Raw genomic sequence first — 72,089 nt, forward strand, 5'->3', positions numbered from 1 at the left:
ATACAAGTCATTTTAAATTTTATTTTTAGAGATTTAATAATAATATTTTATTATATGATTATTTTTAAATTTAAGAAAACCAAATATCACATACATTAGCAAAATAAGTTATTCTTTAACGATACTCTCCATGTTAACTGTATTTCTCTATTTTTTTCAACCTTTACGTTTGCAAAGAAATAATTTTTTAAGATACACAATATTTTTTATTATGTTTTTATAACTTTTTTTATATATGAGATATACACTTTTTTATTATATTTTTTATCATTTGTGTATCCACATGTTAAAAAGTTAAAATCAATGTTTTTTTTTTTAATTTTTATTAAAGCTTTGAATATTTTGTTTGTTTCAAAGTATATGTATGGATCTTATAAAAATTTTTTTGACAATTCATGGATGGTGGAGTAAAGGAAAAAGATCAGTCTAGCACAATAATGACTCTTTTGAAATTTTTTGCTAATTAAAGGTAAAAAGTATTGATTTAATTATTTAGGCATTATTTGTTGGTGTTAGCTTAAGTGTAGATAACAATCCAAGAGGGAAAGAATTGGATTGTCTCTAAATTCTTTCCCAAAAATAAATTTTCAAATAAATGTAGATGAAAAATTAAAAATTAAAAATATAAGAAAATTATCAAATCAAAGTACAAATAACAACAATGAATATAAAAAGAGTAGGGATAAAGAAATTAAACTCAAAGATTTATAGAGATTAAGTCATTATCCAAAAGCACCTACATCCTCTCCCTTATCCTTACTTACTAAGGAGTTTAATTCACTAATTGAAAAATCTTTTAGAAGATACAATCCCTATCTTTTTAATGCTAAAATAGTAACTTCTCCCTTTTTGTAGGATTTATTCAATCCTTCACAAAACTCTTAAGAGGATATCATACCTATTGCTTTTTAATCCTAAAAGGATACTACACATCTTGCTCTCTAATCCCTCTTTGAGTACAAAGGCTTTGGCAAACTATGAAATACTTCTCAAAGCTTGAGTGTTTGCCTAAACGAAAAATAAGCATGATAATTAAAGAACAAATATAATTTATATACAAGAATAGGAAGAATAAAGCTTTAATCTTTAAAATATTCTTGAATCCTTGAAAGAAAGAATGTAAGGTTTATTGGTGCTTGCTTTCTTACTTCACAAGTATGTTAGAAAATTTACAGAAGAAATGAGTTTGTAGCTGTTAGAAAAGATTGGGAAATGAAAAACCATGTTTTTTTTCCTTTTAAAGTAGTCATTTAAAGTTGTTTTAGGTGAGGGGGATCAATTTGTTTTGATAGGGGATCGATTAGTTCTTAAATTTCACTCAAATTTTGGCAGTTATAGCATAATGGATTGATCTTTTTTTATACCTAATTGATTGGTTTTTGTTGATTTTGTATACAGGGTGATTCTACATGAATAGTGCCATTGGTTGTTTCCTATTTTGCATTCAACTCAATATTTTGATCATATCTTTCGTTATACAACTCTAAATTAAGATCTGTTTAAAGATTTAAAAACTAAACTTAAGGGGCTTTCTATCCATATAAAATTTATCATCTAATTCAAAGTATAAAAATTGTAATGAATTTTCAAATCTACCCTTTGTTCAGTTGTTAGACAATGACAGTCTCCAGTAAAAATTCAAAATCTTTTCTTAAAAAATTTAGATTTTGATTTTGTTTGATCCATTAGAAAGTAAACTCAAAGAGCTTTACATCTATATAAAATAAAAATACTAAAACTTTGTAAATTAATATAGAAAAATAAAACAAATTTAATGTTGGAAAACTTTGATCTCACAAGACATCTTTTTCTTAGTAAATCGATTTCTTAAAAGCAATATTATTAAAATTATATTGAATCCAAGATGAATGAGTTCACTTTAAAATAATAATGGGACTTTCATTTAAGCTCAAATAAATAACATTTAAAGATAATTTTTGTTTGAGAAATACAAAAACATTTGTTTTAAACTTTGAAAAAAAATTTACAAATTAAGAATTGTTAATCTTGGAAATTTGTATATTAACATTAAGACTAATATTTTAAAACAATTTCCAAGATATTTTTCAAATCAAATATCACTTTTAAAAATATATTATTTATTTAGTATAAAAATAATAAAAATTAAGAAAATGTACTAAATAAATATTTTTTAAAATCTTAATCAAGCTTATTTAGCTTAATGTTTTATCATTTCAAAATAATGATCAATTCAAGACTAGCAATTAGTTTTATTTTTTATTTAGAAAAAATTATATAGGCTTACTTTTAATTGTTGATTTTATTATGCTTTTCTTTCTTTTTTAATTTATAAATAAAAGCAAATAACTAAAATATGGTACTAATTCTAACATAATCATTTTATATAAAAGTAAAATTGTGTTTATTTATTTGAAATTAAGTTTTTATAATTTAATTCTTTTATAATATTGTTAGGTATTTTTTTTTGACGCAAAACGTAAGTAGCAAAAGTAAAAAATAAATTTTTTTACCTTTGAAATTGATTATAAAATCTTGTGATGAGATTGATACTTTATCGCTGAAACCTTTTTACAATAAATTTTTAAAATAATTGTTTAAAATTTAATACTATTACTTAAAATTCAAAACTATTTCATTTTAGTTTTTACGGTACATAATTTTACATCATATGTAAAACTTAAAATAAGTATAAAAATTAATTTGGTAAATCTTATAGATGTTGAAAATCAAGATATTACTAAAACTCATGAAAAAAATGTACATACGAGTAAACTGTTGCGTATATTATTTAAACATTTAAAATTATTTTTTTTTCTAAAGAAATAAAACTTATCTTAAAATTATATAAATTTGTAAATGTATAAAAGTGATTGCACATGATAGAAATTGCAAAATTTGAGGAAAGTTTATTTGAACTGGTAAAAGTTTTAGTTTTTAATTTAATATTTTGTTGGTGTACTCAATAATACTATTTACATATAAATCTTTTGGATATTTTATTTTTCTTCAAATATTATTATATATTTTGAATTTTTTAATTAAAAATTTAATTTTATTATGTTTTGATATCTTAGTTATATTATTTGTAGTTTTTATATATATTGAATATTTAATTGATTAAATAATATTAATTTATATATCTAAAAATATTTAAATAAATAAACATAATTTATGTATTACACGAGTAACAAGTTGATTTATTTATATATTAATAAAAAGTTTAATCTCATTTATTGATTTATACTGAAAAGATACGTAAGTTTTAGTAATAAATGACATTTTCATTAGATTTATTACTGATGATAGCAATGCTATTATACTTAATAATTCTCGTTGATTTCTTGTGTAGCTTAGAGTTAGATTTGATATCTTAGAATCAACATATTTGGTCATGTTTGGTATAAAAGATTATGATAGGATAAGATAAGATAATATTATAAATAGGATTAAATTAAATAATGTCATCTTATTTTATATTTAATGTATGCAAGGATTATGATAGATTAATTTATTTATTTATCAAAATTATCCTTCCTCAAAGTTTATATAATTTAAATTATTGATGTAATTTTTAAATGTATAATTGGATATGTAAATTTTATTTCATGGATTAAAAATGATCATCTCCACTTAGGGATGATTGAATAATCCTATACCAAGAGGATATTAATCATCTTTGCAATCCCTATCCCTTTTTTTTAAATACAAATCAAACATGATATAGGATGATTATCATCCTATCATATCCATAATCCTATGTATCAAACATGACCTTCATGTACTATATTAATTGAGAAAAATAAAATATATATTTTGGTACATGAAATATTAAAGTAACTACAAAATAAATTTTTACTAATCTCATAAATGATAAATCTCACACAACAAATCTCAAAAAAATAAAAATTCAGATATTGATTAAAGCTCTTTAAATCATTGAGATATGACACCTTTAGGATAAGAATACTTTCCACTTATTGATAGTGGTGAATTTACATTTCTTTTAGGTTGTCCAAAATTTATTCAAGAATTATCAATAGATTTATTAATTTTATCAATAAAAAATATTTTTAAAAAATTACGAGTATTTAAAAAAATTTTAAATTTTTTTCTATAATTTAATCTTTAAAGATATCTATAAAGACTCAACTATTTGGCAATACCTATTGATAACTTTTTGTCCCCTCATTTGATATGTAGGAAATAAGAAAATGTGGGCAAGGGGAAATGATTTTGAAATTATGGTCCATGCCCTAATTTTGCCAACGCCCTACGGGCCCGTCATCAATAAACATAAGCATACTACTCAAAACAGTACGACTCATACAGTTATCAAGGTATAAAGTTGGCATTCCATAGTCTCTTACTTTTAGTATGTACATGTTTTTCTTTTGGCATGCATGAAGGAATCTACGGAGGGAAGAATTGAAACCTTTAGTTGGAGTTTGATATGGGAAAAGTAAGTATATAATTTTTGAGATTTTTAAAAAAATTTTAATAGTGTAAAAAAATAAAAATAGGGCAATAAAAAATTATCTTTTCTCTAACTTTTTTTATATTTTGGAGAAAAAGTGAAACTTTTGACTCATTTACCCTCACTTAATTAGAGTTTCATATTATATTATCTTTTTAAGTCTTTTAAAATTACAAAACAAATGTGATTTTTGTTATTTATAATTTTAACAACTATTACATTTTTAAGATAAAGAAACATAGTGGTTGTTGAAATCATATTTTTGGAATTCTAAAATTTTAACAAAAATCAAAATTTTAAAATAAAAATAATGGATGTTGAAACTTGATTTTCAAAATTTTTTAATTTTAACAAAAATCACATTTTTAAGATAAAAAAATAAAGTGGATATTGAAATTATAATTTTGAAATTCTTAAATTTTAACAAAACTATGTTTTTAAGATAAAAAATATAGTGAATGTTGAAATTATATTTTCAAAATTTTAAAATTTTAATAAAGATTGTGTTTTAAAAAAAAAAGAAATATAGTGGATGTTGAAATAAGATCTCATTTTTAAGATAAAAACATGATGGATGTTGAAACTATCACTACAACAAATCTGGTAATTTGTGATGATTTTTCTAAGTAATACATAATATTTCATCATGCATAGTATATCAAAAGTGATGAATAATATAATGAATTCGTCACACTTTTATATTATTTTAATATTTTATACAATGACGCATAAAATCGTCACATGATAATGTCATCACCAAAAGCTTGCTCTCCAAATTTTATCGCCAAATATAGATGGTGGAAAATTTTGTTATGACATTTGAGATTTTAGGTGACGTTATAATTTTATCACAGAGTTAAAAATTTATCTGTGATGTTTTTGTCTCACAAATTTTAGGTGACATTAATTTTTGTCACAACTTGAACACTTTAATTAATTATTAATGACTTCGTAATTTTGTTACATCTTATTATGGTTGTAGACACCCTATTTTGTTCAAAAAAAATTTTTAAATTCATTGGGTTTCGATTTTTTATTTTGATTGAGCAATTGAGTTTAATCAAAAAAGTGAATTTTGGACCCCAAAGATTAAGTTTTAAATTTTATTTGTATTTTAATTTTTTAGTTTAATTTTTATTTTTTTATTAAGAAGAATCAAAGTCAATTGGTAAAAAAATAAAAAAAAAGAATAAAAAAGAAAAATGTGAGATTTTGCATAGAAAATCTTCGATTCAATTCAACTCTTGGATTCTATCTCAGATTTCAACTTTAATGGTTAAATAATTTTGCAAAGACTTGGGGCACAATCCATTGAAAAAGGAAAGATTGCACAGAGAATAAAATTTAGAGAAAAATACTAGATTCGGTTGAATTAATTTCTTCTAAATCGAAAGGAATTCAATTCCAATATAAGGACCATGAATCTGTGACCAAAAGAGGGGGTCTCATAGCAATTGATTTTGAGATCAAATAGAGGTCATTGAAAAGAGAAAAAATTTGGATAGAGTTTTGAATCAACAAGGAAGAAGCAATAAAACAAAAAAATTTGCAAGAAAATCCAACTAGAGTTTTTGGAAGAAAGGTTAAGATTTATAATAGGAAACATCAGTTTTTGAAAGGTAAAAATTTAAACCCGTGATCCATTGAGATAATGTTTGCTTTCATTTTTTTTGTGATTTTTACATAACTTTTATAATATTTAATTGCTTACTTTTATTTTTATATTTATTACATGGTATTTATTTTTGCATGAATTTGCATGACTAATATTATATTTGCATGATTAACATTATTTTTCATAATAATTTATTTGCCTAATATTTTATTTACATGATTAATATATTTGTATGATTTATTAATATATTTGCATGACAATTAATATTTTGCACAATTATTAATTTATTTGCATAATTATCAATTCATTTATTTGTGTGATTGCATGATTATTATATATTTAATTGCATGTTTATTTGCATGATTTATATTATTATTTGTATTATTACATATTTAATTGCATGATAATATATTTAATTGCGTGTTTTATATTATTAATTGCTTGATAATATATTTTATTGCATTTGTTTGGTTAATTACATTATTATATATTTAATTGCATGTTTTATATTATTAATTGCATGATAGTATATTTAATTGCATGTTTTATATTGTTAATTGCATGATAATATATTTAATTGCATTTTTTGGTTAATTGCATGATTATATATTTAATTGCATGTTTTATATTGTTAATTGCATGATAATATATTTAATTACATGTTTTATATTGTTAATTGCATGATAATATATTTAATTACATGTTTTATATTGTTAATTGCATGATAATATATCTAATTGCATTTTTTTGTTAATTACATAACTATATATTTAATTGCATGTTTTATATTGTTAATTACATGATTATATATATATATTGGCATATTTTATATTTTTAATTGCATGATAATATATTTAGCATGTTTTATATTGTTAATTGCATTATTATATATTTATTTGCTTGATTTATATTGTTAATTTTGTGATTATATATTAAATTGCATGATTTATATTGTTAATTGCATGATTATATATTTAATTGCATGTTTTACATTGTTAATTGCATGATTAGATATTTAATGCCATGTTTTAACTTGGTAATTGCATGATTATATATTTAATTGCATATCTATTTGCATGATTATTAATTTATTATTTATTTGTGTGATTATAAGATTATTAATATATTTATTTGCATGATTATTACTATTGTTATTGCATGATTTTATATTTATTGCATGATATGATATTATATTAATTTTGAATGATATCTAATTGCATATTTTTATATTTATTGTGTGCATAATTGCATTATTATATTACTAACATATTTGTGTGATTATATTTGATTTGCATATTTACATGATTGTTATTATTGCATGATAATTTATATATTTGCATGACATTTTGACATGAATATTTTAGCATGACCTAGGCATGATATTTGGCATGATTTATAATATATTTGCATGATAATTTTTGCATGGTATGATTTAATATTTATTACATGATTGCATGATTGCTTGATATTCTTGATAGAATTTTTGTATTACCATGTGTTGTAAATCAATAAAAAGGATTGGAATTGATTTATTGGCATGATAAAACCGTCTTTGATAAGACTTAAGTAAGATAATACATAATTAATACGGTACCGATTTTGGGCATAAATGGGCACTAATACCTTCTCTACATGTAACTGACTCCCAAACCTCAGTTCTGATGATGTAGACCAGAATCTATTCTTTTTAGGGACCTTTAGTTTATACTTAAAACAACCTTAAAGATGATAGATTCACATAGGTGGCTAATTACACCTAGGTAAAAAAGATGGGTGGCGACTTCATAGTTTTTATGTCTAATGGGTAGGTTCTCCCAACCTAAACATTATGACAATTTGACGACTTTGCTGAAGATATTAAAGAGTCAAGCCAGTAGTTAGTTATATGTTATCTTAAGCCTTATTTTGATAGTTTTTATTACGTAATTATTTATGTAGACTAACCTATTTGTTTGGGATTTCTTATTTGTTTGTTTTGTAGATATTATTTTTTATTCACACCTATTTATTTGATTATTCTACATGTCCCTTTACACATACCACACTTGCATTCATGCATAAGCCCTATACCTGAGCTTTATCCTTTATTAAAGAAAGCAAGTAACTACATTCTCGTGAGATGATAACCTCCGTGTGAGCTAGCAAAAACTCTCACTCAAATTAAACCCCTTTCGTTTGAGCCTAAAATGGTAGGCGAGGATTGGGGGGTACCTTACTAGTCTACAATGGACGATGATGTAGGGAATAGTTTGGGAGCCTTTATATTATCAAGCCTTTGAACCCAGCATGTACATAAACTCTAAGGATCCAAACCTACGCTAGAGTCTTGCCTTCACTTTAATTAGAAAAAACCTAAATAGGTCACATGATGGGACAATTATTATTCCTGTAAATTTATGTTATTCCTTGTATATATTTTTGGATACTAACCTTTTATATTTTGTTATTCCTTGTATATATTATAACATTTTTTCTTTGCTTTATCATGCATGTATACATCATTAGATTTACATAAGGAGTGATTGTCACAAAACAATCTTAATAAAGAGAATCTTAATTACATCCATGAAGAGCCTATCAAAGTTCACTATGAGCCTGAGAATGAAGTTCGATGAGTCTCAACTTAAAGAAGGTGATTGTTTGCCAATCAATTATGTAACTACTCTACTTGCCAAAATCCATCTCAATCTCAAACGAAATGACTTTAACGATTTAGTTAGTATTTGGAACCAATAGAGTGTCACTGCCAAGGAGATTTTCCAGAAAAAGTTTGGAGACCCTGCGTTACTTTTTTCAATCCCTATGGATGATTAGCTTATTAAGGCCATGGTTAAATTTTGGGACCCTTCATATCATTGCTTTCTGTTCAATGTTGTTGACATGGTGCCAACTGTTGAAGAATATTCAACTTTCCTTCGCTTGGATATCCCTAACCCTGACGAGGTATGTTGGAAGAATAAAAAGATTGGTTACCACCCAAATTTTGCTCAAATGATGGTTGTAGATGTCCAAACTATTGATAATTGGGTAAAAGGAAAAAGTGACAGTGTTGGTAATCCTTGGTCTATTATTTGTAACTTTAAATATAAATATTTTGGCACTGAAAGAGGAATGGATTTGATGGCATTGGCTTTATATGGAATGATGGTATTTCCAAAAGTAATGGTTTATATTAATGTGCAGTGGTGAATTTTTTTGATCAACTTGGTTACCAAATCAACCATATTCCTATAATTTTAGCTAAGACCATTAGATCTTTAAATCATTATCGTCAAAATGGAGAGGGTTGTTTTACTGGATGTGCTCAATTGTTAACATTTGGATGAAAAGTCATATAAAAAATAATGGTGGTAAATTTCGCAAGCCCTATTTCACTACAAGCACTCCCATTAAGGAATTCTGTGATAATGAATAGCCCACACAAAAATCCAAGGAAACATGGATCTTATTTTTGTGCAAGCTCACTAGCTAAAATGTAATATGGAAGGCTCTTTGGATGCCTTATAGACCAGTATTATATGGTTGTGAAGTTAAGCTTTGGGTTCCTTTTTTAGGCCTTTAGGGTGCAATAAGTTATTCTTCCATCATGGTGCAAAGATAATATGGCTATGAACAATTATCTTAACCACTTTCAGACTTAGTAAAATGGAGTTCTTATATGTTGAAATTGATGACACTCAAATGAGTTTATTATCGAGTACTTTGTATGGCACATTAGGTGAGGTAAGGACATTAAAATCCCTGAAGAAATAACTCTAAATGGCTCAATGAAATCATCACCTCTTGATCCCCTATTGGTAGTGGAAATAGCTAAAAGAAAGCTCCAAGGTGAAAAAGATGAATTGAAGCTTAAAAACAAAAGGCTAAAAAGAAAGTTAAAGGAAAAAATGGACCAAAGGATTCAAACACTTAGACAAGCAAGGGATGAATGGAAGAATCTTTTTTCTGATCTTAACATTACACAGTCATCCACCAATCGTGAGTTAGCTTGACTTTTGAAAGAAAATGGACAATTACAAGCAAAGATGCAAGAAAAAGACGAAGCACTTATTGAAACACAAAAGCACATCCAAATGCTCAATGGGGTAGTGGTCGAAATTGGAACACAAATTTGTGTTATGAATGAAGAATATGAATAAGCTAAGGAAGCATATGTGAAAAAACATAACCAATTTAAGTGCTTGCTTGAACAAATTACCATGGCTACTTACAAAGCTAAAGACATGCTAAAAAAAGTTAAAGAATAGAAAACAAAGGTGCCGCTAGTAAGAGTACATAACCAAGAGCTACTACCTTCCCTTAATGAAGTGCAAGGCCAATATCAACAAATTAGGGATTTCTTTCCACAATAAACTTTAGACTTTTCATGGATGTAATATTGGATTTGGTTAGAAATAACTTTCAATTCAATAAAGATTTTCTTTGTTAGCAATTGTTATATGGTAAATCTTCCTTATTGCATTCATGTATTCATACATTCATACATAAACATCTCTCCAAAATGCATGATAATAAGTCATCATAATTCTTAAAAGTTATGAAAATGAAGATTCAAGGATAGTTCAACCGTCAAACAATCTGAGGCATTACAATACTAGATATCAGGCAAGGATCATGGAAGAAGAAAATACTATTCACCTCTAGAAGCTAGAAAAGTCATAAGAAGAATTGAAAGGGCAATCGGAAACTACTACTGAATTATTGAAAAATATGAGTAAGGGAAAAAAAGTGGTGGAAGAGGTGGTGATAAAAAATGAGACTGATCCATTATATCTCTTGGTTTTGGCTCATATTCATCAAATGCATCTTATGGGGCCTAGCACAAAATGCTATTCACTATAAGTTATCCCTATATATAGATTGACATGCTAACAATTATTGCTCTTACTTCTCTTATCCTTGTTCTTAACATCAAGATACCTGATCCTATACAAGTTCCAAATCTTGATGATCCCAAAAAGCAAGAAAAACTAAAAATTAGCCCTATTGAAATTAAAGAAAACTCTAAAATGGACATTATTGAAGAAAGACTTAGAGCTATTTAGGAGGATAGATTTTTATGGGTCAATAGATGCTACTGGACTCTATTTAGTCCTTAATATGTTAATTGCTTTTAAAATTTAAAGTGCCTGAGCTCAAGAAGTATGATGGGAGCAAATGCCTTATTACACATGTTAAGATGTATTGTCATACAATGGTTGCATATACTTATAATGAAAAATTGCTCATCCATGTTTTTCAAGATAGTGTTACTGGTTCAGTAGCTAGGTGGTATATGTAACTGGATAATTCTCATGTCCGTGGATGGAGAAAACTTGCAATGACTTTCATTACACAATATAAGTATATTATAGATATGGCACCAAATTGTATGTCTCTCCAAAGCATGAAAAAAAAGAAAAGTGAGAGTTTCAAAAAATATGCTCAAAGGTAGAGGGATATGGCTACCCAAGTTCAACCCCTATTGATTGAAAAAGAAACCATGATTTTATTTGTCAATACTCTCAAGGCTTCTTACTTTGAGAGAATGATTGAAAATACCACCAAGAATTTTACTGATATAATAATCTCTAGGGAAATCATTAACAATGCTATTAAGAATGAAAAGCTAGAAAGGGATGAAACGTCTAGTGCAAAGAAATGAGTTAACCCAAAAAGAAGAAGGCTGATACTTAGGCTATATTTCGTGAAGGGCCATAATTCAAAAGGTATTTTCGATATCTTTTATACCTTACATACCAAAACCTTTACCATTCCACCCATAACATTACACCAAAAATGTTTTCTTACCACCCTGCACCACCTACTTATCAACCTCATTTCCAACCCATAACCCCTATGTATGGCCCTACCCCTTTCTCCATTGCCTAGCCAAAGACACAAGCCAATTATTCAAGGGTGCCTCAAGCTACCTAAGAAAATACCCAAATTGATCCTATCCTTATGGCATATACTAAATTATTCCCTTAGTTAGTAAAAGGTTACTTTATAGTACCTCACTATGTGGCACTATCAAAGTCCTTTACCTTCAATGGTATGATGGTATTGCCAAATGTAACTATCATCTTGGGAACAGAGGTCACTCAACTAAAAATTATCCTACTTTAAAATAGAAGGTGCAACATCTTATTGACTAGGGTGCATTAAAATTTGATACCTCTAGGGGACCAAACATCAGTGGGAATCCCCTACCAACTCATGTTAGAACCACCAATGCTATAAATGGTGGTAAAACTTACTATATTAAAAAAAGTGTCGATTATGGAAAAACTCCATTGGAATAAGTTTTTGAAGCTTTGGTTAAGGCAGACATGATTTGTTCAATATTTCTAAGTCATAAAAAATGTTGTGACGAGATCAATTTGAATAAATCTTGCAAACATCATAAAAGGGCTTTTGGGCATTATATCCAACACCGTGATGCTTTTCGTCAAAAGATATAAAAGATGATGGATGCCTTTTAAATCAAGTTTTATGAGAAAGTTAAAAAAGACATAATGAATGTAGTAGGAGGAGAAAGACCTTACAGAGCTTAGGTCAAACCTCTCAAAATCTATTACAAGCCTATTCAGAACCTATAAAGCCTTCCTACCCCAAGTGGTATGATGCTAATGCTACTTGTGACTATCATCTTGGGATTGCTGGCCATTTTATAAAAATTGCACAAAATTGAAGTATAAAATGCAAAGTTTGGTAAAAAATAGATTAGTGAATTTTGATTAAGAAGCAGGGACATGTGTCACCAAGAACCTTTTACTTAACCATACTGGGGCATAATTTTGAAGGATTTTTTTTTATAAATATCTATCACTTTAAGAACTTTAATAAAATAATGCAAGTTTGGAATATTTGAGTCTTTTATATCAATCTTTTATTTATCTTTCATCATTTTAATAAAGTGACAAATGCATTTTCATTACATTTCCTCATTTGTTTTATTACTTTTATATACATGCCTTTCATATTTCATCCACTTCAATGTTCTAATTAATGAGTGTTCAAACAATCAAGGTAATAATTCAGGATTCAATTTTGAAAGCATAATTCATATTGATGGAATTGATAAGTTGAGACTCTTAATCTATTGGGATCATTGAAGTAAAAGAAGATAGGTTTCTCAAAATGAAACTAGCATAGGATTTTGCTCATTCATATATGGAAGTGTTGTAGTATGTGATTTTTTTATGATGGTTCATTCAGAAGTTTGCTCTTAGTCAATAAATATTCTTCATTGAGAGTATTCATATTTGAAATGAGAAATGGCCATCTTTCTTCTACCCTTCATGTAATGAGTAAAATTATCCATTTGCTATCCCTTTAAGCCTATTGAATTTTCTTTGGAAGAAATCCTAATCAAAGATCATCCTCCACATTGGGGGTAAAGTTTGAAAAAGGCTTGATCACAAAGAGAAAAATAAAAAAAAAAAGAAAAATGAAGGTTCCTAATGACTTTAGGGGCAAAAAAGAAAAAAAAAAAACCTCTTTAGTTCTCATATCTTTCTTAAAAATGATGAAAAATACAAATAAAAAATATGTGAAGAAAAGAAAGAAAAAAGAACATGACAGAATTGATGAAAAATGAAAAAAAAAACCAAACTACTCTATATGATAATAAATGATATTCTATTTTATAGCCCTTTGAATTAATTTTAGGCCTAATTTATCCATTTCTTTCATAATCCATCATCCTAGCCTATGTTACGTCCCTTAAAAGTTCATTTTGATCGAATATGAATGGCCGAAGTGAAGAATCATGAATTGAACTAAGACAAACTTATAATGGAAATGTTGGAAATTTTGATCGAAATGTCGCTGATGGATTAAAAGAAAAGAAGAAATGAAAAGGAAAGGATGTGAAAGAGATGTGCAAAAAAAAGTAAAAATTAAAAAGAAAAAAAAAAGACTTAAATTGAAAACCTAAAAAGATAGTTTAAGTAACAAGAAGAAAACTTGAAAAAATAGCCTTGATGAAGATCCCCAAGAAATAGGGATAATGTTTGAATTGATGAAATATCAAGAATATCAATGAAATGAGCTTTTGAAAAAAATTTCAAAATTAATTTATCTAGAATTGTCTAAATATTCATTATTTAGGATGTTGCGTACCCTTTTCCTGCATTTATCTTAATTCATCTTAAAATGATTTCTTTGCCTATTATTCTTCACTAGACTTGTTTTTATAATGAATACCCTTTCTTTGATTTTTCTTGTTCTTCACCATTTATTTCTTCCCATTATGAATTAAAGAAATGTGATAGATTACATTTGGCATTGAATTGAAATGATGATGAATGAATAAATGATTGTTATGAAATATCTTTACATTATTTTGAAAAAGTTGGAAGTGATTTGGGCATATTGATAATGAAATGTGAAAGATGAATGAAATTTCAAATGATGTTGATCTTTATGGCTTACAAATGAAAAGAAATATTCCAAATGTTAAGATCAAATGATGAAGCTAATTAAGAAGAGTTTTGGGTCACAAATCAGTTAGTACATTTGTTGGCCAGTTTTAAAGAAGTTGAAGAAGAACATGATGAGAAATTAAATAAAAAACATGAAAAGAGTCTTGAGATCCCATTGAAAGAAGGAAACTTTGGATTTGGATGATACAATGGATGAAACTACTTGATGATGCATGATAGCTTATGTTGAAAACCACAAGTATTGATGAGTTAAAAGAAGTGAAAAGATAAATCAAGAGTTTTGATAACCATTTGATTTACCACAATTGAAAAGATAAATGAATTACAGAACAGACATTACATTCACCACATATATTACATGCTTACATCATACTAAAAATATTGCATTCATTCATGGCATTCATCATGCATATTTGAAAAAGGAAAGAAAGTTTAAATTTTGAAATTGGGTAAGAATTTTGCATTAATGCATTGTATTCACTACATTCATTGTATTTTGCATATATCATCACATTTATTGCACTCATGCACTTTATATTTGGAAAAGAAAGATCAAAGTTTAAGTTGTGAAACTGGGATGGAATTTTGAAAAATCTTTGGCTCATGCATTCATTGTATTCATACATTGTGTTCATCATATTCATCCCATACATCTTGCATGTTTGAAAGGAAGAAAAATTGAAGTTTGAATCTTGAAATTGAATTTGATAATTGTGGAGAATCTTTTCATTCATTGCATGCATTCATTGCATGCATTCATTGCATATGTTTGAAAAGTAGGAAGACAAAATTTGATAAGGAAATAATTTTCAAAATAGATATTGGAAGGCAATTAATGATGATTTAGATAAAATATAGAGACTCAATTTAAGGTAAGAGTTCTTTTAAAAAGTTTCAATGCCTTTAACAGGGAGGAGCTTTTTCGAAGGTAACAATGATCTCATTTTATTTTTCAAAAGTTTCAAAGCCTCAATTATGAGGGAGCATTTTACTTTTCCAAAGTTCCAAAGCCTTAATTGTGGGGGGGCATTTTATTTCAAAACTTTCAAAGCCTCAGTTGTGGAAGAGTATTTTATTTTTCAAAAGTTTCAAAGCCTCAGTTGTAGGGGAGCATTTAAAAAAAGAGTTTTAAACCTCTAAAGAAGAGCCTTTGAAATTTTCTTTTTTAATTTTTCTTGACCCGGACAAAATGGATGCCTTTCATCTTTGTACAATTCTTTTTTCATAGAAAATGCACAAAGAAGGACAACTGTAGACACCTTATTTTATCCGAAGATGTTTTGAAATTCATTGGGCTTTGATTTTTTTTATTGTGCAATTAGGTTTAATCAAAAAAGAGAATTTTGGACCCCAAAGATTAAGCCCTAAATTTTATTTGTATTTTAATTTTTTTTGTTTAATTTTTTTAGTCAAAAAAGTGAAAGTCAATTGATAAAAAAAAATAAAAAGGAAAAATGTGGGATTTTGCATGGAAAATCTTAGATTCAATTCAACTATTGGATTCTACTTCAGATTTTAACTTTAATGGTTGAATAATTTTGGAAATATGTGGGGTTTAATCTATTGAAAAAGGGAAGATTGCATAGAGAATAAAATATGGAGAGAAATCCTAGATTAGGTTGAATTATTTCTTTCAAATCAAAAGGAATTCAATCCATATATAAGGACCATGAATCTATGATCAAAAGCGGGGGACGATACAATAATTAATTTCGAGATCAAACAAAGGTCATTGAAAAAAGAGAAAATTTGGGTAAAGTTTTGAATCAACAAGAAAAAGCAATCAAACAAAAAATTTTGCAAGAAGATCCAGTTGGAGTTTTTGAAAGGAAAGTTAAGATTTATAGTAGGAAACATCAATTTTTGAAAGGTAAAAAAAATTGTTGGAACCCGTGATCTATTGAGGTAATATTTTCTTTCATTTTTTTGTGATTTTTGCATAACTTTTATAATATTTAATTGCTTACTTTTATTTTTGTATTTATTACATGGTATTTATTTTTGCATGAAATTGCATGACTAACATTATATTTGCATGATTAATATTATATTTGCATGATAATTTATTTGTCTAATATTTTATTTACATGATTAATATATTTGTGTGATTTATTAATATGTTTACATGATTATTAATTTATTTGCATGATTATCAATTTATTTATTTGTGCGATTGCATGATTACTATTATATATTTAATTGCAAGTTTATTTGTATGATTTATATTATTGTTTATATTATTATATATTTAATTGCATGATAATATATTTAATTGCATTTTTTTGTTAATTGCATGAGTATATATTTAATTGCATGTTTTATATTGTTAATTGCATGATAATATATTTGATTGCATGTTGTATATTGTTAATTGCATGATAATATATCTAATTGCATGTTTTTTGTTAATTGCATAATTATATATTTAATTGCATGTTTGATATTGTTAATTGCATGATTATATGTATATTGGCATGTTTTATACTGTTAATTGCATGGTAATACATTTAGCATGTTTTATATTGTTAATCGCATGATTCATATTGTTAATTGCATGATTATATATTTATTTGTGTGATTTATATTGTTAATTGCATGATTATATATTTAATTGCACGATTTATATTGTTAATTGCTTGCATAATTTATATTGTTAATTGCATGATTATATATTTAATTGCATAATTATATATTTAATTGCATGATCATATATTTTAATTGCATGATTAGATATTTAATGCCATGTTTTACATTGTTAATTGCATGATTATATATTTAATTACATATCTATTTGCATGATTATTAATTTATTTATTTGTGTGATTGTATGATTATTAATATATTTATTTGCATGATTATCATTATTGCATGATTTTATATTTATTGCATGATATGATATTATATTAATTTTAAATGATATCTAATTGCATATTTTTTATATTTATTGTGTGCATAATTGCATGATTATATTACTAACATATTTGTGTGATTATATTTGAGTTGCATATTTACATGATTGTTATTATTGCATGATAATTAATATATTTGTATAACAATCTTACATAAATATTTTAGCATGATCTAGGTATGATATTACTACATGATATTTGGTATGATTTATAATATATTTGCATGATAATTTTTGCATGGTATGATTTAATATTTATTGCATGATTGCTTGATATTCTTGATAAAATTTTTATATCACCATGTGTTGTAAATAAATAAAAAGGATTGAAATTGATTTATATGCATGATAAAACCATCTTTGATAAGACTTAAGTAAAATAACACATAATTAATGTGGTACCAATTTTGGGCATAAAAGTGTGCCAATACCTTCACTGCATGTAACAAACTCCCGAACTTTAGTTCTAATGATGTAGATCCAAATCTATTTTTTTAGGGACCTTTAGTTTATACTTAAGACGACCTTAAAGATGATAGATTCATATAGGTGGTCAATCATACCTTGGTAAAAAAGATTGATGGTGACTCTATAGTTTTTTTGTCTAATGGGTAAGTTTTTTCAACTTAAAGTTATGAAAATGGTATTATATAATGATAACATAAATGTTACAAACATTTAAATGATTTTATGACATTATTAATCAATCACTAATAAGTTCAAATTTATATATAAATTATAAGTGATGATTTGACTTAAACTATATATTCATTTAAGAATCTTAGACTACATATATATATATATAAAAGAATATAATTTTTATAATAGAAATTTTAAAATAAACATTTTGTTTAGAATTTTAAAAGGAATTTAAAAAATTTTAAAATTTTTAGTTAAAAAATTTTAAAATTTTTAGTTAAAAAATTTTGTTAAACAAAATTTTTAAAAGAAAAATTTTTAAGTAAACTAGTTTTTGGCTCTAGCTAAGCTTATGGTTATTTTTTATTTTAAAATATAAATTACATAAGTTTTTATCATAATTGATTGTCTAAATTAATTTTAATGTTTTGCCTTAAACTATACCATTTAACATGGTGGAGGATTTTTTTAGGTTTTTTTACACTCCTTCTAAAACCTATACTAACTATTTTTTGGGTTCTCCTCTCCAAAACTGTTTCATCTTCTCTAGTTCTCAATTCTTCTCTCTAATCTCTTCTTTTCTACAAATCCAATGTTAATTTTTGCATTTCGTCACTATCCAAAAGTTGTATGAAGCAGTTCAGTCGATGTTTATCGGTTAAAAGCAAGGTTTGTATTTGAAATTCACTTTTTTTATTGTTCATGTTATTTGATTGCTTAAAAATCATTTGATTGTTCATGTTAATCTTTGGTTCCCGTATTTTTTTTTAGAAATAATGAATTTGTGTATTTAGATTTTTATTTGAAATATTAAATGAGGAATAAATAGTTTCTGGCGTTACTTTGGTTTGTTCAAAATCTTAACAAGGGGTTTTAGGGTATATTTTCGTTCTTCTTTTTTTTTTTACATCAATGATCTAAATCTCCAAAAGAAATTACCTTTTTTAATTTAAAATACAAAACAAAAGAGTAGACAGATTATTATGTTATATTTCAAAGCGATGTAGATCGAAACAAAAGATATTAGAATAGTGGATAAAAATGTATTTTATTTTATTTTTTATGTTTGTAAGTGTCTATTTTGATGATTTTGGTTTATAATTAATATAACTAGTTTATCTCACTTCATCCAACTATTGGCAGATTTGGATAGTGTATACCAAGCGAGACTTTTTAAGCGGCTCAAAGGTGTCTTTGTTTCTAAAAACAGGTTGGTTCTTATAGCTCTTTACAAGTTTGAAACTCTAGTGTTTGCATTGCTTGTTTAGGATTTGTTTACCATATTAATACTTGTCAAAAAGTGAAATAGCAAATAAATTATAATAGCTACTAAATCATATTCATATTTATCTTGAATATTATAATTTTGCATGATCTTTGACATTAATTGGATATCCATTGTAATTCGTGATCATGAACCTACCTAAGGCATTTATTTTGTTTTTTTTACTATAGTTGGACCAAACCTATACCAACCATTCTTTGTCTATCACTAATTCCTTTTAAATTAGTGTCAATCAATTTTGGAAAAACGGCACATCACATCTATAACTTATTTATGAAGTTTGATGATAGTATAGATGAATAATGTGGATATTTGTAAAACATCACCTAAATTTAGATAACAATTTTGCTTTTGAACTTTGGTTTTGTAGATTTGTTGAGTAATGCAACAAAATCAAAAGAACCAACTATTATATTAGCAATTTATGTAAGAAGATTTAGTGTGTTGCAATTGATTTTGTTCCATTATTATTAGTGCGTCCAAATGATAAGTTTGTAGTATTGTAATTAGGGGTCGTTAAAAGTCTAACTTGGTTTTGCAATAAGGAAAGAGTTAATGTATCATATGATAGAGCTGGTAAGCAAATAGCTTTGGGTTTATAGCCAGTTAATGAAGAGATTAATTTCACTTAGCCTTAACCATTTTTTAATTTACCATGCACTATGATTCAGTAATTCAATCAGTTTGGGTAGGTTGTCATTAGTGAATTTTAACTTTCTACAATTGTTTTAGCCTTTGATACCCTAAATGCTTTTTTTGAAATTACCTACTATAATCATTATGTTTTAATAGGGTTTTTTTTTTTTTCTTAAAAACATTAGATTGAATTTAGTCATCGGCTATTTCTCTATATTTACGAACATATTGAATTCATGTTTTTATGCTTGAAAAATCTATGATTACTTTAAGTCCCACTTTTGCTTATACATTTATTTAAAGCATGTATCATTTTGTTGCTCCCCAGCTACCAGTAATACCATAATTTCCTAGCCCGATATTGTTGTTGGTGGTTGCACTTGCATCATTAACAAAATGCATTTTGATTAGATTTTCTCATACTTGGTTCAAATTGAATTATTATGAATGTTTCACATGCTTTGAGACTAGATTTTATGTTACCTAATTTCAAAAGGTAATTTTGCTTGGTGTTCAAATTCTTTAGGAACATACAATTAAAATGGATAAAAGTTGGATGATGGAGTCTAAGTATTCTAACAAGTATGTTTTTGGAGTTTCAACTTTCATGGAATTTGTATGTATCACTATAGGAAAACAATGTAAAGTTCGTTGTCCTTGTCAAGTTTGCTTAAATGTATTTACTAGATGTCAAGATAAGATAGAAGATCATTTACTTTTGAAAGGTATATTACAGACTATACCAAGTGGATTTATCATGGTGAACAATCTAATTTCATGATGCCAACTTTTGGGAATCAAGCTAATGGGAGTACTAGTTCCTATGAAAGAACAATAGTTAGTGATGAACCTTTAAATGATGGGCACAAAACAAGGAAAAAATTGGGAAACTAGTAGCAAATAAGCTAAAACCTGCAGAAAAACCAAAAAAAAAAAAAAAAGGAATCAAAAACCACAAGAAAAACTAAAGGGATGTGATAGAAGGAAGCCAAAAAAAAAAAGCAAGAAGAAGAAAAAACTAGGTATGTCAGTCAGATTTTTTTTTTCCTTTCCTCATTGTAACTTTTTTGTTTTTTTTTTTCTTTCTGTATGCTTACGTTTTCCTCTTCTAGTCATGATTCCTTACTTTAACATATTGCATTTTCATATATAAAAAAGGAAGGAAACCAAAAATAATTGTCACGCCAACATATTTTCTATTCGCTGTTCCCTTTTTCTGGTTCAACATGGTTTGCTTCATCGATTTTATCCATTTGTCCTTCATTCCTCTACATGAAAAATTCAAAGTTCAAAGCTTTCCTCAATTATGCTTATGATCGATTTCTACATTTTGTTGGTCCATTCATATGTTGGAACATCTCATTTATATATTTGCAGGTTTTGTTGGAAATGGAATAGTTTAATACCATTTTGTTTACATTTGTTGTTTTAGATTAGGCACATGCATCTATTAAGTTCACTTGTATTTTTTTTTGTATGTTTTCAATTTTAGGTATAATAGGAATATAATAGATATTAACAATTAAAGACTTTAGTTTAATAGGGTTGTTATAATAGATTTGATTGCTAAGCTTAAAATTTTAAAATAAATACTAATAAAAAATAAAAAATAATAATCATATATAATGAATATGTAAAAAAATAATAAAATAAAAATATAACAAAATAAAATTTTAAAAACCCTACCTAAATATTGGAGGGAATTCAAAATTGGGTTTTAAGGAAATTTAACTCTGCCTAATTATTATGGAATTAAATCTTATTAAAAAAATTTTGATTTTTTTTAAAAAAGGCTTTAGAATATTAGGATTATAAAATTAAAAATAAAGAATTAATAAATAAAAATATAGGTATAAATAAGAAGAATAAAATTGTAATAAAAATAAAATATATAAAATATAAATTTTAATTTTTTAAAAAACTTTATAAAAAATTATCTTACTCTAAAAATCTACATAGATGTTAGAGTTTTTTTTTTTTTTTATAAAAGTTCGTAAATTCTTAAAATCCTAAATTCTAAGTAAAAAAATGAAACCTAAAATGAAACTAAAGATCTTAGGTGAAACTCTAACTCGAAACCTAAAGTAATACCCTAAAATGAAACCCTAAATTAAAACCTAAAAATAAAACTCTAAACGAAACCCTAAACCCTTAGTGCAGCCCGAAATCTTGAATGAAATCCTAAACCCTAGGTAAAACCTAAAACTCTAAATGAAGTGCAAAACCTTAATCCATTCAAAATCCCAAAATCATCTCAAAATTTAAGGATTTATGCAAAAACCTTTTATGAAATAATTTGCATCCGAATGCTGCCTAAATAATGGGGTATTTAGAAAATTTTATTTCATTAAAAATTTTCATCTAATTTAATTTTTTAAATAATAAAATCAAATAAAAAATAAAAAATAGGATATCAAATGTAAAATAGTTGCCATCAAATTTTGCTTAGAGGTTAGAGAGCCCCAATGGTCTTTTTACATTTAAAAACTCAATCTTGAATTCACATATCATCATCATTTAAGACGCACATTTACATCCATATTTGCATTTATTGCTCATATATATTTATTTTAATTATTAATGTTTATGGTTAGCTATTTAACTCTTTGATTATTGTTTTAAAAATTTAATTTCAAAAATAAATAAATAAATAAATTTAAAATAATATTCTGAGAAATATAATTTTTAGTATTTTGCCTAAATGTTGAAAAGTTACTGATAATTATCATCTTCAAATAATACTATTTTTATTTTTAAGAAAATTTTATGATAAATCTTAGGCAAAAATAATTATTTTCGAATTCTATCTTTATATCAGAGAATTTTAAGGTAAATCCTTAATTTAAACATTTTCATAGCATTTCTAAATAAAGATTTTTAAATAATTTTATTTCTTATAAATGAAAGGAATTATAATTAAATTTCATATAAAAACCATTTTGTCCAAAGTTATAAATAGTGCATGATTAATTGATACTAATTTTTATGGATGCTATGAAAGTGTTAATCTTTTCCCACACATAACTGATTCTTGAACCCAATTATGTTTTTATAGACCAAAATTATCTTTTTAATAAACTTTAAACCTATTTTATTATTTTATTAAAAAGATGAATTTTGGGTGGCCAATCACACCCTAAAAAATATTTGTAGTGACTATCCATGTTTTCACGATTTTACATTTTTACATCAAGTGACCAAGTCTCTAGACAAATACGTAATGACGTTTGGCGACTCCATTGAGGACATTTTGAAAGTCAAGCCAGAAAAAACTTTAATCATGCGCTATCAACAGTTTTGGAATTAATTGATTTTAGTTGATATTTAATTTAATTCTCTTCATTTTAATTTTTCAAAAAATAATTAAATGCATGTTAGTTATTATCTTATTCTGATTTTGTTATTTGTAATTTATTTATGTTTTTTTTATTAATATATCATTTTGGACACTTTTGCACATTCACCTACATGTTTGAGTTTTAGACCCGAGCTCCATCCTTATTACGAAGAAGTGAAGTAGCTACGCTCTCATGAGGTGATAACCTCAGCATTTCACTTAAATCAAACTCTTTTCGTTTATAGCTTATAATGGGTGAGGATTGGCTTATGTTATTAGTCTATAATGGATGATGATGTAAGGTTTGATTTGAGAACCTTTAAACGACTAAATCCTAACCCAACATATAATGAGCTATAAAAAGCCTACTTAGGGTAGAGCCATGCCATCTTTTTATAAAATAATCAAAAGTTAGGATATTGTTATGTTCTATTATTTTGTTGTGTTTTATGGTTGCTACGTTGTTTCTATTATTTGGTTATTGTGAATTATTGGTTCATTTTATTTTTGTATTCTTTAATTTTGTTGCATATAGTATATAGGCATTATATTTTAAGAGGGAGTATTTGTCTTAGTTCAGTTATCAACAAACAAGCTCTCATGAAGCTATCATTAGTGTCAACCTCTTGTAGAAATCATTTAGAAATTAAAAGCTATGCCAACCTCTTTCATAGAAATTACCCCAAAAATAGGATATGCGGGCCATTTTGATGCAATTTGTATTTAAGGTAATAGTGCAAATAAAGTTAGGATAAAAAATGAGTCTAAATAAAAAAAATAGAGATAGAAAAAACAACAAAGAGATTTAGGATTGGTAAGGAGTTTGTTGTTTTTTTAGGAATTTAATCATTGCATTTTACATTCATCATTAAGGTGATTTGTATATTTTGGGCTACTCCATTTTTGCAGATATATTTGCATTATTATCATACTTAGGCATTCATATACATCTTTTGTATAGCATGCAAATTAGGAATTGTGTCATTCATTCAGCAAGAATAATAGCATAAACATTTTGGTTTAAACCTTTGAAATAAAATGTTTGTTTTAGTAGGTATAAGAAGCTGAAATATGGAAGATTAATTAGAGGCCCAAATTAGTGCTTTAGAATGCAATTGAAAGAAGTTTGGTAATGACATTCAAGAGATGACAAAATAGCTCGCTGAGTTGACAAAAATGGTTGATAGGCTTAAGAAATTTATTTTGGAGCCTTTTCAAGGGTCTTTACCAATTTTAGTTCAAGTAAGTCTTATGAACTCAAAGAGTTGCAATCAAATGATTCCAGCTTGATCCAGTACATTTCTTGAGCATGTGAAAGTATTCAATGGTTTGAGCAATAATGAAAATTTGGACAAGATCATGAAAGGGATGAGTGATCTAACCATGCAAGTTGTAAGCTCAAGAATTTGATTTTTATGACAAAGTCACTAGGTTCCATTCAACCTTCACAAATCATTTCAAACCCAAACCTACATTTAAGTCCTTTTCATGTCTATTTTTGACCTCCTTTCCAAGTATCTAGGATCAAGCTTAATAACTTCATCCAGTCTTTAAGAAGTCTACACCTCTAACCTTTCATTCCCTAATCACCTGTTTAGTCAATTTCTCAATTTTGTACCTTTGCACCATTACCAAATTTGTAGACTCTTAGTCCATCTATTGCCTAAAAATTACCCAAGAAAAAGAAATAATTAGATCATATCCCTATTTCATATGAAAAACTCTTTCCCTATCTGTTTGAGAGATACTTTGTCGCCCTTGTGCATTTAGAGCCTTTAAAGCCTCCATATCCAAAATATTTTGACCCAAATACAATATACAAATACAATGGTAAGAATATAGGGAACTCCATTGAGAATTGTAAGGGTTTCAAACACAAAGTGCAATCACTCATAGATGTGAAATGGCTTGATCCAACAACAATAGAGGTTAAAGATTTTGGAACAATGAGAAGGGGAAGGCATGGTGATGAACATGAATGAGACTTTTAATTAAAAAAGGTCTTCAAGTGATAGGTTGTTGGGAAAATAAAATGCTTTTTGAATTTTTTCTATTTGGAAAATGTTTTTTTTTATGTTAACATGATGTTTTCTTTTTTAACTTGAATATGTAAATTATGGTTTGCTTCTAATTTTTACTCCCATTCTAATTCCCACACTTTTCACCAAAAAGCTTTATCATTTGTGCATTCATTCATTCATCCACTTAATAGAATGTAATTTACAAGTATTCTAAAACAAAGAAATTTTTTCTAGAATAGTCTTTACAATTTCTTCTAAAGATTAGAAGAATATTGATTTGATAGGAGAGATTGAGAAGATTATCAAAGGACTTTTTGCTCAATGAAATGATCAACCTAGCTTGGGACCCATAAAAGAGGAATCATGGAATCTAAACGAATAAAAAAGGTATAGTCTCATGGAAGAAAAGATTCAAGCTATTGAAGGTAAGGGTAAATCTTATGGTGCAAAGTAATCATAGCTAGTTTCATATGTGGTTATCCCGCCTAAGTTAAAGGTTTTAACATTTGAGAAGTATAATGAAGCTGGATGTCCTAAGACACATTTCACTCAATACTATCACAAAATGGTTGGGTATGTCAGTAACAAAAAGTTGTTTATTCATGCTTTTCAAGATAGTTTGACTAAAGCAACAGCCAATTGGTATTATAGTTTGGAAAGCAGCTACATTCGTACTTGAAGGGATTTATTGCAAGCATTCTTAAAACAATATCAGCACATGTTAGAAATGGCTCCAAACTGATTAACTTTTTAAAACATGAGAAAGAATCCCAATGAAAGCTACAAATAATATGCTACTATATGAAAAAAGATTGGATCATAAGTCCGACCACCATTAACTAATAGGGAGTTGAATTACCTATTTATGGATACTTATCCTTCTCCTTATCATGACAAGTTGATTGGTAATATGTTTTCAGAATTTGTCGAATTACTATTTATTGTGGGCAAAATCGAAGATAGGATAAAAGTGAAAAGAATTATGGATACCAATGTGGAAATTCATAATGAAAGGTAGGAGAATATTTTCAATGAACGTGCTCAAGAGGTAATTGTTGAATAGCAAAATGAAAGAAACCTCACCATGCTACAAAATGGTTTAGTGAATGATTATTCCCATTGGCCACCATATTGTTCCCAATCAACACCTTAGGCTAATAACTTTTCTCGACTATTTCATCCATATGCTCCAATTCCTTTACCACAAATATTCACAAAACAAAGGATCAACCCAAGCCATTCACAAAGTTGTAAGAGAAAAAGAATCAAGATATATCATTCATTCCTAATGTCTTATACTGAGCTCTTCACTTGTCAAAAATCATATGATTTTCATTGTCCTTGCAAAACCTATAAAGTCTCACCCTAAGTGGTATAATCTCATTACTAAGTGTAAATTTTATGATGGAGTCGAAAAGGCACTCTATAGAAGATTGTATTGCCTTTAAAGTAACTGTTCAGGTTTTGATTGACATATATCCTGTGAAATTTAAAGAATTGGTTAATGATTTTGATGATTGATAGCGGTGGAGTCGAGAGTTAATGATGCTAAAGCTGAAAACACCTAGTAGGGAATTTTTGTTTCTTTTGTTTTGAATGTCATTACAAGAGCACTATTGAGATGTGAATTTTTTTAGGTTTGTGTCTGAGTGTTTTGAATAGATAAATGTTGTGCATCATAGTCATTTAAGGTTTTTTTTATTATTTATTTCTTCTAAGTTTTGGACTTGTAGGTTTTTTTTTAAACAAAAATAGTAGAAAGGGGAAAAATGTAAGATTTGAATAAAGTCTCACATAGTTAAGTCTTAAGGTTATAAAAAGAGAAATACCTTGACAAAAGAGAGAAAAAGAAAGAAAAAAAGAAAAAAAGTGAAAAATTAGAAAAAAAAAAGTTTTATGATGAAAGAAAAGAGTTTTAGATAAGTGGGCAATCATTATTAGGAATTTTCAAATACCTAAACACCATTTCTTAAATCATTTAGTTAATTTCATTTATTAGCCACGACCCTTCAAAAGCCATGAATTTAAATTTGTGAACCTTGCATTTGCCTAATAATGTATGATATCAAAGGATGATATTCTTTTCCAAGGCAATGAATAATGAAACAACTAATTGAAAAAGAAAAATGTGGTTCCTAGAAGATCAGACAAAAATGACTTTTTTTTAAGAATTTAAATATAGTAATTTGATGTGTCAATATTATGTTGTAACTTTAAAAATGTTCAAGATCAAAGCCAACCTAGGCTCAATAAAATAACCTCAAACTTACCAACCTTTCAAATTTTTACCTTAAAGTTGACTGGTCCTTGGAGACACATAAATTAAAAAAAAAAAACCTCATTACCCTTAAGATAATTTGAACTATGATCAACCCATTCATTCTCCTTTTGGTAAAGTGACGTAGACCATTTGATACTTAAACACGTTCATTCCATATAACCATTTTCTCGTTCATTCCACATAACCTTTTTCTTGTAATAACTTTCATTAAAATTGATTTGTTAAAATAGGGCATATTCTATGAATTGCACTACTGGCAAATTGGATTAAGGTATAACTTATGGGAGGCATTTTTAAAAAATAAAAAAAATGAAAATGAATGAAAGAAAAAATGAAAAAAAAGGAAAAAGAAAAAAATGGTTATGACATCATACACTTAAGAAATTTGAATAAATCCAAATAAAGTCCTTATACATCTAAAAGTTTTGGAGAGGAAATAAAGGAAAAAAAACAAAAGCCAAAAATGAAAAAAAAAAGTCAAGAGAGCCAAACATCAAAAAAAAAATAGGAAACTTTTTGGAACAAAAATTCTTTATTAAAATTTATTTTCCCAAAAGGAACTGTTCTTCAATTTAAGTGATCATGCTTGAAAGGACAAATGCTTGTCTTTCATTATCCTTTCACAAATGTAAAAATTTATCTCTTGCTACCCTATTGAGCTTGATAAATTTTTTTAAAAATAAATCTTAACTAAAGATCACCCTCCACATTGAAAGGCTAAAAGGGATGCATTTAGAGGTTAAGAATGGTGATGTCCAAATAGAATCATATGTGTTGGGGCAAAGGCCCAATATAAAAGTTTCCAAAAGTTTTGCATCCACTCGGTGAAAGAACGCAAAAAAAATGTGAGGAAAAAAAGAAAAAAATGAAAGAATGAAGAAAAAGAAGAAAAAAAATGAATGGGTGGAAAGCACAAGAAAATGAAAGGAAATATACCTCAGAGTGAATCCTTTAAATGAGAAAAAAGATCATTGGTTTTAATTATCCTTAAATACTTGTTTTGGGCCTGTTTATCATTTTCTTTGAAAACCATGAACCTTAGCTTATGTTACATCTTATGAAAGTTTATTTTGGATCAAACATTGATACTTAAAAATTAAAGAGTTTCTATCGGAAAAATAGCCATAAACTTATAAAACTCATGAATCTTTTAGTCACTTTTTATTACCTAATTTTTTTATTAGACCATTATCCTCTTTTGGGATTTGAATTCTTAAGTGTATGGTATTATAATCAAGAAAAAAAGTCAAAAAAATAAAAAAAATAAAAAATAATGATTGTAGCTTTAGCATGAAAACCTTACAAAAGACAGTCTAGAGCAAACCTTGAAAGCCACTCCTAATACTAAATGAGGTGGAATACTAAACAAAGGTAACTTAGACCTTTCTGAAAAATCTTAATATCAAAATCCCAGAAGTTTGAAAAAAGTTAGTTTCAAAAATTTCAATCTTTTTTCCATTCTCAAATAACCTTTCAAAAACTCAAGCCCTTATATCAAAATGTCACATTTAAAGGTTAAAGAAAGTGTTCAACTTACTTGGTTTGCTAAGGATTCATGATTTTAGAAAAACTTATGTTTTATTTGTGAGCCTGCATGAAAAAAGTGTATGCCCTTTTTATCCTTTTTAGGTAGAGAAAACTATTTGAAGGAACAAAAACCTTAGTGTGCTAAACCATTCAATCCATTTGGCAAAAAAAATTCACCTCTTTCATTTCTTATAACGATCACCAATTCTCGAAAAAGAATTTAAGCCTAGTTTAGCTAGCATCAAAGAAGATTTAAGCTTAGTTTAGCTGGCACCTAGATATTAAACTTAGATTATCTAGCACCAATGAAATCTTAAGCTCAATTTAGCTGGCACCTAAATTTAAGCCTAGTTTAGTTAACACTCAGATTTTAAGCCCAAATTAGCTAGTACTAATGAAGTTTTAAGCCTAGTTTGGCTGGTATCAATCAAAATTTAAGCCAGTTTAACCAGTATGTAGGTTTTAAAGCCTAGTTTAGCTTGCAGTCATGAAAACTTAAATTTAGTTTTTCTAACACACAAGAAAGAATTTAAGCCCAATTTAGTTGGCACCCAAGTTTTAAGTCCAGCCTAGCTAGTATGTAAGCCCATATTAGTTGAAAAAATATATACCCCTTTTATCCCCTTTAATGATGAAGTCTTTTTAAATCAATAGAAACCTTCGTGTTTTGAACTAGCTAACTGGCACCTAAATTTAAGCCTAATTTAGTTGGCACTTAGATTTTAAGCCTAGATTAGCTGGCACCTAATGAAAATTTAAGCTTAATTTAGTTAGCATCAATAAAAATTTAAGCCCAATTTAACTAGCATGTAAACCCAGATTAGCTAACACGTAACACAAAATTTGCTAGCACAAAGGCCCAAATTAGTTGGCACGTAAGCCCAAAATAGTGATCACCTTATTTGACCTGCAATTTAATCCCAATTAGTTTATTCAACCTGTAGTTTAGTCTCGATGACTTTGTTTGACCTACGTTTAATTTCAATCATCCTTATCTTTTGACTCAGGGTTTAATCATGGTCATCTTAAGAAAAAATAAAATAAGCAAAAAAAAATTTCTTAGAAAGTAGCATCTAGACAAAATTATTGTCTATATCTTTGAATTATTCCTAATCCTCATAAATATGCAAAAAGGGGCAACTATAAATACCTAATTTTATTCAAAATATTTTATCACTTTTAATTCGAGTTCGATTTGCAATTGGGTTTTGACCATAATATTTTGGGCCCATTACACAGTCTATTTTTAATGCTAAATGATGAGGCTCAATATGGGCCCCATAGTGAGGCTTGTTTCATATGCCCAAATAATACCCAAAGTGGCTCAATAAAGGCTTATTTTTAACAAGGCCATTAATGACCCATTGGTGGCCATCAAACAAAAAATATATATAAAATATATAAAAACCAAATATAAATATAAATATAAAATAATACAAATAAATAAATAATAGAACAAAACAACAAAAAGCTTGGCCCAAAAAGAATATATAAAATTTAAAGGCCCAAAAACAAAAACAAGAACAAAATTTGAAAGCCTAAAACATGGCCATTTGGTTAGCCCTATTTTGGAAATAAAAGCCATAAAAAAAGAAAATGAAAGCCACCTAAAACATGGCTAAGAAATGGGCCATGCTATTAGCTCTATTTGGGAAATAAAAGCCATGAAAAAATGAAAGCCAATGACATCATGCATGGGATGGGAAGAGGACGTGTAAAACCAAACAACTATTTTTATTAAAGTGGGCAGTTACTAAGGAAGAAGGGAAGTGTTGTATGAGAGGTGAGAACCACATGAAGTAGCAGAAAAAAAAGTAGAAAATGTGGTAGGGAAGTAGCTAAAAAAATTACAAAAAAAAAGCAAAAACAGGTAAAAACCAAAGACAATGAGAAAAAGAAAACCAAGAAGAAAAAGGGAAAAAAATTAGAAAGGAAAAAAGAAAGTGAAAACTAAAAACGTGGGAGACAGAGAAATATTTTCATAATTTTGGTGTAAAGGCATAATAGACCATTTGCCCACACGTCAATTTTTATCATATAATGAAAATGATATTTTGGTAATTTCATAGAGATTATTTATTAAATAATTATAAGAAAAAGGGTATTTTGTAATTATCAATGAGGACATGATAGTAAATTTGGACATATGTTAACTTCTTATCATATAATGTAAATGATATGTTGGAAATTTAATAATGGATTATTTAGTAATAATTATAAGAGAATGGATAGTTTAGTAATTATGGTATGAAGGTTAAATTGTTCATTTACCCACATATAACTTCTTATCTTATAATGGAAAGGATATGTTAGTAATTTCATAAAAAATTATTTAGTAAATAATTATAAGATAAGGGCATTTTCCTAATTTTGGTATAAGTGCATAATAGTTTATAATAAGAAATTGATATGTGACCAAATTCACTATTATGACATCATCCTATAGTTATGAAAATACACATCCTTTTAGGAAATTATTTAGTAAATAATTCCCTAAAAATAACCAAAATACTCTTTCTAATATATGATAAGAAATTGACATATAGCCAAATGGACTATTATGCTAACATACCATACTTATGAAAATACCCTGTTACTTATAATTATTTACTAAATAATCGCTTATTAAATTACCAAAATATATTTTCCATTATTTGAAAGAAAGTATCGCTCATACCATATTTATGAAAGTACCCCATTTGTTATAATTATTTATTAAATAATTTTTTTATGAAATTATCAAAATCTCTTTTTTATTATATTATAAGAAATTGACATACAGTCAAATTGACTATTATGCCCTAATATCAATTATAAAAATACCTATTCTCTAATAATTATTAACTAAATAATCTCTTACAAAATTATCAAAATACCATTTCCATTACGTGGTAAAAAAATGACTTATGGCCAAATTGACTATTATGCTATCATACTATAATTATGAAAATATCTCTTTTCTTATAATATTTACTAAATAATCCCCTATGAAATTACCAAAATATCTTTTTCAATATTTGATAAGAAATTATCATATGGCTAAATGGACTATTATGCCTTCATATCATAGTTATAAAAATATTTTTTTTATAATTATTTACTAAATAATCCCTTATTAAATTATTAAAATACAATTTCCATTATATAATAAGAAATTAACATGTGGCTAAATTGACTATTATGCTTTTATATCATAAGTACGAAAATATCCATTCTTTTATAATTACTTACCAAATAATCATATATGAAATTACCAAAATGTCATTTTCGTTATATGATAAAAAATTGACATGTGGCTAAAATGATTATTATGCCATTATACCGTACTTATGAAAATACTCATTCTTTTATAATTATTTTCTAAATAATCTCTTATCAAATTACCAAAATGCCCTTTTAATTATATGATAAGAAATTGATATAAGGTTGAATTAACTATTATGCCCCTGTATGATAATTATGAAAATACCTCCTAGAGCCCTACTTAAGTAAGCTACAAGTTTTTCTTCTTGAGATAAGACTACTCTTATACCAATTGCGCAAGTGTCAGTCTCCAAACAAAAAGGTTTAGAAAATTTTGGTAACATTAGAACAAGAGCTATACCCATAGCTTCTTTGAGTTGTTGGAATGTTGTAGTTATTTGTGAAGTCCAAAAGAAGTTGTCTTTTTTAAGCATGTCAATCAGTGGCTTGTTTGTCACTCTATACCATTTTATGAATTTTTTGTAATAACCAATAAGTCCCACCCCTTCATTGACTTCAAATTTTTTTGAAATGGCCGTGCCATCATTACTTCTACCTTTGAAGGATTAGTTGATACTCCATTTGCTAATATTATATGCCCTAAATATTCCACCTGCTTTTAACCAAAAAAACACATGTTTTCTTGGCAAATAATTGGTTAACTTTTAATGCCTCAAACACAAGTTGCAAGTGTACAACATAATTATTTAAGGTGGAACTATAAACAAGAATATCATAAAAAAAAAAAAACAAAACAAAGTTTCTCAAATAGGAAGAAAACACCTCGTTCATCAGTGATTGAAATGTTACGGGTGCATTGGTCAACCTGAATGGCATCACCTTGAATTCATAATGGCCATGGTGAGTTTTGAAAGCTGTCTTATGAATGTCCTTAGCTTTAACTCTAATATGTCAGTAACCAAACCTTAAATCAATTTTGGAAAGGTAATTGGCACCTTTGAGCTCATCTAAGAGGTCTTCAACCACAAGGATTGAAAATTTATCCATGATCATCATAGCATTGAGCTACCTATAATCAATACACATTTTCTAGGATCTATTTTTCTTTCTTACTAATAGACAAGGTGATGCAAAAAGGCTCTTGTTGGTCTAAATGATAGAAGATGATAGCATCTTAATAACTTGATTTTCCACTTCAATTTTCTGGTAGTGTGGGAACCTATAAGGCTTGAGATTAACTGGTTAAGAACCAAGCTTGAAAGGTATCCCATGGTCATGAGATCTCGGTGGTGGCCACCCTAATGGCTCTTTAAAGACATTTGAGTATGCTTCAATCAATACCTATAGTTGTAGTGAAATTTCATTCCCTATATAATCCACATTGATAATGTATAGCTCACCTATTGCATCTGGATCCTTACCCACCATCTTTTGTAACTTTTTACTAGAAATGAATTTAACATTTATCGAATTCTGTTTTCTTTTGAGAATGACCTATTGACCATCATTTTGGAATTTAATTGTAAGCTCATTAAAGTCCAACAGTAAAGGATTATAGGCTTTCATCCAATTTACACCCAAAATCATATCATTGCTTCTTACAAGTAAAACTCTTAAATCATGAGAAAATACATTTCTTTGTATTGCCCAAGTCAACTCTTTACATTTAGCAGTGTTATATAGTTTTTTCCTATTAGCCACTATGATGGCTAAGGGATTGGTCTGTACAAATTCAACACCGTCTTTAACCCACTTTGGTGTAAGAAAGCTGTGGGTACTACCATTATCAATAAGAATGATGAGCGATTTTCCTTTAATAGAGCCTTTAATCCTTATAATGTTGTGCCTTACATTACCAATGCATTGATTGATGTAGGTTCACCAATTCATCCTACTCCTCACCAAGTTCTTATCTATCATTATTCTCTCCCCCATCAATGAGTTCATCCTTAACCTCATCATCAGCAGTAAAGGCATTAAGTTGTTTGGCTTTGAAAACATGTATTGAAACAAACTTCTCACCACACTTGAAACATAGGTTGTGAGCTCTCCTTTCATTATGCAATTGTCTGTTAAGAATAGGCAGTAGAGGTTGTATTGGCTTGCTTGCTGTATATGGTTGAATGTCTACTGGTTTTGCATAGGGTCCTATATTTGAAGATATGGTTGTTTTGGTAAAAGGCTTCTATCTCTTAGTTTCAAGGTCAAGCAAGAGTTTATGTAGCTTAGCTTGTCTGTAGGCATCCATTAAACTAGTAGGTACATTAGCTTTGACCTTGGATTTTAGGTCCTCCTTGACCCCACTCACAAAGCTAGAAATGAAATATTCTTCATTTAAATCAGGGTTAAACTACAGCATGTATGGCTTCAATTCTTCAAATCTATCTTGATAGTCTTTCACTGTAGTTTTTTAAACTAGCTTATTAAATTTTTTTATCACATTCGAGTAAATCTTATCGCAAAACCTATAGCATAAATCCCAAGCAAACTCAGACCTAGTCACCGTATTTTTTTGCATAATGTAAATATTGAACTAGGTTTTTACTGTCCTTGACGAATACATTGCTGCCACTTCTAATTTTTGTTGATTTGAAATGAAAAAAATAGCAAAATACTTCTGACATTTCTTAATCCACCCTCAAGATTATGTCTACCAAAATTAGGTAGTTCAATATTAGATCTTAGGGCATATACATTTATAGCAATATAAGGGTACTACCCTCAATAAATTCATGGTTCTTGTATTGTTGTATTCTATCCTGAAAAATACTACTACTAGATTTAGGCTAAGTATTAACTAACAACCCTGGTTAATTGGTCTTACAAACATATTTGCTTTGGTCATCAATAGTGATTACAATAGGAGATTTACCATCTTTTTTTAGCAAAAAGGCAGTAGGTTAATTGCTATTGTAGTTGGTTGCTGTTGTAGTTGGCTGCACCTAAACTTGCGATGTTTTCTTTAGATTCGACAAATCCATACCTTATTGCACATACTTCTTATTTTCATTTAGCAGGGTTTTCTAATTCTCTACCAATATTGCCTTAATGTTTTTCTTCTATACTCCTACCATCTTGGAACAGTGTCTTGCATTTTTTTCTATTTTTTCCTGCAACACTTGAACTTGATCATGAATGCCATTATATCGAGTGCCTTCTACCATGGATGGGTGGTTGTTGTGTTTTCCTAAAGTGTTTGAATCTACGTGACTCTGATACTAATTTGTGATAAAATGAATAGTGAAGGAAAAGAGTATGAGGCCAGAAAAGAAAGAAAAGTTAAAGAGAGAATTTAATAGTAATTTTCATTCATAACTTTGAAATGATCGTTTACATGTTTATAACTCATTTCCAATATTTCCACTATCTTACGACAATCACATAACTATCATATAACTATTTTACTGTTCTCGCTATCACATAACTAATTGATAATCAAAGTTATTATACTTCACGTGACAGTTTATTAGCATATTTTGCTTCTTCCGGTTGTGACTTCATTTCCATTCTACTAGCACTTTCCTTCACAGTCCAAATCTTTTTATCATTTCATCATTCCTACAATTGGAATATAACATCATTGTGGCGAAAAGGGTTGAATGCTTAACGGGTCAGAATCCGATTGTGTGAACCAACAAGTTGGATGATGTTGCGGCTTTCATTTAGGGAGGGATGACTGGATTCGAATTTGAGTATATACATTAGAGGGAGTTATGAAAGGGGGAATCGAAGAAACAAAAGAAAATTGATTAAAACAAGCTAAAAATATATAAAATAAAAAAAGAAAAATTGCCGACCAGGTAATCATGGGAATTTACTTTCGAGAACTACATCGTGTTATCCTAGGGCAAGCCAATAATAAAAGCTTCAAGTATAAGACCAAACTTTTTTTAAACTAAACTAAAAAATTCTCGTATTCCACTAAACATCCCCCATCCATGGCAACTCTGAACAGCGTGGCCGGCCGTAAGCCCTCAGCACTTGTCAAACCCATCATTAAATCCCACGAGTTCCCAACTGACTCTCCAATTCTCCTCTCTATTTGTCTCTCCTACAAAGCCAACCCAAACCCATTAAAGCTCAGGACCAAAAACAGAAGAAATTGGGTCATTGAATCAGTCACAGAGGATAAAGAATTGGCTCCCGCGGAGACTAGCCATTTGGATGAAGCTAAGAAGCCTTTGTTCCCAAATGGGTCCAAAATTTTAGAGGCTTTTTTTTCTTCTTCTTCAAAGAGAGGAGGTGATGACGATGATGATAAGTTGAGTAGTAGAGCAATTAATGCCTCTATTGTTCTTGGATTTGGCACGCTGGCTGTCTCTAAGTTGCTTACTGTTGACCATGATTACTGGCATGTAAGTTAATCTCTTAGGTTTCCGTTTTTTGTTTTTGAATTTTCAATTCCAGTTTTAATTATAATTGAATCAAAGATTCGTTGCAAAAGAGCTTCTTTCTTTTGGTTTGCTCTTGTTTTGAGATGGGTATTTACAATTCGATAACAGTTTCCCACAGTTTCACTTCTTTCTTTGCTAGAGTTGGTTAGCCTCTGTTGTTCTTCCTTTTATGATTTTAATTTTGAAAGTTGAAGAGGTGTTTATAACTTTCTAAACTAACCATGATCGCTGAAGCTTTTTCGAAAAAAAAAAAAAAGGGGGGGGGGGGTGTCTTAATTTATGATTTATCTAACTTAATTTTTTGTTTTCTTGAAGGAGGTATACTGATAAATTTTAGGTGCATGTAATTTTTCTTTCAAAAACCGTGTGAATGGACATGACTGGTTGAGCTTTTTCCCTAGATAAGAATTCAGCAAGTACCAAAATTGTTTATCTGCATGGAAGCTAGAATCCTTATAATAAAATGCAGTGAAAATTGAACTGCTAGAGTCTAGAGATTAGTTGTCCTGCTAGTTATTGTATTTTGCATCTCAGCATTTATTTGATTATTTTCAATGATTATCAGGGATGGACACTTTTTGAGGTGCTCCGATATGCTCCAGAGCATAATTGGATTGCATACGAACAAGCTCTTAAAGCCAACCCAGTGTTAGCCAAAATGGCAATAAGTGGGATCGTCTATTCAATAGGAGATTGGATTGCCCAAGTAATTCTCCCCCTTCCCGCACCCTCTCAATAAATGCATTAAACTTAACCATAAGTTGCATTCAGCTCATATTGTGTAACCTATGTGTAGTGTTATGAAGGACAGCCTCTTTTTGACTTTGACCTGACACGCATGTTTAGATCAGGCCTTGTTGGATTTACTCTCCATGGATCCCTTTCTCATTATTATTACCAATTTTGTGAGGTAATAGCTGTGATTCATAGTGTATACATTTTACTGCTTTGATTTCTCATTTTTCCATGGAGCAATGAAATCAGTCACTTTGAGTTCCAGGCTCTATTTCCTTTGCAAGAGTGGTGGGTGCTTCCTGTGAAAGTTATCTTTGACCAAACAGTTTGGGCAGCAGTCTGGAATAGCATCTATTACGTAGTTTTGGGGTTCTTGCGTTTTGAATCCTTGGCTAATATCTATAGAGAACTCAAGTCAACATTTTGGCCTATGCTGACTGTAAGAAGTTTTTCTTCTGTTTTTCTCTATGCAAATTTTGGGTGTCATTGATTGTTGTATGCATTGTAAATCTAGGATGTGGTTTACACGTGATTCTTGCTGGACTGAAATTCTATTTTCAGGCCTTATTTTTCCTTTAACCATTGTCAATGTAAAATGTGGCTACAAGTCTTATAGATTTCTTGGTGGTTTTGGGAAACATTTCAGATTTAATCAACATCAAAGCTTCCTACCTCTTGTTCATGATGTGTCGAAGGTTTTATATTTTCTTCACCTGCAGGGACCATATAATCAGCATAGACAAAAAACAGCCCAGGGAAAGAGAAACCCATCTTCCCAGCAAATTGTATATTTAAAAATAAAAATAACTAACTGGTTTCAAACAGTCTTTAACTCACACCCGCCTGTCAAACAATGCCTATGCTGCAAACTGTTGTGATTGATTCCCACTGCTTATCATAGTGAATAGGGAAACTGTGCATAGCTTTTTGGTGGTAATGAAAAATCAAAAAACAAATGTATATGCTGAAGTGGTTCACCAACACTGGTGCACATTGAAGATTCATGGTGCAAAGCAAACTGAATTATTCTTCTAAATAATTCTACTAGAGGTTTCTGTATTGTAAATATTTGGAAACTTGATTATTGACTGCCATGTTTGTTCTGTACTAAGTTTTGATCAACGTGCAGTTAGCCACCTTTTTGTTTATATCTCATGCTAAGCATGATTTATTGTTGACACATCACACGAAACATTATAGGCAGGTTGGAAACTTTGGCCATTTGCTCACTTGATTACCTATGGTGTGATTCCTGTTGAACAAAGGCTTCTTTGGGTTGACTGTGTGGAGCTTATCTGGGTGACAATATTGTCAACGTAGGTATCTGTGTCATCTTGTCTAATCTATGAAGAAATATGTGACTGTTTCTGCAGAATGTTCTTAGTATATTGTTTAGTTGCTACAAGTATATCACCTTTTATTAGATGTTAGTATGACCTTTTCTCTCCATTTTCAGCCGTCCTCTTGTCCCCTGCATTCTTGACAACAAAATTGCAGAACCAGGATTTTATGCTATTGAGGCCTCTAAATGTTTATCCTTTTCTCATTAATCCCTGTATAATTGTTAGACATTTTTCTTTCTAGTTGGTCTCTCTTTTGACAGATCTTCAAATATGTTACTATTATATACTAGCTTGTCATATAATGTGATACATTTCCTTGGTAATGTCTTCAGAAGTATTGTGCAACAGAATTGCTGGTTTTTCTCTTTCTTTCAATAACTGTTATATTTGTTTCAAGTGTTTCAATAGGAATTCCTTTCTAAAACTGGCTAATCTTTTTTCTTGAAGTTATTCTAATGAGAAATCAGAAGCACGAATATCTGAGGCAACGGTGGAAGCAGACTCTAGTTCATCAAGCAATCCTCCCAAGGTACAAGACAAGTAGACAACTACACTCCTACTCATAAGTATTCTTGTACCACTCTCCACTGAATTTTTGTTTGATAATTGAATGTTTACATAGTATCACCAAATGCAGAAGCTAATTTTAGATTCCATTTCACACTTTTTTTAAACCAATTGAAAAATTGATTTATGGTCTGAAGTTCATCTTTTGGCACCCACTCCCCTCCCACCTCCTTTGCCTAAACAGAGTGGAAGAAGACCTACTGACTAGCATGGAACACTACATCAATAGTGCTCTAATGTATTTCTACAAATGTTATTTGTCAGGAATAAACTAATTCGAATCAAGTGTCATAGTTGTCAAGAGAGATCAATAACATCATTTTGGTGAGTCAAAACCGAAGATTGATTCCCGTGGGATTACTTATGGTGCAAGAGTAATCAGAATGCGAAGTTCTCGACAGGAGGAATTTCATCGAAATACGACAGCGTATAACTTTTTAACTTTTCTACCTTAGTCTTTCAGATATATAGAGAGCAAACGCGGCGACGGATGAGGCTTAGCTTAAATAGTATCAGGGCAAGTTTAGTAATCTAGACCCAGCATGATTCCGCCCTTTCCCATCCAAATAAGTTTTAAGATTGTGTTATATTTTTTTTAATGTATAAATTAGTTATTCTTGTATTCAACTGGCCTGCAAAATCATTAATGAAATTGTTGTACAATATTCTACATTTAGTTTCTGTATCTTTGTCTATTGTCCTCTTTTTCTTTCTTTTTTTTTTTTTTTTGCCTTTTTCTTTATTACTAGTAATCAATATTCATTTTCTAACATCTTCAAATATAAAAAAGTTTATCAATTATTAACAATTAAGTTGTAATTTATTTACTATTATATTATTAGCGATTTATTACTAAATTATCAATAATATATTATTAAATTTTTAATGCTTGACCACTAAATTCGTATTGATTTATTATTAAATTATGATTGATTTAATATTAAGTTATTGATTATTACTATTAAATTATTGATAATTTATTATAAAATTATAATTAATTATTATTAATTTATCAATGATTTATCATAAAATTATCAATTATTAATTAATTTGCTACTAAATATCACTTATTTACAATTAAATTATTAATAATTTATTATTAAGTTGTCAATAATTTACATATAACTTATCAATGATTTACTATTGTGTTATCGTACATTTATTACAATGTTATCATTATTTACTACTTAGGTTTCAATTATTTAGTGTAAAATATCACAGATTTATTACAAAATTAATTATGATTCATTATCAAGTTATCATTTATTCGTATTAAATAATCCATAGTTTACTATTAAATTATCATTAATTAATTATTAAGTTATTGATGATTAACTACTATTAAATTATATTGATTTATTTTTATGTTTCCAATGATTCATAACTAAATTATCATTGATTTACTATTAAGTTATTATCATTTATACTAAATTTATCAATTAATTACTATTAAATTAAAATTGATTTAATATTAATTTCTCACTAATTTACTATTAAGTTATCATTGATTTTATTAAATTATTAATTATTAACTACTAAGTTATCAATTTTTTTTATTAACCTATCATTGATTTACTAATATATTGTTATGTATTTACAATATGACACATAAAATTTAAATGTCCACTAATAATATATGAGATAATTTTTTTTATATAATAATATTATTATTTTATTCAAGTTTATAATTTTTCACTAATTTTTAATTGAATATGTTTATGGTAGGTTTATCTTAATTTCTAAAATAAAAGTCTTGACTTCGTTTCTATTATTACCACTAAGTTATTAATGATTTTTTGCAAAGTTATAACTGATTTGCTATTAATTTTTCAATGATTTATTGTTTAATATTAAATTATGCATGATTTATTATTAAGTTATTATTGATTAATTATTATGTTATCAATGATTTACTATTAAATTATATTGATTTACTTTTAAATTTTCAATGAATGACTACCAAATTATCAATTATTTGCTATTAATTTATAATTGATTTATTATTAAGTTATTTATCATTTACTATTATCAATTAATTACTATTAAATTGAAATTAATTTATTATTAAATTATCACTATTTTACTATTAAGTTATCATTAATTTATTACTAAGCTATCAATAATTAACTACTAAGTTATTACTTATTTTTTGTTAAGTTATCATTGATTTAATACTATGCTATTATGCATTTATAATTATATTATAATTGCTTTACCATTAAAGTATTAAGTATTTATGGTTATATTATTATTGATTTACTAAAAAATTATCAATTATTGACTACTAGATTATCTTTTATTTACTATTAAGTTATCGATAATTACTATTAAGTTATACTGATTATATTTAAGTTTTCAATGATTAATTATTAAGTTAGTAATTATTTACTATTATGTTATCATTCAGTTATGCATATTGAAAAAGAAAATAATTGTAATGTATGTTAAATGATGTAATTTGTAAGATAGAGAAAGAAAGAAGAAAAAATTCAAGTTTAAATGATTTGAAAAACATGAATAAATGCTTTTAATTTACTATCAATAGTTTAACAAGTAATAATAAGTTTAAATAATAACTTTTTATACTAATGCAAGTTTTAAAACTAAATTAAATAAATTTAGACAACATACATTAAGTCAACATTTCAAAAATTTTTAGTTCATTATAAAATAATACATATTAAGATAAACTTTATTAAAGATTTGATTGAATTTTTAGTTTATACGTTTTCATACTTGTTAGCAAAATACAATTGCCTATAAAAGATTAAAAATTTGAAGTATTCTATTTCAAATGGAAGTAATAAATATTGCTTTATATTTCTATCTTTAAGTATATAATTTGGGTAAAAAAAATTTTATATAAGTGATAAAAGTAATGAGAACAAATTATTAAATAAAATTTATAAAAATTAAACAAACCACAATTTTAAAAAATATTAAATTCACAATAATTGCATTTGCAATCTTCATAAAAATTTTCTCCTACTAAACAAAAAGATGGAATGTATTCAATTATTTCTTTATTATTATTACCATCATTTAAAAATGATTTTTTTGATATTTTGATGCCAATTAACTTTTCCATTTAAATAAAGTAAAGAATATATGGATCATAACAATTCAAATAATATTTATCTCTATGTTTTCTTCTTGAATAAGTATGAACTATAAGATCTCTTTCAAATGAAAATGTTTGAATTATTTTCCTGAACCCATATAATAGCAACTTGACCAATAAATGAATGATTATAAACTCGTTGATTTATATTAATATTTGTACAATATAAATTTCAAAATCCTCAAAAAAAGATTTATCATTTAATCTCTGTAGAACTTAGACATAAAGATTTTCTTCTAAAATTATTATTAGTTTCTCTATCATTTTTGCACTTAAATTTTTATTATGCTGTGTTCTCATTTTATTTTGAAATTTATTATTGATGTCATAAAAGTGTAGCTAAAATAATATAAATTAATCAACTCAAACTTGAAACAATTTAAAACTCAAATTGAGTATAAATAAAATTTTTATTTATTTTAAATTTTAATTTAATTAAAAATAATATAATACACATAATTATAAAAATGAACTAAATTAACTCAATTTTAATTTATTTTAAAAATCAATAACTTATTAGTTATTTAAAACCTAAAATGATTGAACATAATCAAAATCCAAATTGAAATAGTAACCTACTCAAATCTAATATTTTTTAGTCATCTTTAGTAATAATTTAAAAGTTCTTTATTTAAACGTTTTTTCTTTCATCTTCAATGTCTTATTTTTATTGTATTTGTGGTTGAATTAATTAATTAATTTTAAAAGTATTTCTAAAATAGAATTACAAGTATAAATAATTAAGCATATACTTTTTTTATTTTGATCTAAGACGGTTTAAATCCATCTTTTTAAATAAAAAGAAACATGCACCAATTGTTGAGTTAAATTTATAATCTTTTTCCTTTAATTTCTCTTTATAATTAATCTAATGCAAATCAATTGTACCCTTTTTCACCAATAATTAAAACTATGTGATTCATTGAACACTTTAGACTTTTCATATAATCATTATCTCTTTAGTACAATTCTAAAATTTCAAAGGAAAAAAATACTAAAGAGAAATTAATTATAAAGGTTACACTAAAATGTAAAAATGATATATTAAAAAATTATTTCAAGAAACTAAAACAGTTTTATTATTTTATTGATAATTAAATGATCAACTCATAAAACATATAAATAATAAATCATTATCATACATATATAGTTAATATATTAAAACAAAAAATTGAAAGGCAATAAATTAAAAAAAAAACAAATATGCTTAATTGACTTAATTATGATTATTTTTAATAAATTTATTTATTAATATAAACTGCATATGCAATTGTTTTTATAATAATTAAAGAAACAAATTTCATATAATTTTTTTATTTGTATTTTCATTTAACGTGAAAAATTATTCCACCAATAAAAAAGAATTTAATAATAAAAATTAAATCATTTAAATTAAATTTTATAAAAATTACTAATGGTATTTTAATTGATCACTATTAGTATTTTTGGAATTAGAATTTTATTAAGGGCTTAATCAATCACTTTTAGCACTTTTATAGTTTAATTATAAAAAAGAGTCTAACAATTAAAAAATTTATTTAAATTACATTTATAAAAAAATTTACTAAAAATATTTTAGTCAATCACTTTTAGAATTAAAATTTTAAAATTTTAAATAGTTTAATTTTTCATAAACTCTATTTTTAATTCTAGTCAATTTAAATTAAATTTAAATAAATTAATATAAGTTATATATTTAAGGGTAAATTTGTTAATTTAAAAATTTATTGGGATATTTAGGTTGATAACTATTAATATTTAAATTTACACTTTTATATATAAATATAAATATAAAGCCCCAATTGTATGCTTATTATCCGCTTTTTTCTAGGATAATTTTAAACATAATTTGATAATATGATAAGAAAATTATAAAAAAAAATAATTTAAAAGCGATATAATTAAAATTTTAACAAGAATCTTATATAAATCTAACAAAAATTTAAAAAAAAATTTCATATTTAGTATATTAACATAAATTATGATGTAATAATTTTTATATTATATATATTAGATAAAAATAAATTTGACGTAAATGCATGAATTATCAAATCTATCTTTGTAATGTAGCAAATGAGAATCATAAACAAATGGTTAGCAATCTAATTAACTACCCATGCCAATTAATCCAAGAAAAAAAAATATGCCAATGATAAAAGTTTTGGCCTGTATCAGCACTGAGAGGGCGAATATAGAATTAGCAAAAATGGAGATAAAATGAAAGTCCAAAAACTTTATGAGTCTTAAAGCTTCACGTGCAATGCACGTGCCTTTACAGATTGCAAAACGCGCGGGAGAAACTGGTTCTGGAAAGTACTAACGGTAAAAACATTAATACGATTACCAAAAAAAAAAAAAAATCATAATAAAAATCGAAGGCCAAATCCCACATCCCCAAACCTTGTTCCAGTGAAATCCCTAAATCTATTGATACAATGGCCCAATTCGAACCATTAAATGAGTCGAAAAAGAAGCAGCAAAAAGGAAATCATGGGTCAACCAAGTTGTTCGTAATGTTTTGGACTACCTTTTCATCTTCGTCTTCTTCTTTTTCCTTACTTTCATTCTCCTCTAGATGCTTCATTTCTTCTGGTTTTTCTTCCACTTTCTTCCAATTAGGTCATTCATTTCTTTCCTTTATTGAATACCCATTTGGCCATTTCAAAATTCAAATGCGTAGGGTATTTGCTTTTATTGATTTTTCATAATCTTTCCATGCCCATTTAATTAACTGCAACTCTTTTACTCTTCTCCTTTTCTTCTGGATAATTCTTTACATGTCAGATTAAGTTCCAAAGCTGAGACATTTTCAAACAATGTTTTGTTCCAGAGATTATGTTCTTTAATTATTCTGAACCAATCGGAATTATTGTCTTATCTTTCTTGAAATATGTTTGATTTGGAATAGAACAATGAAAAGTTTTTTCAACAATTCTTGTCTGAAAATTACACGAGTAATGACAATTTGGGAACGATATTATTATAAGGTTGTGTTTATTAGCTGCTTGTTCTTTATCTTTAAATAATTACATCCATTTTTTTTTTCACATTTACTGACTCGGGGGAAACATGTCAATAATATCTGTCTCAGGGGAATGATGAATGTGATTTTACAGTGAGTTGTCCTGGGTATAGGTTGGATACTCTTGTTTCAAATGTTCATTTAATCATGGTATATATTTTACGTTCAAAAAGTGTTAAAATATTTTATTAATCGAATTATAGATTGATGTTGCTGATGAATCCATGGCGGTTGTCTGATCAAATGCACATTTATTTTACTTATACAAAGCTTTTAAATTTGGTCCTTGTAGAAGATTTCTACATGTAGTAGTTGTTTGCTTTAATGATGCAGTAAGCACTTCTTTCAACAGTTTACTATTTTTTTATAAACAAGGTCCTAGATTAGAAAAAAAAAATTTTAAGTATTAAGATTTGAACCTTAAACATGATTATATGAATAAAATAAATTAAACTCTGACCTCCTTTCAATAATTTATTTGATGTGAAAGTTTGAGGATTTGCTTTAATAAGAATCAACAAGTTCATAGGAACCAAATGACTAATCTGCTTTCTGTGGGACTATGTATGTAATTCTCTTTTTTGTCGTTCACGATGTTCCTTTTTTTCCTCTTTCGGCTGCACTGGTATATCAATTTTCTGCCTAAAAGGCTTAAAGAAGTTCTAATTGTTTCTTCGTTTAGTCAGTGATTAGCGACTTTCCATTCTCTTCAGCTGTCTCTTTGGAAATGACTTCACTTCATTTTCCCTTACAAACATTGGTCCCTCCTCTTAAATGTGAAAGCATTCCGATCTAAAATTGATCAGCATTTCAATTATTGCCATAGAAAAGAATGTTCTAGGGCTATGGTTTTTTTAATACCACCTTTTATCCTATCCCATGGAAGAGAATGTTAAGTTCTCTTCCCTTCAAACTCAACACACATTTCAGTACAGTGATGCTGGCCAATGATAGTTCTCATGGCCAAGTTTATAATCCAATCCTTCACATTTCAAACTATCAAGTCAATTTAATTTTAAGCCTGAAAACTAGGAGCATCAGTAGGATCTAAAATGATCAAATAGAAAAGCAGTAATAGGCATAGACCACAAGTAATTTGGAAATTGAAATACATTATTACATGCAACAAATAGTTTCCGAGTGGAAAATGCAAAGAGTGGACTCTGGACTCAATGGAAATGACAAACTAAAACACTTGAATCTAGCATGCTTGTTTTATCCTGAACATGCAAAGATTAAAAATCCTAGACTTCACTAAAATGACAAACCTGAAATCATATCACGTTAATTACATGAATATGATGGACTGGACTGAATACAAGGGAACCGCTAAAAACTCCATTTAGATAACTAATTTCCTTTATTCTCTAATTGATTGAAAGTTTCATAGCCAAGCATGCTTAAGGATATGGGTATGTTCCTGCAGTGCCAGCACCATGGCCAGGAATTGGCACCTCAAAACCAGGGTTTGGAACAAATGTGTCATCTCCACCTGGGATATAGCCAGTTCCACCAATTGTGCTGCCAATGTTGCCGCCAGTGTATGGATTGTGAGGTTTCAAGACTGGTGGCAGCATCACTCGTCCAATGCCTGGAATGAGCACGCTGCGATCATGTTCAATCAGCCACTCAGGCTGTTTCATTTGATCATCATTCTTTGGGTTGCTAGGGATATCACGTGTTGCAGTTGCTTGCCCAGCAATAGCAAGCAGAATGTTGACGATGGAAATGTGACAAAGAAGCAAGGAACTAAATTTGTAAGCCATTACCAGAGAACTATTTAGAGTTGAGAGTGAAGAGATAGGAGTGGTTCTGGGATGGTGGAAAGAAGGAAGAGAATAACGCTTCTTATAGGTGAGGTTTAAGCGAGTTGGTTGATCATTTGGCGGTGAGTTAAAAGAGGACTCCATTATGAAAAGACCATTGAAGGAGACGTTGCAAAAAAAAAAAAACAGATGCAAGCGTGTAATTGTGTAGCATGCATACGAAGGTTAGGTGGCCTAGGGTTGCCGGGGGGTTGGGTGAGATTTTGCGGTGAGTTATGAGATTTTTCTCTTAAAGGCAATTGCCACTTGCCGGTGCACATTAGTATCTATAAGCCTTTTCCTATAACTCAAAGCATCTGTTCCTTCAGTAGCTGACAAAAGCTGAAGAATTGGAGCTTGGTTAGCGCTTTTGCCAGTGAAAAGCCGTTTATAAGCAAAATTTTGTTTATACGGATCAATGCTATATTTTGATTATTTTCATTTCTATCACCAACGACAATACCGGCTATTGAAGTGAATATGCTCTTTAGCATTGTAGATACCTGCTCTCTTTCTCCGAGATCATTACTGACAACTTCAAGTTGTTTTTGCTGCCTGCATTTGGCGTTACCCAACTGGAGTGTCTATGTGTTATGGTGACTTACAAAAAGTTAATTGCCACAACCTAAAACGGAGGCAATAAAAGATTTATACATGAACCAGAGAGTTTTAATCCATTCTGCACATATGAATATATTCAATGTGTAAAAATCTTGGAGAAATGAACATTCCCTTTTGATATACCCAGGTACTGCTGATTTAACTTGCACTTTCATGATTTTACCGATAATTCAGTGAAAAGGACTCAACTCAACACAACCCGCTTTGGTATACCATGCCGACATGCTGCATCAAGTTTGCACTCTATAGTTTTCTATCTGGCTTTGACTAAGGGTTCTAGCATTGCTTGACTTGGGTTGATTGTGCATACTGATTGAGTGCAACCAGAGTTCGGATAATTTAAGGGGATTGGAATCATATTTAGCAGAAGTGTACTGATCGAGTGCAATAACTTTAACAAAGCTTCTTTCCCCTAAAATCTTCTGTGCAATACAATAGAACAAATTGCTGTGGCAATGATTTACTTGCACAACATGAACACAACCACCGTTCACAAGGACTTTCCTTTCCTTGGATCTAGTGTAGGCTCCAAAGCCAGAATATTACCAACAAAACTAATCCAGTTTCGCTTCTTGATAATACAAAATTTATGGGTTTGGCCTTTCCTCAGAAAATCTCGGTAGCTGCACGAGTGAGTTCACTCGTGTGACACGTTCCAAACCTGACCAGTTTTGTTCTTCACCTGCAACTGTATCCACATTTCCTTCGAACTCTGGTGGTAGTCTTCCGTAACTATCACTTTCTTCTGATGGTCTAATGGTAAAATTCCTGTGCAATGATGGCTCCGACTTCTGGCCTTCATCAGATTCAACTGCATTACCAGGATGATTACTCTGAAGCGTTGCAGAAGAAAAGCAGTATTCCTCATAATCAGATTCTGAATCCATTTTCCCATCCAAAAATAAGCAAACAACTGCACAATCATCCATCTTTGAAGTAGGGTACTTTAATTTCCATTCACGTGTAGCTGAGTCGACCAAAATCCTGGCAGCTGATGACCGGGTAGGAGCTGAGGATACAATCTGAACCACCTCTTCATTGCTCAATACATCCCAAACCTGTAATTACAATTTAAATATTAAGGAGAAAATCAAATTATCATGTTTTTTTGTCATATCATGGCAAGCCAGCATTTCTTGAAGGATTAAAAGCCTCAAAGAAAGGCTCTTAAATCTTTATCTTTAATAGTACATGATTTTTTTTCTTTTTATTTGTCAAATACCTCAATTTTCCAATTTGTTGCCATTTGGCACTTGACCTTTAGTTCCCTTATCCAATAAGAATCTCTTTTAAGATAATCCTTTTCTGCCATATCAAAAGTAATTTATTTACGTGTTTACTGAACTGTGATATCGCATATCATTATATAGAAAAACGGACAGTAAAGGAAAACAAGTAGAACTTCTTCCAGAACATATTGACATGTTCGGAATAAGAACATAGAGAATTGGAAACTAAAAAAGAAAATATTAACCTGTGATAAGGGCCATTATCAACCACTGTTCAACTCTCAATCTTAGTGTGGATGTCACTATCTTGGTGTGCTCTAAGTGCAGGAGCACTCCTCATAAACCAAGTACTAAGTGCCATGGATTTGCAAGGGAGAGTTCTAAAACTACTAGAAGCCCATGCAAGGACCACACGTAACTTTCACCGTTGACTGCACCTTTCCATTTCTATTCAACTTCCTCCACTTTTACTCCATTGAAAGTTTCAAGATAAAAAGGATTCATGACAAAGTTCTTATTATTCCAATTGTTTCCTCTTTTTTAGATCTCTTCAAGGACATGCAGTATATGTCATGGCCCTTCTTCAGACTTAATTTGAATCGAATGTCTAAGATAAAGGATAGTCTGCTGTTAAAAAAGCCCTTCAGCAATAGCCAACACTCAGTATCCTATCTGGACACATCAACTAGAAACTACAAGAAAAAGAAACCCAACAGGCATATTCTTTCTCCTTGGAAAACAAGAGGCCTAATTCAACAATTGCTATGACCCGTAGACCAAGTAACTCAAATAGATAGTGATTTGCTTATTTTGGTTGATTCATCATAGTTCTTTCCCGCGGTGCTAATGTGTGTACTCATTTTTGTCTAAATTGGTTATTCTCTGTGTTTGAATTTTGATTCTTTAGGTAGTCTACTCTTTAGTTCTATTTGCAGTTTGCAACTTTTTCCTGCATTGAAGCTTTCTCTTTCTTTTACTTAGTAGTATTTAACATACACTAGAAAATGTTCTGGTCAACCTTGAATAAACCAACGAAATGTGGAAACAAAATTCACATATAAAGAATAAAAGAAATATCAAAGGTGAAAAAATTACCCCATCTGAGGCGAGAACAATAAATTGATCTCTTTCTGTTAGGAGCCAATGGGAAAATTCAGGTACAGAGATAACACCAAATTCCTTCAAACAAAAATCCCCAAAAGCTCGAGCCATTGCTAGCCCAGGGGCATCATCAAATGGCAACCACACTCTAGGTACTTCAGGTTCATCTTGCGATGCAAAGACCCTGCCTTTGCACCTTTTAATCCTCTCAGCTTCCCCTGGAGCATTTAAATTTTAGTAATTAGTATATTACATCCGTTTATGTATACCCACAAGGAAAACCAAAAATCGGTTCCAGGTTTACTTGGTAAATTGGGTTTCAGATCAACTGTCAATTGTGTTGCCACCATCGAATCATTACCGACCTTAGATCCCATAATTGCTCGAGAATCCCCAATATATCCCATGAAAAGATTGGAGCCCTAAAATAGTAAAATCAAGCCACAAGAATTAGACAAAAGCTAAATAATTTTAAGATGAAGAGCAGCAAGAAGTGCTTCTGTCATACCTGCTTCACTATTGTGACAGCAGTGCTACCACTACAGAAGCAGTCCAAATTAGGATGGGACATCAACTCTTTATCCATGGCCTTGTATGACTTCATGAATGCTTCCCTCCATAAAGAATTTAACCTGTCGTCAGCAGAGCCATCCTTCTCAGAATTGCTACCATCTGATTTCTTTGAATTCCACTTGAAACATGTTCGGCCTGACCCATTTTGCCTTGACTGATATGAGTGCATGGAGGACAGCAACTTTAGGGGCAGGGCATCTCTCACTTTGCGAGAAACGTGATGACCATGTGGACCATGGCCATCAAATACACCACAAAAGGTCACATCTTCTGACATGAAATCCTACAGGAATTTTAATTTTTATCAATGTCATTTGATTAGTTAACCTCAAAATATAAACGAGTCTAAGAATCAAATTATGTTAAAATCAAAGTAACATCTAAAACTTACTTCCCATACAATCATGGCATCCTGGTTTATTCCCTTGCGACCCTGCTGAGTGAATATGCAAGAAGTTCTGCTCTTTCCATTTGTGAAAATCCTGTTAGGTACTAAGGATAAATGCTGCAGTGCAATAACATGATCTGAGAATGTTCTCTTAGTTCTCTTCTGCCCCCAAAATCCAATTTCAAAACACGTAGGAGAAGCCCCCACCTCATGGCTCCCGGTACTGCAAGTACTCCGACTACTAGTGGAGACACAACACCCCATTTCCTCAGCTCCAGAAAGAAGACATCCAATGACGTTAAAACTCAAAAAGACAAAGTTCCTCCTTGAGCCAGAACAGATCTCACGTGAAATTATATGTAGTTGCTGGAATGGTCAAACCAAGCCAAAGACTATCACGCCAAAGATTCCCACACATCAGACCACAGGCCACTTTACACCTCAATGTATAAAACTGGGAAATTTTAAAACTTGGTCAAATATAATCCATTGAGGGTTCCGTAGATCGATAACAAATCCAGTTGATGAAAACAAGAAGGTATTAGTTAATTGATTTGTTTATTCCATAGTTCCAGAAATGGCTGCATGTAGAAAAATCAATAAAATTGAAAAAAAATGCATATAAAAAATCTTCCATGTGACATCAGAATAGAATATGCTTAAAGTCTGTCCTAATATTTTGTCATTGATAAGAAACACATTTATACAATTCAGACAGTGAGACCCTATGTAAATTAATGCACAAACTACTTATAGAAAAAGGAAAGGCGGTAAAGACCGAAAATCAGCAAAACAAGGAGAATTAAAACCAAGATAAACCACAAAACAAAAAACTTGTCTTGTTTTTGAAACAATTAAAGGAAACCATAGAATTTTTTCCCTAGTAGTATCTTCAATCACAATGAAAACAACGAAGAAGAAGAAGAAGAAACAAAGTAAATCCAACAAGACCTTACTTAGCTAACAACAAGCAAAACTTCTCACTCACAGAGGCCTGTAAGAAACAAAGTCGTTTTTTTTCCTATCTCCATGTCACATGCACGCTTGGAAATTACGATGAGTATCGTTGGAGTGAGAGATTGCGGAGAAAACAAAATCAAAAGTATTGAAATATGAAGATCATGCTTGAAGTTTTACCTTCTCGGCTTCTCCGCACACAAAGAGAACTCAAAAAGAGAGATCAAAACAAAGAGTAAGGGATAGCTGAGAAAACGTAAATGAAGGAAAAGATATTACAAATTTAGCAACCAAATATTAGATTATTGGAAATTTTACAAAAAGGGGCCAACTCGAAATAAAGAATGTCAATCAGGAGCAAACCATAAAAGAAAAAGTTGAAAACTAGGGGGAAAAACAAAGAAACTGATTTTAGTTTTCTCAGACCAAACATAGCATACAATTGTTTTAGAGAGAAAAGAAAGGGAAGGAAGTAGTTCAAAGTTCGAGTGGTGAGTTAGGGAAAAATCAAAAGATGGAGATAAAGCAAAAACGGAAAAGGCAGAAAAAGACGAACAAAAGAATGATTTTGTCAAAAACAAAATCAAGAGAATACACAAAAAAGAAAATAATAGAGATCAAAGTAAACATAAACAACAGAATAGAAATTGCAAATTCATTGTTTTATTTAAGCAAAAAAGAAAATTTTAAAAAATAATAATGTAGAGATAAACAGAGCTGAAAGTTGAAACTTCCACTCTTAGAAATTCTCAAAAAGAAAAACTCTTTTTCTTTTCCTCTTTCTTCGCTGTGTTCTACCTCAAGTTTTCAAAACAGAGGAACAAGGACCTCACAAGCTTCTAACAAGCTTGAAGCTTTATTGCATGAGCACGGCTAATTTTTTAGAAACAATCCTGAAAATTTAGTAAACGATAGGTGTTTGAGGTTATCACCTAGCAGTTAACAGAAACAAAAACCAGAATGAAAGAAAGTACCTTTGTTGTTTGCAAATTTCATGCTCTTGCGAGAAACAGAAGCAGACACTTGAGAGAGAAATCTTTTTCTTGTGATTGCAGAGTCCTTTGGAAGAACATTTGATTGGAGTCTAGAAGAAGAGTAGGAGCATGGTTTCTCTAACTCTTTTTTGAGTTGTTTACCAAGTTTTTAATGTATCCGTGTTCTTTGCAAATTTTGTTAAGGGCTTTCAAAATTATCTTGTAAATATCTCCAAGGTTAATGGTTCTAATATTAAGAGATCTGAGATTTAGCTGTGTTCTTGTGTCACAAGCCGAGATTCAACCTTTAGATCCACGTGATTTTAGGATTCGGACATGCACTCATCCGACATCCCAAATCAATCTATCTATCATGATTCACACCCTTGTAAGGTGTTGTCCGCTTTGGCCCATCTGACTTCACGGTTTTGTTATACAAAAGGTGTTTCACAAAGAAAATATGGTGTGAACCATTTTATATCCTAATGTCCCCCTTTTCATGTTTGATATGGGATTGGAGTACTCTACTTACTCCCTCTTAGAGTGCTTGGCGTGACATTCTTCCTGATCCAATCTCGTGATGCCTTCATCATAGAGGCTGGACACCTTGCCTACCTCCCTTGAGGCACTTGGCGTGGGTCAAATGGTCCAGCACCTGCTCTGATACCACTCGTCATGGGCCGAGACTCACCTCTAGGCCCGTGCGGCTCCAAGATTTGGGCATGCACTCATTCGGCCCAGTGACCCCTCTTTCATGTTTGATGTGGGATTGGAGTACCCTGCCTACTCCCTCTTGGAGCACTTAGCGTGACACTTGTCTGCTGTGTAACTTCTTTTGGAACAGAATTGAGAAAAACTTGTTTCAAGTTGATATTATCAAATCCACTAAGTATGTAAAAATACTTGGAGAACTATTAATAGTGTTTATCAAGATCTTTTGGATGGAGAGAACAGCATTTTAACTTAAAAAATTGTTCTCTGATCTTTTTCAATCTGTGAGTTTCTTGGCCGTAAAATATTATTGCAAATTAAGATACAGCTTTTGTGATGGTTGGGCATTGAAGACTTCTTACCAACATCTTCATAATCAAAATAATACTTCACTCCTATCTCAGACCAACTAGAACAACCTCTTTTTGCACAACTAAAAAATAGATTCACAGATTTTAAGAAAAATAATCAGTTGATCCAAAATCAAAAAGAGTTACAGAACAATCACTTTTTCAACTTTCAAAATCAAAACTAAGCTCAAATTCTACACCTCAAAACCCTACACCTCACACAAACCAAAACCTATACAACTCATGATTTCTCCCACTCAAACCATTTCAGAAATGATTTATCAGATGGCACAAGACAATCTCCCTCAATTTTCTCTTGAAGATATTTTTCTTTTTACCTTTGCGTGATAATACATATAAGAGATAAATGCATTCATTAATTGCAAAGGTAGAGAGATTGAAAGAGAAAAGTCTTTGTAGTAAGTAGAAGAGAAATCTTAATGCTTTTTTTTTTTTTTTCTAAGATTGCCTTTAACTTTGTGAGTAACGATATCAAAGATTTAAATTGATTTTCTTAATAATGTATAATATTATAAATTTTTAAAATTTGATTAAAATTTAAATTAATTGATCTTAATTGAATTTTATTAATTTTATATTTATCAATTTTTAAAATTTAAAATTTAATTTTTATATTATTTTTATATAAATTTTAATATATTTAAATAAATTTAGGTATAAAATGATTATTTTTATTTTATAAAAATTTGAAATACATAAAAAAGTTATTAAAAATATATAATTTAACTTTTTTAATTTTTTACTTTTTAATCTAAAATTTAATTCGAACTTAATATATACATTTAATATTTAAATTTAATCGAATAAGAAAAAATTGATATGAATCGAATTAGGTATTATGATTTTGAATTGATTTTTCATTTTATTATTTTTTTTCTGTCTCTATAATTAGCTTGGGCGAAGGGCTGAAATTCCAAACAAGGACCTAGAGATGTGTCAAATGGGTCATACTAAATTGAAACAATTTATTTAAATATCAACTTATATGTTAATGGGTTATGTTGGTCTAATATTACTTTTTAACTTATCATGCTGATATGGCCTACGAAAACTAAGGGTATTTAAACCATGTAAACACCTGACTTATAATTTTCATAGGTCATGTTGTGCCAAGTATGACACTATTTTTTGTGTCAATATAGGCTAAATACAATACATTAATAGTTTTTTAAAATTTTAATTCTTTTTTAAATTCATCTATTATTATTAAAAATAACATGTAAGAGATAAATAAAAGTAAAATGACATAATTTACGTGGTTCAACAAAATGCATACATCTACGAAGATGGACAATAAAATTCACAAAATAGAAATATTGAAATTATAATCCTAATATTTCAAAAAAAAAAAGAAACCACGACATATTATAAAAACACAATATTATTATTCTATTTTTTATTCTCATAATTTAATAATTTACTTATATAATATTTTTTATCTTTTGCATTTACTTTATACCTTCCATCTTATTATAATTTACTTTGTTAATTGAATTTATATTTAACATGAAATCTTAATTTATTTTTATCATTTTATTTTTACAAATCACTAATTAAATATAATTTATTTATCAATAATTTAAATATTTAATAAATAAATTTATTTAATATAATGTTATTTTATAAATTATCAATAATATATAAAAAGTAAATATAATTTCATTATAATATAAAAAATAACATAAATACACCAAAGGTTAAGAGTTAACTTATAACAATTATGAGCCAATACAGCACCATTGGGCTGATATGTCAGGCCATACTAACTCGTGTGCTACATGCTAGCATTGACTATTAAAGGGTTATACCATATTAATCATTGAGCCTCCTTACTGTTTTCACATTTAAGAAGTTGTTTGGATAAATGTTAGGTAGTTTAAAGATCACATTTCACTTGGAAGTTAGTAGTTACATTCGGTTAAAGGTAGTTGTTTTCATTTACATATTCAATTTCTTGCTTCAACCTTTTAATTGCTGTTTGGTTATCATTTTAGCTTTTTAATCCATATTTCTCAGCTTAGATTTACTTTGCTTTTATGTTAGATTCAATTCAAAGCACTTTAGCTACTATTTTATTAAGTTTTTCACATATGCTTTCCTTACATGTGTTAGATATGGATTCGACTATTAGTATTTCTTGTTTATGGCTTTTTATTCTTGTTGATACTAGCTTAATATTGTATGCTCTCATTGACTGAATTAACTTTAGATGGACTACAAAGATAATAGGCACTTAGTCTAGGCTTTTTAACTAATCCCTATGGGATGGTATCTTAACTTAGGTCACTATTATTTTTTGAACAATCTGTGCACTTGTAAAAATCACCAATCACTGTATGCCCTTTAAGTTTTTTAAGCTGAAAGAGATCGGCTAATTTTTTAAAAAAAAACTTTGGTTTCTTTGCTATTGATCGTACTACCATCACTATTCTTTGATCAAACTTTTTTTTGTTGTGATTAAGATCCTGCTAGTTATAACATTGATGACTATGGCAGTAGGTCAATTGTCAATTTCATTCCTCTAGTTGCCTTACTAGTTAAGCCTATCATCAATGTTACTAGGTTATTACATTGTTGTCAGTCATTAAATCTTTTTCTCTATTATTCTTTTCTGTCTTTTCTCTAAAAATTAACCATGTTCTTACCTATTCTCATGTCTTCAACAAATTTGCTGAGCCAACCTCTTTTAATTAGATTTTTTATTTCATTCATCAAGTCAACACACTCTTTAGTGGTGTGGTCATAGTCCATTGGAAAGCACACATTTTGCATCGATCTTTTTTAAAGTTCAACCTTAAGGGCTTAGGCTATCTCAATTGAGGGTCTTTTTCAATTTTCATCAAAATTTTTCTCGTAAGAGGAATTTAGTGTGCTGTAGTTGCCATACTTTCTTTGAAAGCTCTTGGCCCTATAGTACCCTTTAATGTAGAATTTTTTTCGACTTAGAGGATACTCGACCTCTCTTTCCCTCATTTTTTTGAGGTGAGGAAAAACTCATTTTTTGAGGTGAGGAAAAGCTTTTATCTTAACTCTATCACTTCTTAGTTTCATTATCTCTTTGATGTTGATGGTTTTTTTTTTTTTTAGTTTTTTGAAGCAGTTCAACTAGAGTATTTAAAGTGGAATTCTTTTTAAAGTCCCCATTTGTAAGGGCAACTGTTACCATTATTTGCTTTAAGTTTGTGACTTGAAAAGCTTTTGCATTAAAATACATCGCATACTCTTTTAGAGTTTCAATAGATAGTTATTGGACAAATAATAAAATGTTTCAAGATTAAGTGGTCGAGTTCTTTAAAAAAGCTAATTGACCTAGGTTTGAGGCTTGAATACCAAGACCGAACTACTCCTTTGAGTGTTGCCAAAAAGGCTTTGCACATTAGCATGTCATTTGCACTTTATATTGGCATATTAGTTATGAACAATTCAAGATGATTAAAGAGGTCCAACATACCATCATAGGCTTTTATGGTTGGCATTCTAAATCCAACTAGTAGGAAAGCTTGGTCAATTTCTTTTATGAAAAGTAAGGTTTCCAGAAAATGAAGTTCTTCTGAGAACATAAAAGTCTTATTCTTCATTTCTTTATCTTATTTTCCATAGCTTTCATCTAAGCTTTAAATTTTTTATTTATCTACAAGTGGGGAATGGGTTGTTGGGTTCTTTAAGACATGTGAGTCTTAGAAGCTGATGGGTTGATTGCCCTATGGATTTCTTTTTCTTTAAGGGCTGAAAACCCGATCTCATTATCCTCGTTGGTCTTAGTTGGTTGGGTTATGGGATCTTTTTGGGTCGTTGCAAGTTTCTTAAAAGGTTGAGATGGGGTAGCTTGGTCATATAAGTCGTTGAATTGAAAAATCGGAGATCAATTCCGATAAAAGTAAGTACACATCACATCAACTTAACCTAATAACCAGAATACCTTTGTGATTGTGCTGAGTATTTTCTACAATAAAATAACAATATGCACTTGAGACCACAAATGCTCCTATCCGATTCCGAAAGCATTAATTGGTTGAAACTTTCATAAAACTTCCAACAACGAATAATTACGATAAAATTTTCTTAGTGATAACGGTGTATAATTATTTTATGAAATTTTATAAGTAGATAATGAAGTAAAAATTAATTAAAATGATCAACTTGATGATAACAACAATTTCCTTTTCGCTATTCAAACCAATCAAATCAAATGTTTGAAACCTGCCGGCCGCTCAACATCCTAACTTCGCACCCAGCAAAATGTTGATATATATATATATATATATGGAGAGAGAGAGAGAGAGAGAGAGAGAGAGAGAGAGAGCATTAATGATTAAATTTTTTTTTTGCACTAAACAAGCAAACCCACGCTCTCTTGGGGAAGGTGCGAAGCTCAGCGTCACGTGAAACCCAAAAACAAGCACGCCAAACTCACGAGCAGACCTTGGGGATTGCCTGACGCGGCACTCAAAAGTAGTACTCGGTTGTTTCTTTCTTTCTTTCTTTTTTTTTTTTTTTTACTATTTTTCTTTTTACATAAATAAAAAATAATTTTAATTTTGTTAATGAATTATTTTATATTTACTTTGAGGTTTATTTAAACGAATGGTGTGATTTATTGTGATGAAATTGAAAAAAATAATAAAATTTATTATAATTATGATTAAAAAAATATTATAATTATAATTAAAAAAAATTAATAAAAAATTAATATTAATTTAATATCATTAAAATTAATATAAACTCAATCGAATGGCATTGAAAATGCAATAAAATCCGAATACCAGCTGAGTATGTCCCCAAGCGCAACGAAACGTGCCAGTATTGCCGCAATGATTAATGCCCATGGCACGTTCTCTTTTCTTTTATTCCCTAATTGTTCAATATTATTTTAAAACTAAATATACTACCACTTTCCAAATAATAATCATTTAATTTTTATATAAAAAAATCATCTACTTTATACCTAAAAAAAAATCATCCAATATATAATAAAAAGTTAATAGCACTTATGATCACTAAAATTTAAATAAATTCTATTTTAATTCTTAATTTTTAAAAATTTTAATTATTTAAAGTTAACTTAATTTGAGCCTTTCGTTTATAAATTTTTTTTAAATTAACAATAAATATTAGTTGATGTATCGTAAATGGTTTCAACCAACATTTTATATGACAACATAAGGATTATGGATCAACAGAAAATTTGGTTTAAAATTGAAGGACAAAAAATACTATTATCTTGAATTTTGTATATTTTAGATATACTTTTTAAATATTAAATTTAACACTATATTTTAAAATTTTTATCATAATATAATTTATTAGTTAAAATTTTCTTTTAATAGAAAATAGATTTTCAAAATTAAAATTAAGCTAAACATTTCAAAATCTTTTTTTTTAATTCCATATCATTTTAAAAACAAAAACATTCTATTTTCTATTAAAAATATTATTTTTATTGAAAATGATAATAAAAAATATTATTTTCTATAAAAATATCTTTTTTATTAAAAATATTAAATATCTTTTTCTTCATCCTTTTTCCAAATATATTTTATAAAGAAGAAAAAGGAAAATAAAAATAATTAAAGAAAATTTTGATTTTATATATTTCAAATATATTTTATAAATTATAATTTAAAATAATTTTTATTTTTATTATGATAAAATTTATCAATAAAATAATATTTTTAATAGAATATAGGTTTTCAAAAAACTAAAATGAAGTTAAATTTTTCAAAATCTTTTTTTTAAATTCCACAACATTTTTAAAAAATTAACTAAAAATTTATATATTGGTTTAAAGAATTAAATAAAAAAAACTTCATATCATTTTAAAATATTTAGTAAAATGTCCAAATCATTTTTGAAATAAATATATTAATATTTTTCTATCAAAAAAATCTATTTTGAATCCATTTTCTATTAAAAATTTTATATCTATATAAAATAAAAATATTATTTTCAATAATCTAATTTATTCTTTTATTGGATTAGCAAAGGTAAAGGCATCATGATTCCCTATTGTTTTCATTTTTTTTTAAAGCACAAAATTTAATAAAAAATATACTCTAAATATTTTTTCAATAAAAAAATTATAAATAGATTAATAAATCAATTTTTTAAAATGATATAGAAATTTTACTTAATATTTTAAAATGATATGGAGTTATTCATTTATTTTTTAAAAACAATATTTGATTTCTAAACTTTGAGCAAAAAATTTTTTTTAGTCCCTCCGTTAACCAAGTAAGATGCCACCTAGTCATCCATGTAGAATTAGTTGACACTAACCGTTAATTTAGATAGTTCCATAAATGAAAAGACCAAAATAATACAAGTTTGAACAATTGAAAATCCAATTAGAACTTTTTAAAATTAAGTATCAAAATAAAATTTAGCTCAAAGTTTAGGTACCATAAGTGCTATTAACTTATAACTACATGCAAAAGATAAGTGCATATAAAATTTTAATAATATCTTTATTTTTTTTCTTTTTAATATTATTTTATTTTCTTATCAATTGGCTTGTTCATAGGAGTGTTAATTTGATTGATTCAATTAATTTTAAATGAAATTATCTAAAATCAAATTAATCGAATTATATTATTTCATTTTGTAAACTGAACCAAATATGTTAATTTCATAAATTCAGTTGATTTGGTTATTTTTTTGATTAATTGAATAAAAAATCATTTAAATTAAATTATATTTTAAACATTTTATTTTTTATATTTGAAATAAATGATATAAAATTATCTAATAAATATTTAAATACCACAATAATAAATTAAAAAATCTAACAATTTTTAAAATAGAATGACTTATTTCTTGTATTTTTAGTTTTATATTTGAATTTTATTATGTTTTAGTTAAAATTTTAGTTAATTTCAATTGAAAATCAAATTAATTAAAAATTAAAATTCTTCTAAAATTATTTTTAATAACTAAATGAAATTAATTTAATTATTGACTAATTAACTAAATTAAATTGATTCGATCGATTAGTTCAATTAAAATCATATTTCGAACACCCCTACTTGTTAGAACTTAACAAGTGATTGGCTTTTTTTTACAATTATTTCATCTTTATTTTCTAGTTTATATATCGAAATATGAAAGGAAATTTTTACTCATTTATTATTTCTCAACTTTTATATTTATTTTTTAAAATATTTAAAATATAAAAGTAAAAAATATACTTTTTATTATCTATACAATATATTTTAAAAATTGGGTAGAACAGATATTAATTTTCTTGTTTTTATTGGAAATTTATTTTATGTTTCTAATTTTTAAAAATGATTGTTCATTTTTTATTTAAATAGAAATCTATTCAATAAAGTCTCATAATTAGCTTATGAAGAAATATCTCATAATTAAATACGTCCGAAATGACCTTCAAGATTCTACATGAAAAAACATACAAGATTCCTTTTAATACCATTTCATTTTTTAAAGGGTTAAAGATAAAATTTTGCTCCTATATTATGGCTAAATAGAAATTTTAATAATTGTACTCAATTTCGTTAGATTTTATTATTGTACTTGCATTCTCCTTTCAATTTCATTGATTATTGAATAGAAAGTAACAAAATCGGAACCTTTCACGAAATTTTTTGTTAATGTAAAGGATAAATTTTATCTTATACTTTTAATTTAATTAAATATAAAATGGCTTTTGTTCTATATATTTTTATTAATTTAATATTTAAAGAAATAAAATTTATAATTAGTTACTTGAACTCTACTTTTGTCATATATTTTTGGTATTTCGTATTAATATCATTAGTCAAATTACTTATATAGTATCGATATACAATAAAATTATGATAAGTTAAAAAAAAAATTAGTTATCGTTGTATCATCATTATCATGTTAACACTAAAAGAAAAGTTCCAAAAAAGTCTAAAAAGAATTTTAAAAAATTCAAACATTCAAAAAATCTTAAAAATCTTAAAAAATCCAAAAACAAATTCAAAACAATTCTCTGAAAAATTGAAAATTTCAATAAATTTGAAAATTTAGAAAATCTTAAAAATCTCCAAAAATCAGAAAAATTAAAAATTTTGACAATTTTCTAAAAATCTAAAAATTTTAAAAAAATTCTAAATTTTGAAAAAAGGAAAAAGTATGAAAAAAATCCAAAAAATTTAAAAAAAAATTCTTAAACTGAAAATTTCTAAATAGAAAAATTCAGAAATAGTAAAAAATTAAAAAGTTCCCAAAAATTAAAAAAATGAAAATTTTTAAAAATTCCAAAAAAAGCTAAAAAAATGAAAATTTCAAAATTATAAACAAAATAAAATAAGCTAAAAAGTTTTAAAAATTAAAATATTAAAAAGCATAAAGAATTCAAAACATCTTTCAAAGTTTTAAAAAATTCCCAAAAATTCAAAACATTTGAAGATTTAAAAAAAATTAAAATCTGAAAAAAATGAAAAATATTGTTATATAATATTTGAAAAATAAAGTTTGGCCCAATACTATTTCTTCATTTTTTTGTTTTCCATATTTTTCAAATTTTTATTTTTTAAGTTTTCATATTCTTTTTCAATTTTTCAATTTTTTTCCATTTTTGGTAATTTTTTTCAAATTATTTTGAAATTCTTATGATTTTTTTAGTTTTTCATATTTAAATTTAAAAAAAAAATTTTAAATGTTTTTGTAAAATTTGTTATTTTTTTTCAAATTTTTGTGAATTTTTTTAATTTTTCAAGTTATTAGAAATTTTTAGGATTTGTTTTTAAATTTTTTTAAAATTTTACACTATTTTTTTAATTTTTAATTTTTTCAGATTTTTCTTTTTTTAAAAATTTAGAAATTTTTAAAATTTTACATTTTTTTAAGATTTTAATAAGTTTTTTAAGACTTTTACTATTTTTCAGCTTCTAATTTTAATATTCAGCTCTTTTATTTTTAAAATTTTTTTTAATTATTGAATTTTTTTAAAAAAAATTTTTATTTTTTTTAAAATTTTGAGAATTTTTTGGATTGTTGAAAATTTTACGTATTTTCTTATTTTCAAAATTTTTTATGAATTTTTTAAAATTTTTATTTTTTTTTTAATTTTTGAATTTTCTTCTAGTGTTGACATGACAATGATTATGTTGTAAGCATAACCTTAAATCCTAAGAACACATGTGAATATTATAACACCAAATTTTATTATATTGCATACTTGTTTAGGTAGTAATAGTTGATGCGCGGAAGTAACAATAGTCTTCTACAGAGACTAGGTCTTTTTATTCTCTCTTCTTTTACTGACAACTTTCAATAGGTATATAATGTTAATTATAAATGAAGAGGGGACCTTAGACACATTATTAAAACTCTAAAAATCTCCCCATCAAAGGTTTACCAAATCAAATGCCTATGCAAACGCTAAATCACATTAACCCTATAACATGTGCAAAGCTCATACTTAGGTGATCACATTAAATTATTTGGGCTCTCATACTTGTTTTATATTATGACTAAACTCATCAGTTAGTTTTATTAATTATTAAAATTACTAATTAATAATAGTCCATTTATTGAAAATTCTAACATTCTCCTACTTAGGCAATATTAATTGGGTTGTTTGGATTTTAAGAAAACATAATTTAGAAAAGAAGACTCCATGCTAATTAACTTTACTTTGATGTGACCATAATTTATAAAAAACACTTTTGCCATTGAGACATCTTAATGATCCTGTCAAATAAAACTATCTAATACTGAATCATCATAACATTTATGCCCTTTATCAGTAAATGATCAATCTATAGTTACAAGTTCTAGAGACTTTATCTATAATGGATCTCAGTGAGGCTATGTAGCAAGAAAATAATACCTAAATGTGATCTCAATATGTTATTTTCATTGTAAGTCCTCTTGTCGATTTCTCTAAATTTGCTGAGAAATCTCTATGGCATTTACTTATGCCTGTTTGTCTTCTTTTTATCCTTAAAGTTACTTGCCAGTATCATTTATGAGATATATTCAAATGACATTAATGTTGTACTTAAAACATATACCAGGTCTTAAGATTTTATAATATGACATGTCAACACGATAAGTGCACAGATTAAGATTTTATAATATGACATGTCAACACGAGAAGTGCACATGCAATAATAAACATATATACAAATAAGTATGATGTACATATAAAACAATTATGTCCACTTAACTTGATAGTATCTCATGGACTTATTCATTTCAAACTATATCTTATAAGTAATTAGCAATCACATGTGATATTTAACAAGGTAAAGAAATCCAAAATAATAATGGTTTCAAAGGCAAATTTACAATGCATCATTGCCATAATCAACCTAATACCTTAACAGGTTCTATTTTTCACACCTGTAGATATCCATATTATGAGCTTGATAATACCATAATTCTCTCATAGAGAAAATATGTCATCATCTTATCAAATCATAATGACTCTCACTAATCTAATGAATCACAAACATGCTCAATCAAACATTGAATAATAAATAAGGAGCATAATAATAAATGGAGTCATAAGAAAATTATGCATTGTTTTCCCTCATGCCAATGTGATAACTACTAATATTCTTAGATTTCCATGATATCATTTTAATAAACCACTTAAAAATTACTAACATATTATGAACAGATTTTTTATATTCATATATTCATACAATACAAAATTTTCAATGTTTTAACATATGATCACTTTCAATATATTTGAAATTAATTGAATTACTAATTTTTTATATCTAAAATATGCCTAAACCAATAGCTTATTAACTCCCATTGATATTAGCATTTATGATATCTCCAAAACAATAACTTTAGAGCATTTATGAGTTCTTACTACTTTAAAACACATGAAAAAGAACTCTTACTAATTTTCACTTCTTTTAGAAGAATAGTTTTGGCATTAATAAAATAACAATGATAATAATAATAATTCTTTGAAATAACTCTTAAAATTAATTCATATATGATTCAAAACAAGGGAATTAAAATGAGAAAAAAAATTATAAAAGTCTTGTTCTCTCTCAAAAGTAAACCAACAAAATTGGAGAAAAATTATCAATGAAGGAATTGAACCAGTAAAAACAAAACAAATAGTTTACTTATTTGCACAACACTTCATTTTTCAAAACTCTCACACAAGTGATAAATGTAAAACAATGTTTTTCCCTTCATGTGTGAGTTCTTTAAAAAGAAAATATTAAATTTGCTTTAAAACACATTGTCAACAAATGATAATAATATGCCCTTTAAAATTGATAACTGCTAGGTTTGATAATAGTAACTAAGATAATCAAACCAAAATCTTAATTGAATGTTAAACAAGTATAATGAATATTTGCCAAAATAAAATTATATTTTAACAACTCTTAATTTTACTTAAAATAAATTGAGATATCATACCAGGTTTAAAATTTTTTTGTGTGCAAGCTAAACTTTTTTGGTTATCATAAGGCACTATACAACAAATGTGTATACCAATATTTGATAAATTAAAATGACTAGCAATTTATATATTTACTATATTGTACGGAAGATCTATGAACTTATTACTCATGTTAGGCATTAACTTATGATGACAAATATCAAAAAATTTTAAAATTAAGTACAAAGGTTAATTAGATAAGACTTTAATCAATTTAATATATTCACTAGTCTTGTCAATAATAAGCAAGGTGTCTTATAATGATTTAATCTTGGACATTCTTTTAAAGAAAACATCATAACTTTGTGTGATCATACCTCAAAAGAAAAAATACAAAGACTTTTTAAAAATATATCTCCTTTGGGTAGATAAATTCTCTAAGTTTACGTATATTTTCACTTTGCAAAAAATTATTCGTAATTATCTCTAAATTAAAAATATATAATCACTCTTGTTAGGCAAGTAATCACATTTAGTAACTTAGAAACAATCGATAACAACATAAGAAATTTCATAATCATTATAGTTTTATTGATTTTCTTATGTTTATTTATATATGTGATCACTTCAAGTGAGATACTAATCCAAATGTATCTTTATAGATCACTAAAAATTAAAACTTAGAATACCTATTACCATTTTGTGCACTTTAAAAATTTTTAAGTCATGTTCCATAATCATGTTGTCAATCAATATAAACACTTACCATGCCACACTACCGAGTAAATTATCTTAATAATTAATAATTCTTTATTATGGCATTTTAATCTTTTAAGCTTGACTACAAGAATTTTCAAAATTAAAAATTGATTGACCACAAAACATCTACCTATGTATATACTTTATATTTACATGAGATTCAACAAATTACATAATTTTCTTAGCATAAATCTCAACATAATAGTATATGATGAATATCAATAATAAATAATTTTTCTTGGCAATCATATATTAATTATGTGATATATAAAACTAAAACATTATAAGCATGCTATATATATCATACATGATACATGCTTTCAGAATAACGAAATTTAATTTTATGTCATATTTTACATAAGCACGATCACTGATAAAGTCAGTTTTTCAAATAATGATATATTGGAACAAAGTAATATAACAAACTTATTGATCATACATATGACAATTACTTTCATGGATTTATATTACTAGACAATATTTTGTTATCGCAAAATGTAACATTTTAACAATTGGACAAAATTAATAAAAATGTTCAAAACTTAATAGCTATATCAAAAAAAAAAAAAAAAAACCTATGACTTAATTAAGCTATTGTAGATATCGAATTTTGTCAAGAATATTTTTAACATGATTGACCCAGACTCATTTGCGAACAGGGACTAGAACAATTAATATAAGATCATTATGAAAACCATTTAGGAGGATCATTTACAACCTATAAAGAGCCCACAAATTAGCCCATTTGAAAACTCAAAGTCAACTTGAATCAGATCCGGTCAAACTTGATCAATAAAGTTAAAATTAATCAAATAAAGTCAAAATTATTGGAAAACTTGGTCAAAATGGATAGAACCCCGATCAGTTCACAAATTTCATAATTTAATTGGAATCAATGTGGTTTAAAAGTTAAAATTGGTGATTTTTAAAAAACTAAAATTTTTATTACACTTGAAAAAGTACAAAATTACTAAAATACTTTTTACGGGTATTTTCATAATTTGATCTTTCTAAATTCAAATTTTTATGAAATTTTTTAGATCTTAATTTCATAATATTTCATAATTTTTTGTGCATTTGAAATCATAGCAATACCTCAAGAGGTATGAAATTACCAAAATATTCCTTAAGGGTATTTTCATAATTTAACTTTTTTTAGGTTGGATTTTCACAAAATTTTTTAGATGTCAATTTTATAATATTTCATGATTTTTGGTGTTTTAAAATCCATAAAATGAGCATGGGAACATAAATTTATAAGAAAACGGCCTAAATATCAAAAACTTTGTATTAAGGGTAACATGGTCTTTTCATTTGGTTTAGGGGTTATAAAAATCCATCCTTTGTAGTGAATAATGTGGACTATTAGATCTCTTATTGAATCTTGATCTAATGGCTAAAGATTGCTCCTTGAAAAACAAAAGAATGAACTTTGGCTCTTGGATCATATTTGATCCAAGGGCCTATATTCACCAAAAAAATAATTTTTTTTTAAAAGTCTTCTTCTTTACAAAGGGGAAGGTTGTCAAAAGAAAAAGAGGAGGGGCTCTTAAAAAAAAGGAAGGTTTTTGGAGTTTAAAGAGGGTAGCTAAAAAAAGAAAAAAAATGGAAGAGATTTCTTTATATATATATATATATAAATAAAAGAGGAAAGAATAGATAGAGAAAAAAAGAACAAAGCTAAAAGTGAATAAGAAAATAAGGAAGGCTAGAACTTAAAAAAGAAAAAACAAAGAAAAATGGAAAACGAAAAGCTTACGGAAAGAAAAAAGACAGCTTTGTCAAAGCTTGAAAAGAGGTAAAGCCTTTACCTTTCTTAACTAGCCAACATGTATTTTCCATGCTAATTTTCTAGACAATAGTTCCCAGGTTTTCCTTTTCCTATTTGGTTTTTTCACGAGTTGATAATTTACAAGAGCCCTAAAGTTCCTATCTTTTCGTGATGTTTTAATGCCTTTTTTGCATATGAGATATGTTGTTTGGAGCTTAAAGCTCCATTCTATGTGGTTTTGACAAAGAGCCTCGAGGCTCTATATTATTTTCTGACCATTGTCTTATTGATTTAAAGAAATTTGAAGCTTTAAATATTTCATGGTTTACTTTTTCCCCTAACTTATAAGTCTAATATTGAAGGTTAGAATGTATTATATATATAGTTTTCTAGATTTGCATGGCTAATTAATCACTCACGAAAACCATAATCCCATCATCTTCGTGTTTGTTACTTTGTTCTACATGCATGGTTTCTTTACAATGATCAACTTTAATCATTCCCTATTGCTACGTGTGAGGGGGGTTGTTGCCCATGTTTCAAGTTTATAACTTGCTCCTATTTCGATCATTGCATGTTTTCCTTCCCCTGCATATAGTTTGTTGACATGAAAAATCAAAGCTCCCTCATTTTTCAAGGTTGTAAGATTAATGGTACTATTTGTTTGTGACAAAGAAAACTAAAGTATAGATGTTCCTTGATTTTCTTTACTGGATTCGAAAAAGAAAAAAACCTAAGAATTTTGGTTATGAGAATCCATGGAGCTTAGTTCTTCAATAAGGGTGTAAATTTTTTGAACTACAATAAAAAGAAATTTATTTTTTTAGAAAAGAAGCTAATGCCTCTTCAAAAAATGGGTTTAAGAAAGCTAAAACTGGTTTGAAAGTAGAATGAAATATGGTCGAGTAAGCTTAGCATTCTAACTTTTTTTTTATCTCCATGAAAAATCCTAAGATTGACTTTTAAATCTTTAGGCTCCACCGTTATAAAAAAGGAACCATTTTTTTTTCATTTTTTCCTGAAAAAAACCAAAAAACTTTTCAAAACAAAGATGGAAAGTAAAAAGGAAAGGAGAAAACCTAAAACTTTGAACTTTTTTGGAAGTCTATGGTTATTTTAAGTCTAGACTTCTAGTTGGAGCTTAATAATTTTTTTTTAAATTGAAGCCAAGATGTGGGTAAGAAAGCCAAATCCTTTGCATTATTTTTTTTTTTAAGCTTTAAAAAGGTTAAGTCCAAGTTTGTCTTTTTAATTGAAATTCTATAATAAATGAAACTTTCAAATATAAGATATAATGTTAGTTTCTAGTAAAGGTACATTTTTATGTAGATTTAAATTTAATCATGCCTATATACATATTTCCATGATGTTTTAGTTTAATTGTGAGTTTAATTTCTTTATTGTTTGGATTTCGATGTTTGTTTTAATTTAATCTTTCATATTTAAATCTATGTTTTCTATATTTTATTTTTATTTTTCATGAACTTTAAATTTATGCATAATAATAATAATAACAACAACAATAACAACAACAACAACAACAATAATAATAATAATAATAATGATTTTAAAGAAAGAAAATATATATACGAAATATATAAGAATATAAAAAATTTATTTTTTAAAGAACTATAAAAACGAGCTTACTTTGAAAGCTGTCAAGATGTTGAAGATTTTTAGAGAAGTTCATAAAATTTTAACTTACCCAAAACCCTAAACTAATTTTAAATTTTTAAAGATTTGCATGAAAACCTTTATTAAGTAATTTATTCCTAAATGCTGCCTAAATGTTAGGATGTTTAGGAAATTTTATTCTATTCAGAATTTTCATACATTTCCACTACTCAAAATAAATTTGTTTTGTCAAAACTACGATTATAAAAATACAAAATAATAAAAATAATAGGACAAGATTTTAAATATAAAAAAAAAGGTCGCACCCAAACTCTGTCTAAATGTTGAAAAGTTCAGGTGATCTCTTTATATTTGAAAATTTGATTATTAAATTTGCATTTGATTATCATTTGCATATGTTTCATTTTTAGATTAATGTACTTATTTATAATGCATATATATGTTTGTTTGCTCTAGTTATGGATGTTTAATATTAATTATATTAATTTTCATTGTTTTTACATAACAAGTTTTCTTAAAAAATTTTTTTGAACAAATAAATTTAAAATAGTATTCCGTAAAATATAATTATTGGTGCTCTGCCTAGATGTTGAAAAATCATCAATGATTATCATTTAAAAAGAAGTTATTTTATTATTTTAGAGAAATGTTATAATAAATCTTAAATGGAAAGATTATATTTGAATATTGCATTTATGTCGAAGACTTTGAAGGTATTTTTTTAATTTGAAAATTTTTATAATATTCCTAAATAAATATTTTTTTAAAACTAATTTTATTTCTTACAAACAAAGGGAATTATAATTAAATTTCATAAAAAACCATTTTTATTTAGAATTATAAACAGCGTATAATTAATTGATACCAATTTTGTGGGTGTTATGGGAGTGCTAATCATTTCTCACACGTAACTGACTCCCAAACTTGATCTATTTTTGTAAACCAAGATTAACTTTTAATAAAATTTTAACCATGTTTTATTGTTTTTTATTAAAAGATAATTTTTTGGGTGATCAATCATACCTTAAAAAAGATTGATGGTGACTCATCGTGTTTTTCACGATTATTACATTTTTATGTCTAGTAATTGAGTCTCTGGACCAATAGTTATGACAGCTATAAATCACCTTACCATTTTAAATTAGAGCTACATAATCTTTATCACCAAAATCAACTATAATATTCAAGAGAAAAGAATGCAACTTTTATATATAAGTAACAATCTTTACAAATAACACTAGTCTATGATGTGTTATTTGTGATTAAACTAAAAAATCTAAATTCACCATCACAAACTCTCCTTTGGGTAGAAAATGTGACATGCTATTAGGTACTTTGCACATGAAGCTAATATGAAAATATTCTAGTTTTTAAAAAGGTTAGCCCTTTTGGGCATACAAACCTTTTAGACCAATATTCCCTCAACTATGATGCTTGATTTCCATTCAAAATTACAGAACACACTATTAAAAATATCACTTTTAACGATGGAATTTTCCATCGGTAAAAGTCAATTTTTCATCAACAATACTTTTAATGATAGAGTTATCGATGAAAAAATTTCGTTGGTAGTAAGTTGGTAATACCTTTCCATCAGTAATTATTGATAGAATTTACGGATGAAATTTTCAATTAGTAAAAATTTCTTTGGTAATTTTTCAGTATATTATTTTAATAATTCTTTTTTTAAAATTAATTAATAATTTTGCAAAAATTTTGTTGATAATAATTAAAATTTTGTCGATAATAATTATGATTTCCATTGGTAATATTTATTTTTCAATCATATTTAATTATATTTTATTTATATTTTTTTCAATTTATTTTAGTTTCTTTAAATTTGTCTTTAAAGTAATTGTATGAATATTAAAATATACGTACAAAACATAAATAAACAAAATACTTCATTTATTTATAAAACAATATAATAATATTTTACAAAATTATTTATGAAGTCTAATTAAAAAAAAACAAATATAAAGAGAGCTGATATCACAGATTTTTTATTTACAATTTAGTTAGGATAATACTCTTTAAAGGATGCCAAAACTGCCACTTAGAACTAGAAGTAAGGCAGACAACAAACCTACAGCATAGTCCTGCCAACCATGATAGTTTAGAACTTCATACTAGCTATGTATCTATGCACAACTAAAGTAAATATTTTTTTTAACTGATATGGTTTCCAAGAAAATAAATACCTGTAAGATAAGAGTTCTAGTTGTAACCTGACCATGAAGGGCATTTATACTATTCTTTTCCATAAAAAATTTCAAAACATGGAACCATAAAAGACAAAGCATTCATGATGAAAGTAAAAGGAAACTACTTAT

General features: G+C 27.6%; 3 protein-coding genes across 6 annotated transcripts; 1 reads left to right on the forward strand and 2 right to left on the reverse strand.

The window, feature by feature from the left end:
• The first annotated feature begins 36,123 nt into the window (after positions 1–36,123).
• On the forward strand, positions 36,124–40,053 carry LOC111309274 (uncharacterized). 2 transcript variants are annotated; one of them, XM_022908307.2, is made up of 7 exons: positions 36,124–36,693; positions 37,298–37,438; positions 37,529–37,642; positions 37,733–37,906; positions 38,668–38,783; positions 39,258–39,339; positions 39,642–40,053. In XM_022908307.2, exons 1-7 carry the CDS (start codon positions 36,277–36,279, stop codon positions 39,645–39,647), a joined length of 1,050 nt encoding a protein of 349 aa, XP_022764042.2. In that variant the 5' UTR covers positions 36,124–36,276; the 3' UTR covers positions 39,648–40,053. The 2 variants fall into 2 exon arrangements, 1 of the variants encoding a protein (XP_022764042.2); XR_002692397.2 differs by lacking the exon at positions 38,668–38,783 and having other exon boundaries at positions 36,166–36,693.
• A 6,515-nt stretch (positions 40,054–46,568) lies between these two features.
• Positions 46,569–47,477, reverse strand: LOC111309276 (putative cell wall protein). The gene has a single exon (XM_022908311.2). The coding sequence runs from the start codon at positions 47,428–47,430 to the stop codon at positions 46,921–46,923; it is 510 nt and encodes a 169-aa protein (XP_022764046.2). The 5' UTR covers positions 47,431–47,477; the 3' UTR covers positions 46,569–46,920.
• Positions 47,478–47,854: 377 nt separating this feature from the next.
• Positions 47,855–53,366, reverse strand: LOC111309275 (putative protein phosphatase 2C 52). 3 transcript variants are annotated; one of them, XM_089750082.1, is made up of 6 exons: positions 53,169–53,366; positions 51,241–51,818; positions 50,785–51,132; positions 50,581–50,698; positions 50,271–50,494; positions 47,855–49,004 (listed from the first exon to the last, which is right to left on the reverse strand). In XM_089750082.1, exons 2-6 carry the CDS (start codon positions 51,499–51,501, stop codon positions 48,534–48,536), a joined length of 1,422 nt encoding a protein of 473 aa, XP_089606208.1. In that variant the 5' UTR covers positions 51,502–51,818; positions 53,169–53,366; the 3' UTR covers positions 47,855–48,533. The 3 variants fall into 3 exon arrangements, with proteins under 3 accessions (XP_089606208.1, XP_022764045.2, XP_089606210.1); XM_022908310.2 differs by having other exon boundaries at positions 51,241–51,691; positions 53,169–53,308; XM_089750084.1 differs by lacking the exon at positions 53,169–53,366 and adding an exon at positions 52,194–53,083 and having other exon boundaries at positions 48,276–49,004; positions 51,241–51,691.
• Between the last annotated feature and the right edge of the window lie 18,723 nt (positions 53,367–72,089).

This window comes from Durio zibethinus, chromosome 2 (assembly GCF_047325235.1).
Source record: "Durio zibethinus cultivar Kanyao isolate XHJ-2024 chromosome 2, ASM4732523v1, whole genome shotgun sequence".
NCBI classification, from domain to species: Eukaryota; Viridiplantae; Streptophyta; class Magnoliopsida; order Malvales; family Malvaceae; genus Durio; species Durio zibethinus.

Bases quoted from the DNA above. Each gene is read 5' to 3' on its own strand.
- LOC111309274 (XM_022908307.2), top strand. From the start codon at position 36,277: ATGGCAACTCTGAACAGCGTGGCCGGCCGTAAGCCCTCAGCACTTGTC. The intron at 37,439-37,528 runs GTAATTCTCCCC...ACCTATGTGTAG, and splicing joins TAGGAGATTGGATTGCCCAA to TGTTATGAAGGACAGCCTCT. The intron at 37,643-37,732 runs GTAATAGCTGTG...TTTGAGTTCCAG, and splicing joins ATTATTACCAATTTTGTGAG to GCTCTATTTCCTTTGCAAGA.
- LOC111309276 (XM_022908311.2), bottom strand. From the start codon at position 47,430: ATGGAGTCCTCTTTTAACTCACCGCCAAATGATCAACCAACTCGCTTA.
- LOC111309275 (XM_089750082.1), bottom strand. From the start codon at position 51,501: ATGGGGTGTTGTGTCTCCACTAGTAGTCGGAGTACTTGCAGTACCGGG. The intron at 51,133-51,240 runs GTAAGTTTTAGA...AAATTCCTGTAG, and splicing joins ATGCCATGATTGTATGGGAA to GATTTCATGTCAGAAGATGT. The intron at 49,005-50,270 runs GTAATTTTTTCA...TTGTAATTACAG, and splicing joins TTGTTCTCGCCTCAGATGGG to GTTTGGGATGTATTGAGCAA.